Source organism: Leptodactylus fuscus, chromosome 5 (assembly GCF_031893055.1).
Source record: "Leptodactylus fuscus isolate aLepFus1 chromosome 5, aLepFus1.hap2, whole genome shotgun sequence".
In the NCBI taxonomy this organism is placed as follows: domain Eukaryota; kingdom Metazoa; phylum Chordata; class Amphibia; order Anura; family Leptodactylidae; genus Leptodactylus; species Leptodactylus fuscus.
Genome location: NC_134269.1, coordinates 72,457,793 through 72,529,881, shown reverse-complemented (window position 1 = coordinate 72,529,881; position 72,089 = coordinate 72,457,793). Strand labels below are relative to the sequence as shown.

The 72,089-nt window shown below is 41.9% G+C and overlaps 1 protein-coding gene across 1 annotated transcript; it reads right to left on the bottom strand.

Annotated features, from left to right (window-relative positions):
* Nucleotides 1-32,872: 32,872 nt before the first annotated feature.
* Nucleotides 32,873-71,827, bottom strand: USP8 (ubiquitin specific peptidase 8). Its single transcript, XM_075273344.1, has 20 exons — nt 71,688-71,827; nt 67,749-67,931; nt 66,834-66,978; nt 65,203-65,288; nt 64,850-64,967; nt 63,180-63,231; nt 60,811-60,964; nt 59,242-59,404; nt 58,689-58,833; nt 57,506-57,717; nt 56,063-56,485; nt 55,209-55,286; nt 54,621-54,695; nt 51,979-52,232; nt 50,979-51,191; nt 50,297-50,507; nt 39,971-40,207; nt 37,983-38,125; nt 37,739-37,868; nt 32,873-34,718 (listed from the first exon to the last, which is right to left on the bottom strand). The coding sequence occupies exons 2-20, from the start codon at nt 67,850-67,852 to the stop codon at nt 34,533-34,535; spliced, it is 3,129 nt and encodes a 1,042-aa protein (XP_075129445.1). The 5' UTR covers nt 67,853-67,931; nt 71,688-71,827; the 3' UTR covers nt 32,873-34,532.
* Nucleotides 71,828-72,089: the final 262 nt, after the last annotated feature.

The following is a 72,089-nucleotide window of genomic DNA, read 5'->3' as shown; positions in this document are numbered from 1 at the left end:
TCAAAGAATATATTGGGGTTACGTGCACCCACAATTTTTACTACTGGTATACAGTGCCATTGTCTGACTGGGAATTCAAAGAATATATTGGGAATACAAATACCCTCATTTCTTGCTACTGCCATATAGTGCCAGTGTCTGACTGGGAATTCAAAGAATATATTGGGAATACAAATACCCTCATTTCTTGCTACTGCCATATAGTGCCAGTGTCTGACTGGGAATTCAAAGAATATATTGGGGTTACGTGCACCCACAATTTTTACTACTGGTATACAGTGCCATTGTCTGACTGGGAATTCAAAGAATATATTGGGGTTATAAATACCCTCATTTCTTGCTACTGCCATATAGTGCCAGTTTCTGACTGGTAATTCAAAGAATATATTGGGGTTACGTGCACCCACAATTTTTACTACTGGTATACAGTGCCATTGTCTGACTGGGAATTCAAAGAGTATATTGGGAATACAAATACCCTCATTTCTTGCTACTGCCATATAGTGCCAGTTTCTGACTGGTAATTCAAAGAATATATTGGGGTTACGTGCACCCACAATTTTTACTACTGGTATACAGTGCCATTGTCTGACTGGGAATTCAAAGAGTATATTGGGAATACAAATACCCTCATTTCTTGCTACTGCCATATAGTGCCAGTTTCTGACTGGTAATTCAAAGAATATATTGTGGTTACGTGCACCCACAATTTTTACTACTGGTATACAGTGCCATTGTCTGACTGGGAATTCAAAGAATATATTGGGGTTATAAATACCCTCATTTCTTGCTACTGCCATATAGTGCCAGTTTCTGACTGGTAATTCAAAGAATATATTGGGGTTACGTGCACCCACAATTTTTACTACTGGTATACAGTGCCATTGTCTGACTGGGAATTCAAAGAATATATTGGGGTTATAAATACCCTCATTTCTTGCTACTGCCATATAGTGCCAGTTTCTGACTGGTAATTCAAAGAATATATTGGGGTTACGTGCACCCACAATTTTTACTACTGGTATACAGTGCCATTGTCTGACTGGGAATTCAAAGAGTATATTGGGAATACAAATACCCTCATTTCTTGCTACTGCCATATAGTGCCAGTTTCTGACTGGGAATTCAAAGAATATATTGTGGTTACGTGCACCCACAATTTTTACTACTGGTATACAGTGCCATTGTCTGACTGGGAATTCAAAGAATATATTGGGGTTACGTGCACCCACAATTTTTACTACTGGTATACAGTGCCATTGTCTGACTGGGAATTCAAAGAATATATTGGGAATACAAATACCCTCATTTCTTGCTACTGCCATATAGTGCCAGTGTCTGACTGGGAATTCAAAGAATATATTGGGGTTACGTGCACCCACAATTTTTACTACTGGTATACAGTGCCATTGTCTGACTGGGAATTCAAAGAATATATTGGGAATACAAATACCCTCATTTCTTGCTACTGCCATATAGTGCCAGTGTCTGACTGGGAATTCAAAGAATATATTGGGGTTACGTGCACCCACAATTTTTACTACTGGTATACAGTGCCATTGTCTGACTGGGAATTCAAAGAATATATTGGGAATACAAATACCCTCATTTCTTGCTACTGCCATATAGTGCCAGTGTCTGACTGGGAATTCAAAGAATATATTGGGGTTACGTGCACCCACAATTTTTACTACTGGTATACAGTGCCATTGTCTGACTGGGAATTCAAAGAATATATTGGGAATACAAATACCCTCATTTCTTGCTACTGCCATATAGTGCCAGTGCCTGACTGGGAATTCAAAGAATATATTGGGGTTACGTGCACCCACAATTTTTACTACTGGTATACAGTGCCATTGTCTGACTGGGAATTCAAAGAATATATTGGGAATACAAATACCCTCATTTCTTGCTACTGCCATATAGTGCCAGTGTCTGACTGGGAATTCAAAGAATATATTGGGGTTACGTGCACCCACAATTTTTACTACTGGTATACAGTGCCATTGTCTGACTGGGAATTCAAAGAATATATTGGGGTTATAAATACCCTCATTTCTTGCTACTGCCATATAGTGCCAGTTTCTGACTGGGAATTCAAAGAATATATTGGGGTTACGTGCACCCACAATTTTTACTACTGGTATACAGTGCCATTGTCTGACTGGGAATTCAAAGAGTATATTGGGAATACAAATACCCTCATTTCTTGCTACTGCCATATAGTGCCAGTTTCTGACTGGGAATTCAAAGAATATATTGCGGTTACGTGCACCCACAATTTTTACTACTGGTATACAGTGCCATTGTCTGACTGGGAATTCAAAGAATATATTGGGGTTATAAATACCCTCATTTCTTGCTACTGCCATATAGTGCCAGTTTCTGACTGGTAATTCAAAGAATATATTGGGGTTACGTGCACCCACAATTTTTACTACTGGTATACAGTGCCATTGTCTGACTGGGAATTCAAAGAGTATATTGGGAATACAAATACCCTCATTTCTTGCTACTGCCATATAGTGCCAGTTTCTGACTGGGAATTCAAAGAATATATTGGGGTTACGTGCACCCACAATTTTTACTACTGGTATACAGTGCCATTGTCTGACTGGGAATTCAAAGAGTATATTGGGAATACAAATACCCTCATTTCTTGCTACTGCCATATAGTGCCAGTTTCTGACTGGTAATTCAAAGAATATATTGGGGTTACGTGCACCCACAATTTTTACTACTGGTATACAGTGCCATTGTCTGACTGGGAATTCAAAGAATATATTGGGGTTATAAATACCCTCATTTCTTGCTACTGCCATATAGTGCCAGTTTCTGACTGGTAATTCAAAGAATATATTGGGGTTACGTGCACCCACAATTTTTACTACTGGTATACAGTGCCATTGTCTGACTGGGAATTCAAAGAATATATTGGGGTTATAAATACCCTCATTTCTTGCTACTGCCATATAGTGCCAGTTTCTGACTGGTAATTCAAAGAATATATTGGGGTTACGTGCACCCACAATTTTTACTACTGGTATACAGTGCCATTGTCTGACTGGGAATTCAAAGAATATATTGGGGTTATAAATACCCTCATTTCTTGCTACTGCCATATAGTGCCAGTTTCTGACTGGGAATTCAAAGAATATATTGGGGTTACGTGCACCCACAATTTTTACTACTGGTATACAGTGCCATTGTCTGACTGGGAATTCAAAGAGTATATTGGGAATACAAATACCCTCATTTCTTGCTACTGCCATATAGTGCCAGTGTCTGACTGGGAATTCAAAGAATATATTGGGGTTACGTGCACCCACAATTTTTACTACTGGTATACAGTGCCAATTTCTAACTAGGAATTCAAAATGCGCAAGGCTCCCGGAAAGGGACGTGGACGAGGCCGTGGGCGAGGTCGGGGGAATGGTTCTGGGGAGCAAGGTAGCAGTGAAGCCACAGGGCGTCCCGTGCCTACTCCTGTGGGGCAGCAAGCATTGCGCCACTCCACAGTGCCAGGGTTGCTTGCCACATTAACTAAACTGCAGGGTACAAACCTTAGTAGGCCCGAGAACCAGGAACAGGTCTTGCAATGGCTGTCAGAGAACGCTTACAGCACATTGTCCAGCAGCCAGTCAGACTCTGCCTCCTCTCCTCCTATTACCCAACAGTCTTGTCTTCCTTCCTCCCAAAATTCCGAAGCTTTACAGAACAATAACCCAAACTGTCCCTGCTCCCCAGAGCTGTTCTCCGCTCCTTTCATTGTCCCTCAACCTGCCTCTCCACGTCACGATTCCACGAACCTAACAGAGGAGCATCTGTGTCCAGATGCTCAAACACTAGAGTCTCCTCCATCTCCGTTCGATTTGGTGGTGGATGACCAGCAACCCACCCTCATCGACGATGATGTGACGCAGTTGCCGTCAGGGCATCCAGTTGACCGGCGCATTGTGCGGGAGGAGGAGATGAGACAGGAGTTGGAAGAGGAAGTGGTGGATGATGAGGACACTGACCCGACCTGGACAGGGGGGATGTCAAGCGGGGAAAGTAGTGTGGATGTTGAGGCAGGTGCAGCACCAAAAAGGGTAGCTAGAGGCAGAGGCAGAGGTCAGCAGCTTAGGCGAAGCCAGGCCACACCCGGAATCTCCCAAGATGTTCCAGTTCGTACCCAGCCCCGAAAAACTCCCACCTCGAGGGCACGTTTCTCGAAGGTGTGGAGTTTTTTCAAGGAATGCGCCGAGGACAGATATAGTGTTGTCTGCACAATTTGCCTCTCGAAATTGATTAGGGGCTCTGAGAAGAGCAACCTGTCCACCACTTCAATGCGCCGTCATTTGGAATCCAAGCACTGGAATCAGTGGCAGGCAGCAACGGCAGGACAAAGGCCGCCTGCCGTTCACAGCCACTGCCACTGCCTCTGCCACTTGCCTCTGCCACTGCCACTGCTGACTGTGCTGGCGATGCACTCCAGAGGACGAGCCAGGACACCACTTCATCTGCCTCCGCCACTTTGTTGACTTCTACCTCATCCTCCCCTGGTCCTGTCTTATCTCCTTCTCCTGCACCATCAAAGGCACCATCAGGCGTTTCTTTACAACAACCCACCATCTCTCAGACATTGGAGCGGCGGCAGAAATACACTGCTAACCACCCACACGCGCAAGCCTTGAACGCCAACATCGCTAAACTGCTGGCCCAGGAGATGTTGGCGTTCCGGCTTGTTGAAACTCCCGCCTTCCTGGACCTGATGGCAACTGCGGCACCTCGCTATGCCGTCCCTAGCCGTCACTACTTCTCCCGGTGTGCCGTCCCCGCCTTGCACCAGCACGTGTCACTCAACATCAGGCGGGCCCTTAGTTCCGCGCTTTGCACAAAGGTCCACTTGACCACCGACGCGTGGACAAGTGCATGCGGACAGGGACGCTACATTTCACTGACGGCACACTGGGTGAATGTAGTTGAGGCTGGGACTGCTTCCCAAACTGGCCCGGTGTACCTCGTCTCCCCGCCTAACATTCCTGGCAGGGACACGAGAAGAACACCCCCCTCCTCCTCCTCCTCTACCGCCTCCTCCTCCGCCACCGCCTCCTCCTCCGCCACCGCCGTTAGATTGACCCCAGCTACGAGTTGGAAACGTTGCAGCACTGGCGTTGGTAGACGTCAGCAGGCTGTGCTGAAGCTGATCAGCTTGGGGGACAGACAGCACACTGCCTCCGAGGTGAGGGATGCCCTCCTCGATGAGACGGCAATATGGTTTGAGCCGCTGCACCTGGGCCCAGGCATGGTCGTTTGTGATAACGGCCGGAACCTGGTAGCAGCTCTGGAGCTTGCCGGACTCCAACATGTTCCATGCCTGGCCCACGTCTTCAACCTAGTGGTGCAACGTTTCCTAAAGAGCTACCCCAATGTTCCAGAGCTACTGGTGAAAGTGCGGCGCATGTGCGCCCACTTTCGCAAGTCGACAGTAGCCGCTGCTAGCTTAAAATCTCTCCAGCAACGCCTGCATGTGCCACAACACCGGCTTTTGTGCGACGTCCCCACACGCTGGAACTCAACGTTTCAGATGTTGAATAGAGTGGTTGAGCAGCAGAGACCTTTGATAGAATACCAGCTACAAAACCCTAGGGTGCCACAAAGTCAGCTGCCTCAGTTTCACATCCATGAGTGGCCATGGATGAGAGACCTTTGTGACATCCTACGGGTCTTTGAGGAGTCCACAAGGAGGGTGAGCTCTGAGGATGCGATGGTGAGCCTTACAATCCCGCTCTTGTGTGTTCTGAGAGAATCCCTGATTGACATCAGGGATAACTCAGATCACACAGAGGAGTTAGGGATAGCATCCGATCCGTCACAGCTGGAGAGTAGGTCCACACATCTGTCCGCTTCACTGCGTTTAATGGAGGAGGAGGAGGAGGAGGAGGAGGAAGAAGAGTTGTCCGATGATGTGATGGTGATACAGGAGGCTTCCGGGCAACTTCGAATCGTCCCATTGTTGCAGCGCGGATGGGTAGACATGGAGGATGAGGAGGAAATGGAGATTGAACTTTCCGGTGGGGCCAGAGGAGTCATGCCAACTAACACTGTGGCAGACATGGCTGAGTTCATGTTGGGGTGCTTTACAACCGACAAGCGTATTGTCAAAATCATGGAGGACAACCAGTACTGGATCTTTGCTATCCTTGACCCCCGGTATAAAAACAACATCTCGTCTTTTATTCCGGTAGAGGGGAGGGCCAATCGCATCAATGCTTGCCACAGGCAATTGGTGCAGAATATGATGGAGATGTTTCCAGCATGTGACGTTGGCGGCAGGGAGGGCGCAGTTCCTCCAGTAGGCAACCAAGTTCTCACCGGTCCACACAAACGAGGGGCACACTGTCTAAGGTCTGGGACACCTTGATGGCACCCCCCTCGCCAAAGTGCCGCCACGGAGGGTCCTAGTGTCACCAGGCGTGAGAAGTATAGGCGCATGTTGCGGGAATACCTTTCCGACCACAGCCCTGTCCTCTCCGACCCCTCTGCGCCCTACACGTATTGGGTGTCGAAGTTGGACCTGTGGCTTGAACTTGCCCTATATGCCTTGGAGGTGCTGTCCTGTCCTGCCGCCAGCGTCCTATCTGAGAGGGTGTTCAGTGCAGCCGGTGGCATCATCACTGACAAGCGCACCCGTCTGTCAGCTGAGAGTGCCGACCGGCTCACTTTGATAAAAATGAACCACCACTGGATAGAGCCTTCATTTTTGTGCCCACCTGTGTAAAGCACCCCAACATGAAACTCCATGTCTGTACTCAACCTCTCCAATTCCTCCGCATCCTCATACTCATCCACCATAAGCGTTGCACAATTCTGCTAATACTAGGCTCCCTCCAACATGATTTCCCCCAACTCTGCTGGTTAGAGGCTCCCTCCACCCTGATTTCCACCAACTCTGCTGGTTAGAGGCTCCCTCCACCCTGCTTTCCCACAACTCTGCTGGTTAGAGGCTCCCTCCACCATGAATTTGCCCAAACTGGGCTGTTTAGAGGCTCCCTCCACCATGAATTGGTCCAAACTGGGCTGGTTAGAGGCTCCCTCCACCATGAATTTCCCAAAACTTGGCTGTTTAGAGGCTCCCTCCACCATGAATTGGTCCAAACTGGGCTGGTTAGAGGCTCCCTCCACCATGAATTTGCCCAAACTGGGCTGTTTAGAGGCTCCCTCCACCATGAATTTGCCCAAACTGGGCTGTTTAGAGGCTCCCTCCACCATGAATTGGTCCAAACTGGGTTTTTTAGAGGCTCCCTCCACCATGAATTGGTCCAAACTGGGCTGTTTAGAGGCTCCCTCCACCATGAATTTGCCCAAACTGGGCTGTTTAGAGGCTCCCTCCACCATGAATTTGCCCAAACTGGGCTGGTTAGAGGCTCCCTCCACCATGAATTGGTCCAAACTGGGGTTTTTAGAGGCTCCCTCCACCATGAATTGGTCCAAACTTGGCTGTTTACAGGCTCCCTCCACCATTAATTGGTCCAAACTGGGCTGGTTAGAGGCTCCCTCCACCATGAATTGGTCCAAACTGGGTTTTTTAGAGGCTCCCTCCACCATGAATTTGCCCAAACTGGGCTGTTTAGAGGCTCCCTCCACCATGAATTGGTCCAAACTGGGTTTTTTAGAGGCTCCCTCCACCATGAATTGGTCCAAACTGGGCTGTTTAGAGGCTCCCTCCACCATGAATTTGCCCAAACTGGGCTGTTTAGCGGCTCCCTCCACCATTAATTGGTCCAAACTGGGCTGGTTAGAGGCTCCCTCCACCATGAATTTGCCCAAACTGGGCTGGTTAGAGGCTCCCTCCACCATGAATTGGTCCAAACTGGGGTTTTTAGAGGCTCCCTCCACCATGAATTGGTCCAAACTTGGCTGTTTAGAGGCTCCCTCCACCATGAATTGGTCCAAACTGGGGTGGTTAGAGGCTCCCTCCACCATTAATTGGTCCAAACTGGGCTGGTTAGAGGCTCCCTCCACCATTAATTGGTCCAAACTGGGCTGGTTAGAGGCTCCCTCCACCATTAATTGGTCCAAACTGGGCTGGTTAGAGGCTCCCTCCACCATTAATTGGTCCAAACTGGGCTGGTTAGAGGCTCCCTCCACCATGAATTGGTCCAAACTGGGCTGTTTAGAGGTTCCCTCCACCATGAATTTGCCCAAACTGGGCTGGTTAGAGGCTCCCTCCACCATGAATTGGTCCAAACTGGGGTTTTTAGAGGCTCCCTCCACCATGAATTGGTCCAAACTTGGCTGTTTAGAGGCTCCCTCCACCATGAATTGGTCCAAACTGGGGTGGTTAGAGGCTCCCTCCACCATTAATTGGTCCAAACTGGGCTGGTTAGAGGCTCCCTCCACCATTAATTGGTCCAAACTGGGCTGGTTAGAGGCTCCCTCCACCATGAATTGGTCCAAACTGGGGTTTTTAGAGGCTCCCTCCACCATGAATTGGTCCAAACTTGGCTGTTTAGAGGCTCCCTCCACCATTAATTGGTCCAAACTGGGCTGGTTAGAGGCTCCCTCCACCATGAATTGGTCCAAACTGGGTTTTTTAGAGGCTCCCTCCACCATGAATTTGCCCAAACTGGGCTGTTTAGAGGCTCCCTCCACCATGAATTGGTCCAAACTGGGCTGGTTAGAGGCTCCCTCCACCATGAATTTCCCAAAACTTGGCTGTTTAGAGGCTCCCTCCACCATTAATTGGTCCAAACTGGGCTGGTTAGAGGCTCCCTCCACCATGAATTGGTCCAAACTGGGGTGGTTAGAGGCTCCCTCCACCATTAATTGGTCCAAACTGGGCTGGTTAGAGGCTCCCTCCACCATTAATTGGTCCAAACTGGGCTGGTTAGAGGCTCCCTCCACCATGAATTGGTCCAAACTGGGGTTTTTAGAGGCTCCCTCCACCATGAATTGGTCCAAACTTGGCTGTTTAGAGGCTCCCTCCACCATTAATTGGTCCAAACTGGGCTGGTTAGAGGCTCCCTCCACCATGAATTGGTCCAAACTGGGTTTTTTAGAGGCTCCCTCCACCATGAATTTGCCCAAACTGGGCTGTTTAGAGGCTCCCTCCACCATGAATTGGTCCAAACTGGGCTGGTTAGAGGCTCCCTCCACCATGAATTTCCCAAAACTTGGCTGTTTAGAGGCTCCCTCCACCATTAATTGGTCCAAACTGGGCTGGTTAGAGGCTCCCTCCACCATGAATTTGCCCAAACTGGGCTGTTTAGAGGCTCCCTCCACCATGAATTTGCCCAAACTGGGCTGTTTAGAGGCTCCCTCCACCATGAATTGGTCCAAACTGGGTTTTTTAGAGGCTCCCTCCACCATGAATTGGTCCAAACTGGGCTGTTTAGAGGCTCCCTCCACCATGAATTTGCCCAAACTGGGCTGTTTAGCGGCTCCCTCCACCATTAATTGGTCCAAACTGGGCTGGTTAGAGGCTCCCTCCACCATGAATTTGCCCAAACTGGGCTGGTTAGAGGCTCCCTCCACCATGAATTGGTCCAAACTGGGGTTTTTAGAGGCTCCCTCCACCATGAATTGGTCCAAACTTGGCTGTTTAGAGGCTCCCTCCACCATGAATTGGTCCAAACTGGGGTGGTTAGAGGCTCCCTCCACCATTAATTGGTCCAAACTGGGCTGGTTAGAGGCTCCCTCCACCATTAATTGGTCCAAACTGGGCTGGTTAGAGGCTCCCTTCACCATTAATTGGTCCAAACTGGGCTGGTTAGAGGCTCCCTCCACCATGAATTGGTCCAAACTGGGCTGTTTAGAGGCTCCCTCCACCATGAATTTGCCCAAACTGGGCTGGTTAGAGGCTCCCTCCACCATGAATTGGTCCAAACTGGGGTTTTTAGAGGCTCCCTCCACCATGAATTGGTCCAAACTGGGCTGGTTAGAGGCTCCCTCCACCATTAATTGGTCCAAACTGGGCTGGTTAGAGGCTCCCTCCACCATGAATTGGTCCAAACTGGGGTTTTTAGAGGCTCCCTCCACCATGAATTGGTCCAAACTTGGCTGTTTAGAGGCTCCCTCCACCATTAATTGGTCCAAACTGGGCTGGTTAGAGGCTCCCTCCACCATTAATTGGTCCAAACTGGGCTGGTTAGAGGCTCCCTCCACCATGAATTGGTCCAAACTGGGGTTTTTAGAGGCTCCCTCCACCATGAATTGGTCCAAACTGGGGTGGTTAGAGGCTCCCTCCACCATTAATTGGTCCAAACTGGGCTGGTTAGAGGCTCCCTCCACCATTAATTGGTCCAAACTGGGCTGGTTAGATGCTCCCTCCACCATGAATTTGCCCAAACTGGGCTGGTTAGAGGCTCCCTCCACCATGAATTGGTCCAAACTGGGTTTTTTAGAGGCTCCCTCCACCATGAATTTGCCCAAACTGGGCTGGTTAGAGGCTCCCTCCACCATGAATTGGTCCAAACTGGGGTTTTTAGAGGCTCCCTCCACCATGAATTTGCCCAAACTGGGGTGTTTAGAGGCTCCCTCCACCATGAATTTGCCCAAACTCTGCTGGTTAGAGGCTCAATCCACCCTGATTTTCAAAACAAATGTTGGTGCCAACCTCAACTTACTACAAGGGCCAAATTCACTGCTGGTGACAAGCTCTCCTCACTGCAAGTGCCAAATACACATGTTTCAAGGTGTTTTCCTACTGTCAGAGAGGTGGTATTGAGTGTGTAAAGTGTGTAGTTGTTAGGCTGTGATGTTGGGGTAATAGAGGGTCTTTGGTGTGTTAGATGCCCCCAGACATGCTTCCCCTGCTGTCCCAGTGTCATTCCAGAGGTGTTGGCATCATTTCCTGGGGTGTCATAGTGGACTTGGTGACCCTCCAGACACGGATTTGGGTTTCCCCCTTAACGAGTATCTGTTCCCCATAGACTATAATGGGGTTCGAAACCCGTTCGAACACACGAACATTGAGCGGCTGTTCGAATCGAATTTCGAACCTCGAACATTTTAGTGTTCGCTCATCTCTAGATATAAGCAATGCAATGGTTAAATAAACTACCTAAAAAATCCCAGAATGACCAAACGATGCAGTAATATAGTGACTAAACTGGTGATGGCAGCATATAAAGGACAACAGGATGGGAGTATGATTGAGATATATATATATATATGGAGAGAGAGAGAACAATGTGCAGAATTCTATCCTCTCAGTATCAATTCCTAATTTATATTGTTGACATTGAAAAACAGTAAAAGCAAAGCTCTCTATGTGTCAATGTCAGAATTCACATCTGCATTGGAGTCTCTGTCGCAAATTCTGCAAAAATCGTCAGAGAGAAAAGTCCTGAAGGCTGCTCTCTTCACCGGTTTCAGAATATAACTTGTGGAAACCCGCCTGGTGTCTGCAGTTAACTGCTGTTTTAGGGCGGACCTGAATGACTGAGAGCCTGGTGCAAGTGTGAACCAAGGCTAACCCCTCGTTCACATCTGAGTTTGATAATCCATTTGGGGACTCCGCATGGGGAACCCCCGAATGGACTACCCAACGCATTTGAAAGCGCTGTGCAGTAAAAGCACACAGACCCCATAGACTATAATGGGGTCCATGTGCTTGCCGTGCGATCTCCACATTAAACAGATGGAGAGTAAAGTAGATTGTAAAGTATTTTCCTGTCCGCATGATCCCTGTGGAGATCTTGCGTCAAGCACACGGACCCATTTTACCCTTTTACAGCACAGCACTTGCAAATGCGTTTGGTATTCCGTTTGGGGTGTCCCCATGCGGACTCCCCCGAACGGAATACCAACGCTGATGTGAACGAGGCCTAAGACTAATGATATCTAAGAATTAGATCAAATAGGAAAATAATAGTCCAAATCCATGATGTACTTTTCTGCCATACTACATATTGTATTGATCTCTAAGTTCCATAATGTAAAGACTTTCTTCACTGAAGTAGACAATCACCTGAACACATTGTCCTATTGTTGTCATATACACCATCCCACAGTGTTACACAGACACATGATGAAGCTTGCTTTACACCATTAGTCAGATATTGCTTTTGTTTCTGCACATACAGCCCCAGGCTGATCAGATCATGTACTTATATAGGAGGGTGGGGGGGATATACCTGTAATACAAACAAGGGTTTAGCCAGCCGACAGCATTAGTTGCCTGTTTCTGTGTTCAACACTTAAGGGCTCGTTCACACGTGGGCGGTGGGGGCGGATTTTGACACAGAGAGTGACGCGGAAGCCGCGTCACTCTCGGGTCAAAACCCACCTGCCACAACCATCGCGGTCGCGGCTTTCCCCTCCGTAGCCGGCTCAAATGAATGAGCTGACGTCGTAAGGTGCTGTCGCTAGGCGGAAGCCGCGGCTCAGCGCGCTGCGGCTTCCGCCTGAAGAAAGGTCATGTCGCTTCTTTTTTTCTGCTAGCAGAAAAAAAAAAGCAATCTACATAGACCACTATTGTAAAGGGGCGGATTTTGAAGCGAAATCCGCTGTCAAAATCCGCCCCTTTGTTCACGTGTGAACGATAACCTGCAGTTATTCTCCATTGATATGAAAGGGAGGGATTGAAACAGATGAAAAGCCATTTTTATGACATGACTAGTTGCCATTAAAGTGTATAATCAGAAAAGTTCTTTAAGGCCGGGGCTCCTTGTAGCATAAACGCCGCATTGTTTTACAGTAGCTGCAAAGTAGATGGGATTCTGGCTAATCCTTTTCGTACACTACAGAAAAATATCTGCATAAAAAAACATTGTTTTTAAAAATCGCACATGTCAATTATACCTATGGAAATGCTGATGTTTTCCATATAGGTACAGTACAGACCAACAGTTTGGACACACCTTCTCATTCCAAGAGTTTTCTGCATTTTCATGACTATAAAAATTGTAGATTCACACTGAAGGCATCAAAACTATGAATTAACACACGTGGAATTATATACTTAACAAAAAAGTGTGAAACAACTGAAAATATGTCTTATATTCTAAGTTCTTCAAAGTAGCCACCTTTTGCTTTGATTCCCGCTTTGCACATTCTTGGCTACCTCTTGATGAGCTTCAAGAGGTAGTCACCGGAAATGTTTTTTACTTCACAGGTGTGCCCTGTCAGGTTTAAAACTCTTTGAATGAGAAGTTGTGTCCAAACTTTTGGTCTGTACTGTATATCCAAAGCAGAAACTCTGCAGAGGAAAAATCTACTGACTTTCTGTGAAAATCGCTGTGGAAAAACCGCAATGTATTTCCATCATAGTTTTTCCCGCAGTACTTTTTGGCTGCGGCTAACTACGTCGGGCCCTAGCCTGAATGGGTTTTCCCACAAAAATAATCATATATAAATTTGTAGACAAAAGTTAAACATCACATCTGTTGTCTTGTTAGCTTGTCAATGAGGATAACAACCATTAAAGTAGAAACTTTCTATAGTCTGGCACTTGTCAGAAACCCAGTCATGATTTCCTTATTGTGGCCAAACTATCTCTTTATGTACGCACGTACAAATCCTGGCCAAAATAAGGAAATCAAACATTAAGTGACCCCCCCCCCCCCCCATACAGTGACTAGGTAATAACCACTATTCACTTACCGATCCCTGCTCCTGTTCACAACCTCCTTCGCTTCCCCTTCACCCTTTAGCCGCTGAACAGCTTCAGTAATGTTCGGACACTGCTCAGCATTGTAATGTATTGTAATGTAATATACAGTGAATTGGGCCCTCTGGAAGCTGAAGGCTCAAGAGGAAATGGAGGAAGCTAAGGGCAGGTGCAGGGATCCGTAAATTAATAGCAGCTAGCAGGTAAGGGCCATTAAAAAAGCAGCAGGGGGCCACATGTGACACCTTAGGGTCCATTCACGCGGAGTAAATGCACGCTCATTTTGGCTAAATACACGTGTAAAGAATACACGTGCAAAAATAAGATTCCCATTGACTTCAATGACATTTTTTACAAGTGTAAAAAAATATCATTGAAGTCATTGGGAGTCTTATTTTTACATGTGTATTCTTTACACATGTATTTTGCCAAAATGAGCGTGCATTTACTCCGCGTGAATGGAACCTAAAGGTGCGGGCCTACTGGAGAATTCACTGCAATTGTATTTGCCATTGCTACAAAAGCCAAAATACAGGTGCTTCCTGGAATTTAAAACAAAATGGATGAGGCTGGGAGCACCATCTAAGGAAGAGGCCCCATGTGGCATAAACGCCGCAGGAAAAAACCACAGCATTTCACAGTCCCTGCAAAGTGGATAAGATTCTAGCGAATCCCATCAACACAATGCAGAACAATGCATGCAGCAGACACCCTAAAATTTCCAAAACCGCTGGGGTTATGGAAATCACAGAATATCAATTATAATTATGGAAAACCAGCAGTTTCCCTAAAAGGAAACCTCTGCGGACTTTCAGTGAAAAGTGTTGCGTTGGCATCACAGTTTTTCCTGCACCACTTTTTTGTTGCGGCCTGTTACATAGGACCTTAGTCTTGGGTTGGTTTGGTGTGTGAAATACAGACCGGATTTTGCCCATATTTCCAGGTCTGGACCCTGAGACAGGACCCATACGCCATTCATAGATTGTAAGCCCTCGCGGGCAGGGCCCTCTACCCCACTGTGCCAGTCGGTCATTGTTAGTATTATATCTACCTGTACATTCTGTGTATTGTATGTAACCCCCAAATGTAAAGCACCATGGAATTAATGGTGCTATATAAATAAATAATAAATAATAATAATAATAATAATAATTCTTCACCATAGTTACCTGCTTTACCTGGCTGAACTGTTGCATGCTGTAATCACTTTTCTGTAAGGGAACATTGGAGTTGCTGGGACTCTTAGCATCTCAGATGAATATGATGCTGGGAGTCCAGGTCCCGGCTCAGAGTTCAGTTCAAGAATTGCTGATGACATCTGGTCATATGTCACTTATGAGACCCACCAGGGTGAACCCGGCATACAGGCGTCCTCACACGATGCTGCAATTACCAACAGCATCATTATCATCCAATATAAGCTCAACACAAAAAAACAAGCAATGACATTCTGAATGTTTTCTCACTGTGATGTCATACAGACTCTAGAACTAGAACTTTTCCATAAGGAGTTGTAAAATCACAATATGCAGTGCCATGGAGAAGTAAGTGATCGACCATAATAACTATTTCTTAGGAGGCCACTTTAATATTCAGGAAATCAATTAATGTATGGATGGAAACTATCTATAGATGCATACATGTAGGGCTGTGGGCTATTGCTTTGTTGTAATATAGGTTCCTTTGTGAAGTTAAGAGCGCAGCTTTTTTGTTGCAGATTTTGATGCAGTTTTTTGAGTCAAAGCCAGGAGTGGATTGAGCAGAAGGGAGAAGCATGAGTGTTTCCTGTACATTTCCCATTTCTTTAGTATCCATACTTGGCTTTGGCTCAAAAAACTGCAACGAATTTGCATTAAAAAAAGCAGTGTTTCTGCAACGTTGCGAAAACGCTGCTTTTTTGTTGCAGATTTTGCTGCGGTTTATGGAGTCAATGCCAGGAATGGATTGGGCAGGAGTGAGAAGCATAAGAACTTCCTATATATTTCCCATTCCTTTTGTAGCTATTCTTGGCTTTGGCTCTAAAAACTGAAGCAAAATCTGCAACAAAAAAAGCTGCATTTCCGCAAGATGGTGCCTTAGCCTTAGGCTTGAGCCCCACCGGCCGGAAACACTGCGATAAACGCTGCCGTAAAAATCAAAGAGTTTTATAGTACTTGCAAAGTGGATGGGATTCATGTGAATCCCATAGCCACTTTGCGGAAAAAAAATCGAAGCGCGGACACGCTGCGGTTTTGAAAATCTCAAAGCGTTCATGCCGCGGTTCTTCCCACAGCACTTTAGTGCTGTGTTTCTTCCCAATGGGGCCTTAGCCTAAATGTATTGGTTGGCTGATACCGCTTCCTAACCAGAATTTCACATGCCATGCCAGATTACCTTTATAATTATTTCTGAGACTGCCATGTTATAACATAGTAGGTCTTCTCCTCTACTGGAGCTCACTTAACATGAATGAGATCCCTCATTCATGTCAGGTTGTCTTCATAATACTCTGGGATTTTTGCACTTTGCTCTTTGCAACAATGTTTGGACATAAATAAAGACTATGGGGATGATTATAACAACACCAACTTCCCAGCAGCCAACCTCTTAAATAACAACACAAACTCTGAAGTGTGGTTTAAGCTGGGATTGGCCACAGCGTATTTTATTGATTTACCAAATTAAAATGCGAACGGATTTAAACGAAAAACCAGAGAAAAAACATCATGCCCCGCCTCTTCCTCCATGTCTTCACCCGTATGTTGACTGCTACATGAAGCGGAAATGTGGGCTAATCTTCATTAACCGGGGCATGAACCTTACACCACACTGCGACAACTGAAATAAAAGAAAAGAAAGCGAAAAAACGAGGAAAAAACAAAAAAAACACAAAAGAAACACAAAGCAAAAAACTGCACGGGTAGGGTGGGAGGGAGTTTCTATCACCACAGGATGGTAGAAGGTGCTAGGCTCCCCCACGTACCTGTGCTAAATAAACTTAACTCCGCCTCCAACTCCACCACTCCCACTGAACGGCCCGACAAGGGCGCCAAAACCAAGCCAAAACAAGGAGGGTGAAGGTGAGGTCAAATCATTATTTACCAAAAAAACCACCTTGTCTTGTGCTGCTGGATTAACCCCTTGTATGCCCTGGTCAAAAAACCCCCATAGTCTCAGCCCTTCTCGCTAATCTCTTCAAGGGCTACCAGGACATATTTTTATCTGTTGTCAAAAGACAAAGTGTTAACTGCACATGAAAGGGGTGCTATCTTTTTATTTTTTTTAAGTCACTATCAGAGGGAAGACCAATTGTGTTATAAAAATATCCTTATGAAGGTTTCATATTTGACTACAATATTACAAACTCTTGTACCACAGTAACACAAAACTAACTTTTCTTTTGTCTTTTTTTTTTTTAAACACAGTGAAGATGAAGCAGCTCCCAACTTTAGTAGGACCATACAACAGAATGACATCCCCCTGCAAAGAAAACACAAAGGAGTGACTGGCCTGTGTAATCTAGGAAATACTTGTTACATGAACGCAGTTCTACAATGTCTGAGCTGTACTACACCGCTTGTAGAATATTTCTTCTCTAGTCAGTTTGAGAAGTTTATTGCGAGGTAATATACATTTATGTCTACTGGATGTGAATTCAGTCCACTTAAGGGTGGGTTCACATTACTGTTATTTAATGTCTGTTGATATCATCGGTCAGTGGATGAGATCAATGGACATTAACGACAGATGCAGACAAAGCTCCGTCTGGTGTCCATTAAAACCCATGTAAAAGAGAACATAATTGAGGCTTTCTTCTGTCATGTTTGTTGCATTACTTCCATTACAAAAGTAAACAAATGTCAAGGAAGAAGACATCCATCATGTTTTTTTTTTTTACATTATAGTCAATGAGAACAGACACAAATGGAGGGGCTTCTCTTGCATCCATTACTCTGCTGCTATTAATGTCTGTTGCTCTCATCCTTTGATGTTATTGTGAATCTAAGGCCTTAGCATTTTACTACCGTGTTTCCCAGAAAATAAGACAGTGTCTTATATTAAATTGTCACTCTAAATATAGGACCTGTCTTATTTTCGGGGGGTGCCTTATTACAACCGGCAGTCATGCCGGCACTTCCTTAGTGGAGCGTCAGCATGACTGCCGGTTGTAGGTAGTGTAGGGGAGGGGGGAAGTTATCATACTTACCTTTCCCTTCTTCCTAGCAGCGCTGGTGATGCTGTTCGTCCTGGAAGTGGTGAGCGAGGCTTAGCTAGGCTTCGGGGGGGGCGGGGCTTAGCTAGGCTTCGGGGGCGGGGCTTAGTGGAGCTTTGCAAGCTCCACTTCACTGACACAGCAGCCCGGCTCTGTGCTCCGTGTGCACAGCAGAGGCAGCAGCCGGCTTTGCTGTGCACACGGAGCACAGAGCATGGCTGCTGTGTCAGTGAAGTGGATCTCGCTAAGCCCCGCCCCCGAAACCTCCGCTAAGCCCCGCCCCCCAAACCTACGCTAAGCCCCACCCCCAAAAACCCCGCACACCACTGCCGGGCATGCCTTTTTTTCGGGGGATGCCTTATATTAGGCAATTGAACAGAAACCCCCGCATGCCTTACTTTCAGGGGGTGTCATACTTTCGGGGAAACACAGTATTTCTAGTATGGCTATAATGCATAGCCCCTGCATGGTCCGAGTGATACAAAGAGAACCTGTCACCATTCCTGACACATCTGTTTTACTAAATAATTAATTCTGCTTAGAATAACAATTATTATTTTGATCATTATTTCATATACTCTGCCGTTTGTTCTCGCTAGACATTTATGAATAAAGTGGGTGTTACCAGTTGGAGTCGTTGCCAACACATTCTGACAATGTCCAATCAGCACTTCTAGTATCAGTATAGGGACACACCCCTTTGACAAGAGGAATGGTGACACCCAGTTGTCATTTTATTCAAGTTTCTAGGAGGGATAAAGGCAGAAAAACAAGGCAGAGTGTTATAAGAAAAAACGCTCCTGAATTGTTATATCATGGAGAATACAAGTATTTACTAAAACACGTCAAGAGAAGGGGCAGGTCCTCTTTTAAACCCTATGGTGTTCTAAGTCCAATTCACTTGTAAGAGAGACCCTTACCCTGCTTATCTGATAAATAGCTGATTCACCCAAATACCATTCTAAACATTTACAATCCTATAAGCTGTCAGTCCTTACACTAGTATATCTAAAACTGAAGAAGTGCAAGCAGTGCTTTCCTCTCCTCATTTTTTGCCCCTTTTTTGGGCGTAAACCCGACACACACCATTATAGTCTATTTTTAAGCGGATTAGTTTTCTGTTCTGGGGGCCCCCAAGTGGACCCCTTCAGAACTGAAACCTGAGTGCAGGTGTGAACATAGCTGCATAACTAATGTTAATGTGTCTGTTTTTTAACTGATGTAGCCTCAGTTAGTGTCAGTCGGTGTCCGTTTTTTTTTTCTTTTTTTTCTGTTTCTGCTTTCTGAGCATGTGCAGAAAAAAACAGACCATAACAATGGACAATATGATGGACGCCCGTCCATTACCCTTAGACTTTAATGTTAAAAGATAATAGACACTTGACATCTGTCATGAAACCGTTATTTTTCACAGACACAGACATTTTTATACTGCGAAAAATAACAGATGTGACGGATTTGGTGTAAATGGACACTTACAGTTACTAGCGGATACAAGATAAAATCCCATTGAAATGAATGGAATTTTTAATGGATTTATCATGGTTCTTCTAGTTTCTGTTGCTAAAACATTGCAGCAGACAATAGCAAAAGGACACTACTGACGGTCACCATTGATAGTGTGAACGAGCCCTTAGTTGTTTCAAAAACTTTAGTCTAGAAACAGATATTAATCCTGGGCTATTGTTGTAAAAAGCAGTGGAGTAGATAACCGCTGCATGTAGTTTTCCGCAAAGTGGGCATTGGATTTGCTAAAATCCCATATCCACTTTGCTGCGACTGTATAATGGCGCATTTTATTCTGCAGTGTTTGCGCCAGAAGGAGGCTCTGGCCTTAATAAAGTTTCTGTGGTGTAGTTCATCATTGCACCCTACTGCATTGTGTGAGCGCAGCCTAAAGATTCATCCATATAGTGCACGTACGTGCAGTTGAAACTGCATCAAAACTTTTTGGGAATGTACTGTACAGTTTTAATGTGGTTTTTGCACTTTGCTATAGTTACACAACCTAAGGCCTTATTCACATTTTTCATGTTCTATGATTTCAATGTGAAATACACAGACGTCCAATAAAGTCTATAGTGAATAGAAAACCACATCATATGGAAGTCATCTGTTTTCATGGATCAAACTCATTACAAAATATAATATAAATAACTTTTTTTTTTTCAAAAAAGCAAATCTGTCTATGACTGACGTAAAAACTGATAATTCCCTTACAAAGCATGATCATAAAATAACAGCACACGTACATGATAAATGGTCATGGAAATATGGCCTAAAGCTATTTTAACACCAACATAAGCAGCAAGGACTAAAACTTAACTTTTATTATATTGTCAATGTTTTTCACACATAAAAAATATTGTGTACAGCAATTAGGGGTAACCAAAGGCAACCACAGAACACACACCCGTACTATCAGTGTATTCACTGCAACTAGACTGTCACTCCTATTCCCTCAAGGAACTGGATGAACATAAAGAGTTAAAGACGGGTCGGTTCCTCTGCCTGCATTGCTACTTGGTATCCACCTATAGCACACGTGTTACCAGGCCAAAATGTATAACACCTATGCCTGAATGTAGCCCTTTAAAATATTAGGCAGCTATGATTTACATTACGGGCAAACCTATGAGGGTTTAAGGGTATATATGTCTCACTCCGCATGGGTATCAAATGCATACAGTAGATAATGTTCCTCTCATATTGAACGTTGCCTCATATGAATGGGGCCCTTTGAGGGAATACTGTTGACTTAACACACATCTAAAACAACCTCCCTTGTAATTTCTAAAAGGCTGCACCAGTGGGTCTAATATATTGTAAATGACCCAACCTGATATGCCCACTGAAAACACCAGTGAATGTGCGTGCTCACTCCGTACATATAATGCGCTGCAAGTGTCAGCTCAGTAACTCCACTATGCACTCCACTATGTTGATATATATATATATATATATATATATATATATATATATATATATATATATATATATATAAAGAGAGAGAGAGAGAGAGAGAGAGATAGTAAAGGGAGACAGCTACCCCAAGCGCTACCTACAAAAACCCTACAGATAGCTGTTTTTGCTCCGTACAATCTCCTCCTCAATTCTATTTAAATTGGGGAGCCCAGGCTTGTACTATCATCCCATATAAACATCCAGTATATCCCAGGATGTGATAACGCCATAATGATACAGTTTCGAAAGAATCCAACACCTATAGCCAGGGATTCACTACTTTGCCAATATGTGGTGTTCAGAAGGGGAGGATCCAGCAGAAGATAGAGGCGGCGCAGGATCCTGTTCTCGGGCAGTGGTGGGGACGCCCTCATCGCATTTTCAGTGCTGGGGCCCGCCCCCATCGCTGCCAGAGAACTAATTTACATACCGGTAAAAAACGGTATTACTAAGGAACGGCGCGGCGGAGATCCCATCTAAAGGTAAGAGACGAATAGCCTTTCTAAAGGCTATTCCGACGTGTTATCCACAGAAAAAAAGATTTTTAATGGTAGAATCCCTTTAAATAGAATTAAGGAGGAGATTGCACGGAGCTATCTGGAGGGTTTTTGTGGGTAGCGCTTGGGGTAGCTATCTCCCTTTACTATATATATAACAACATAGTAGAGTGCATAGTGGAGTTACTGAGCTGACACTTGCAGCGCATTATATGTACGGAGTGAGCACGCACATTCACTGGTGTTTTCAGTGGACATATCAGGTTGGGTCATTTACAATATATTAGACCCACTGGTGCAGCCTTTTAGAAATTACAAGGGAGGTTGTTTTAGATGTGTGTTAAGTTAACAGTATTCCCTCAAAGGGCCCCATTCATATGAGGCAACGTTCAATATGAGAGGAACATTATCTACTGTATGCATTTGATACCCAGGGGGAGTGAGACATATATACCCTTAAACCCTCATAGGTTTGCCCGTAATGCAAATCATAGCTGCCTAATATTTTGGCCTGGTAACACGTGTGCTATAGGTGGACACCAAGTAGCAATGTAGGCAGAGGAACCGACCCGTCTTTAACTCTTTATGTTCATCCAGTTCCTTGAGGGAATAGGAGTGACAGTCTAGTTGGAGTGAATACACTGATAGTACGGGTGTGTGTTCTGTGGTTGCCCTTGGTTATTCCTAATTGTTGTACACTATTTTTAATGTGTGAAAATCTTTTAACATTGACAATATAATAAAAGTTAAGTTTTAGTCCTTGCTGCTTATGTTGGTGTTGAGATTCTATAGTAAAGACAAACCAATATTACACTCCTTTGTTTTTGCTATTTTACACAAATATATGTCACCTTTATACACCTGTATTACAACTACAAGCCCTGGCCGGTCCGCTGGCTGTTGAACCAAACAGCATCATAAACCCTTTCCATGCTGGTAATTTCGGACATGGACTTGTTTCTTTCGTGCGCTTATAAAATGTCTCTTCTGAGGAGGGGAAACTGAATAACATTTTGCTGACAACTGCGTAACTTTACATCTATATCTGTGGCTCTTTCATAGAGAGGAAAAACACCTATTGAAAGCATTTGCTGTCCTAATGGCCGACATGTGGTTTGGTAGAGAACAGTATGTATCACCAGAAGACTTCTTTTCTGTCATGTGTAATGTTCATCCTCCATTTGGGAAACGTTCTCAACAAGATGCTCAGGAATTATTGATTTACACCCTCAATGCATTACATGAAGACCTAACAAATGTAAGTAAAATGAACCATATTTATCAAAGCTGCCGCTATGGGGACAGGAACCAAGGGTGCAGATGTATGTCTCTATGCAGAATTATGGTGTAATGCTCTATATAATAGAAGGTAGGGGGATGTGTTCCAAACTGGAATCAACACAGGAGAACAGATACAATGAGGCATACTAAGATACTAAGGTAAGACATTATGTGTTCTTCCTTTAGTTAAGCTACATTCACATCTGCATCAGAGACTTTATTGTAGTGCGCATCGAATATCACTGGATGAAAAAGTGCTGTCCAACTTTTTTTGTCTGGCAGTTTCAGTTTGAAACAACGGACACCCGATGGATCCCATTATAATCAATAGGGTCCATTGGGCACCGTTAAGCTGAGTTCACACTGAGTTTTTTGGAGCAGATTTTGAACAGGAATCCGCCTCAAAATCCGCTCCAAAAAACGCCTCCCGCAGCTACCCGCGACTGGATGCCAGTGCAGTGCACCAGCAGCCAGTCGCGGCATTCTGCTCCAGATTAGGCCCAAATGAATGGTCCTAGTCCGGAGGGAGTGTCGCACCATGGATGCCCGCTGCTGATTCAGCCGCAGAATCTGCGGCAAGATAGGGCAGCTCGCTTCTTTTTTCCGCGAGCGTTTTTTTTTTGGAGTGAATGGCTCCCATTGAAGTCAATGGGAGGTGTTTTTTGGAGCCAAATTCTGAGGCAGATTCCGCGTCAAAATCCAGACCAAAAAACTCTGTGAACTATATTTTAGTTTCATGCGTCTATTGTTCTGAGCTTTCTACTGACCAGGACAACAGGCACAGCGGTACAGGTGTGAACAAAGCCTTATCTTCTGTGTGTGCAATGTGGCTGAAAAGGGGATAGATGTACTGTAAGTGAGGCCTTGTTTGTTAACATGGTGATACAGCTAGAAAAGATAACCTTGCATAGGATTCATGGGAGCTTTAAAGCTATCCACTTTTCCTGCCTCCACAATACCTGTATGGGAAGAAGCTTCTATGAAACAGACAACCTGTCTTATCACTTACTAAAGCCTAGGGTGTAATGACCATGGTAGCAGGAGTTCAGTAGCCTCTGAGGTGAAGGGAAGTTTGTGATCACTGTGGTTATATACTGCATGAACTGGGAAAGAATATGAATACTGGAGGTGTCAGAAAGGATAGTACAACATGAGTATAGGCCAGGAATGGAAGGGAAAGAAAAATAGAATAATCCCTTATCCCATAGCAACATAGCTATTCCAGGATATTATAAAGTTATAACTGGATCCTAAGGATAGATAACATTATTCTGAAATAAGCCTTCAAGTAAAACTAATTATACAATCGTGTCTCTACAGAATGTTAAGAAAAGTCCTTCAGACAATGCAAGAAGCAGCAGCAGTATACAAAGCAATGCATCCGAATCTCTGGTTACCCGCCTGTTACAGGGAGTTCTCAGGCAAAACACAGCTTGTATGGAATGTGGACACACAAGTCACAAGGATGATGTTTTTACAGTACTCTCAATTCCTATGGCCTCTGGAGATGAAACCTCTCTACAGGTATATACATATATTGTCATCTACTGCACTAATATGTGTGCAGCAAATACTTGGCATTCAAGTCAGACATGGTAAATACGTGTCCTTATTTTCCTAAAACTTAAAGGATTGGGACTGAACATTCAAACATTTATATTCAGTAAATATGTTATGGCAGGAGTAGGGAACCTTCAGCTCTCCAGCTGTTGCAAAACCACAACTCCCAGCATACATACTTGCTCTGTTGTTCTTGGAACTCCCATGGAAGCGAATGGAGCATGTTGGGAGCTGTAGTTCCCTACCCTTGTCTTAGGGTATGTTCATATTTAGGAATTTATTTATTTTATGTAGATTGTTAGCCCCACATAGAACTCACAATATACATTTTTTCCCTATCAGTATGTCTTTGGAATATGGGATGGAAATCCATGCAAACACGGGGAGAACATACAAACTCTTTGCAGATGGTTTTTTGCCCTTGGCAGGATTTGAACACCAGGACTCCAGCGCTGGAAGGCTGCAGTGCTAACCACTGAGCCACCGTGTGGCCCCCTCATACTTAGGAATTCGGCACTGAATTTGTGGTGGATTCCACCTCAAAATCAACTCCACATTGTGCCTGAAACCAGCCTCCATTCATTTCAATGGGAGTCAGATGCTGATTTTTTTCAGCTAGTGTATAAAAAAGGCATCATGCTTGACCCTCATGCATATTCCACTTGATAACTTCCATTGAAGAGAGGGGATGGCAGAAAATTCCACTTGACAGGTGCAGAATTTTAAGTGGAATTTAATGTGGAATTTAAGGTGGGGAGTCAAAATGATGGGGAAGGGGTTAAGACTGTATCAATAAACCTAGCAGCTGGTGTTGCATTGAGGAGTCATTTAAGAAACCTATGGATTGTCCATGGCTGACAGGCATGAAGAAAAGCTGTACAGGAGAACTAAAGCTTGGTTCACATTAGTGTATGTGTTCCGTCCGGAAGGAGTCTGCATGGAGACTCCCTGGACGGCATACAATCGCAACTGCAAGCGCTGTGTGGTTAAAGCACACGGACCCCATAGACTATAATGGGGTCCGTGTGCTTACTGAGCACTGCCCGCACAAATCATTCGTTTTTCAGTTTCAGTTTTTCTGAAGCTGTTTTTCCAGCAATGTGTGGATAACGTAAAAAAACAAAAAAAAAACAAAAACAAATCTCATTCACTTTGCTGATACTAGAAAACACTTTTTTTCCAACAATTTCTTTCCACACAGCCAAAAACGCTGCATTTCCGCAATGCTGAATGCTAAATTTATGTACTATGAAGATACCAACTTCCCAATTATTAATATTATCCATTCAACAACATTGCTCTATGGCCTAATACTAATTTTGATCAATGCCTTTTTTAATTGTAATTTTTATAAAGATTTTAAAAAATTATGGCTCAAATTGATTCAATAAAAAAAGAAACTGTCAGCATAGATCAGTCAACAATAAAAAAAAATCAACAACTGTGTAAAACAAACTAATGAAATCCAAAGGAGCAGGTATCAAACTATGAAAGATCTAGGGGACATACAAAAAAAGGAGAAAAAGGGAGGGGAAGACGGGGTGGGGTATTAGTCACTAGGGTGGTCACTAGAGGTCTAAGGTACAATAGGTATCCCATGGACAACAAGTAAATTGGAACAACTCACCCATGTTGTTATTGATGGTTGCAGTAGTTACAATCAAGTATTCCAGGCTATGGAGTTCCTTAACACAAGCCATAAGTTCAGGACCCATAGTGGGATTGACACTTTTCCAGCGCAAAGCTATTGGGGTTTCTGGTACAGAAGCGATCAATGCCATTTAACCTGGGATTGTAAAATAAGAAGGTAGAATATTGACAACATTAGAAACATTTTCACTATAAATTATAATTATTTGCATTATAATGGGTTGCGGATGTCATGTCTCTATGGTTCATTGACTTCATAATTTACAGGTGAAATATCAGGGTTTTAACATTTGACTCCTGATAAGTTAATTTTTTTGGTTGACAGCATTTATATTTTTTGCACATCATAGGAATGTCTCGAATGCTTCTTTCAACAAGTCACACTCACCAGGGCAGATAAAATCTTCTGTTCCTTTTGTAAAATTAAGCAAGATGCTTCAGTCAAAGCCGAGATATGGAAACTCCCTAAGATTCTAATACTTCATTTAAAAAGGTACGATGGCAGGCCAGCCTTGCATATGTTTTACAAACAACAGCATATTGTGATAAACATCATATTTCATGTATTAATAGTTAAGAATAGAGATGAGCGAACACTAAAATGTTCGAGGTTCGAAATTCGATTCGAACAGCCGCTCACTGTTCGAGTGTTCGAATGGGTTTCGAACCCCATTATAGTCTATGGGGAACATAAACTCGTTAAGGGGGAAACCCAAATTCGTGTCTGGAGGGTCACCAAGTCCACTATGACACCCCAGGAAATGATACCAACACCCTGGAATGACACTGGGACAGCAGGGGAAGCATGTCTGGGGGCATAAAAGTCACTTTATTTCATGGAAATCCCTGTCAGTTTGCGATTTTCGCAAGCTAACTTTTCCCCATAGAAATGCATTGGCCAGTGCTGATTGGCCAGAGTACGGAACTCGACCAATCAGCGCTGGCTCTGCTGGAGGAGGCGGAGTCTAAGATCGCTCCACACCAGTCTCCATTCAGGTCCGACCTTAGACTCCGCCTCCTCCGGCAGAGCCAGCGCTGATTGGCCGAAGGCTGGCCAATGCATTCCTATGCGAATGCAGAGACTTAGCAGTGCTGAGTCAGTTTTGCTCAACTACACATCTGATGCACACTCGGCACTGCTACATCAGATGTAGCAATCTGATGTAGCAGAGCCGAGGGTGCACTAGAACCCCTGTGCAAACTCAGTTCACGCTAATAGAATGCATTGGCCAGCGCTGATTGGCCAATGCATTCTATTAGCCCGATGAAGTAGAGCTGAATGTGTGTGCTAAGCACACACATTCAGCACTGCTTCATCACGCCAATACAATGCATTAGCCAGTGCTGATTGGCCAGAGTACGGAATTCGGCCAATCAGCGCTGGCTCTGCTGGAGGAGGCGGAGTCTAAGGTCGGACCTGAATGGAGACTGGTGTGGAGCGATCTTAGACTCCGCCTCCTCCAGCAGAGCCAGCGCTGATTGGCCGAATTCCGTACTCTGGCCAATCAGCGCTGGCCAATGCATTCTATTAGCCCGATGAAGTAGAGCTGAATGTGTGTGCTAAGCACACACATTCAGCACTGCTTCATCACGCCAATACAATGCATTAGCCAGTGCTGATTGGCCAGAGTACGGAATTCGGCCAATCAGCGCTGGCTCTGCTGGAGGAGGCGGAGTCTAAGGTCGGACCTGAATGGAGACTGGTGTGGAGCGATCTTAGACTCCGAATCCTCCAGCAGAGCCAGCGCTGATTGGCCAGAGTACGGAATTCGGCCAATCAGCGCTGGCCAATGCATTCTATTAGCCCGATGAAGTAGAGCTGAATGTGTGTGCTTAGCACACACATTCAGCTCTACTTCATCGGGCTAATAGAATGCATTGGCCAATCAGCGCTGGCCAATGCATTCTATTAGCTTGATGAAGCAGAGTGTGCACAAGGGTTCAAGCGCACCCTCGGCTCTGATGTAGCAGAGCCGAGGGTGCACAAGGGTTCAAGTGCACCCTCGGCTCTCCTACATCAGAGCCGAGGGTGCGCTTGAACCCTTGTGCAGCCTCAGCTCTGCTACATCAGAGCCGAGGGTGCGCTTGAACCCTTGTGCACACTCTGCTTCATCAAGCTAATAGAATGCATTGGCCAGCACTGATTGGCCAGAGTACGGAATTCGGCCAATCAGCGCTGGCCAATGCATCCCTATGGGAAAAAGTTTATCTCACAAAAATCACAATTACACACCCGATAGAGCCCCAAAAAGTTATTTTTAATAACATTCCCCCCTAAATAAAGGTTATCCCTAGCTATCCCTGCCTGTACAGCTATCCCTGTCTCATAGTCACAAAGTTCACATTCTCATATGACCCGGATTTGAAATCCACTATTCGTCTAAAATGGAGGTCACCTGATTTCGGCAGCCAATGACTTTTTCCAATTTTTTTCAATGCCCCCAGTGTCGTAGTTCCTGTCCCACCTCCCCTGCGCTGTTATTGGTGCAAAAAAGGCGCCAGGGAAGGTGGGAGGGGAATCGAATTTTGGCGCACTTTACCACGCGGTGTTCGATTCGATTCGAACATGGCGAACACCCTGATATCCGATCGAACATGTGTTCGATAGAACACTGTTCGCTCATCTCTAGTTAAGAATGCATCATTTACCATAAAATCCAAAGCACTGCAAATGTCACACAAGAAAGGTCACTGCCCTGAGCCAAGACATCAAGTCTAAAATGTGTGTGAGCATTTGCTGCAATGTCATCTAAATGCTAATAAAATTTGACTTCTAGTACAATTGTCTTAGGACAGAATATTATTAGGAACTTTAATGTGTCAGCCGCAATTCTCCACCTCTAAACAACCAATCTGAAAGTGGGTTTACCTACATAGGGGCACATTTATTAAGCTACTTGCACCTTTTTTGTGTGTGTATAAATTGTGCCTATTCTATTTGCTGTTTTGTGCTTTGCTTTATTTATGATGTATGTGTGTTTCTTTTTCCAAAAGTTATGCTGTCCTTATGACTTTAGGGAAAGAGTGTGCGGTCAAAGTGGAGTTTCTTTTTGCTGTATTTATAACATGGTGCAAAAGTATAATCACAAATATGACAAAAAGGCGTAGACAATAAGGGCATGTGCCCATGACTGAATTGTGTATCTTTGGCACAGAAATCACAAATACATCACCTATAGAACTGGGTTAGCCACTCTGAAATACAGTAGCAGCTCAGTGGATGGGATCCCATTCATATACCTTGGAAACAAAGCCAGATATAATTTCTACATTTGTATAATGCTACTTACTGTAATCCCTCCAGGTTTGAATATAAACGTCGTCTGAAAAGAAAGATAAAGACAAGTGTGGATTTTCCGCTGAACAATTTGGATTTGTCTCCATTTCTCTCAGCAGCTAATGTAAAACAGCAAAAGTACAAACTATACGCTGTAGTGGTAAGTATATATACTGTAGTACATTGACTTGTCACTGAATGAGAAGTTAGGGCTCGTTCAAATGGGGCAAGAGGTGGCGGATTTTGATGCCGAATCCACTTCAAAATCTGCTCCCTCACAATAGAGGTCTATGTAGTCTGCTAGCGTCCTTTTTTCCGTGAGTGGTTTGTTCCCGCTCAAGGAAAAAAGAAGCAAGTTGTCCTCTCTTCAGGCGGATTCCACGGCTAATTCAGTCGCAGCGTTCGCCTCACGACAGCACCATCCAGACTAGGCCCATTCATTTGGGCCTACTATGGAGCGGGAAGCCGCGACTGTTGGAAGCCGCAACAGTCACGGCAGGCGCATTTCGATGCTATTCTGACGTGGCTTCCTCGTCATAATCAGGACCAAAATACGCCATCCCTAGCCCTGTGTGAACTAGCTCTTAGAGTCCTGGACCATTATTAGATGTCAGCAGTTGTCAACATCACTCAGGAGTTAGACCTTTATATGTTTACTCACCACCCTGGGTGTCCAATGATTATACTCTGATGTCTGAAGAGGCTCCGGAGTATAATATTAGCAGTTCTGATCCGTTTGATCCAAATGGAGCTCGTGAGGTTCTACTAACAAACACCTCGCTCTCATGCCCTGTCACAGGTGGATTATAATGGAGGAAGAAGTGGCAACTTACTTGCCACTGGGTCCTCCCTTGCAACCTCCGTCCCCAGGATACAACCCATTTTACCCTTCTTATAAATAGTAACATAGCATAGTAACATAATAGACGAGGTTGCATGAAGACATGGGATTATCAAACCTAACCTATTACCTTACAGTGTTGATCCACAGGATTGGCGGATGCTAATTTCCCCATATCAGTGGAATAAAAACCTCCAGTCTCCAAATCTGACAATCAATATTGATCAACTTATCTTCACCAAAAGCCTAAATCTCATAACCTGTATTATTTTTCCTTTTAAGAAAGGAAAGAGCTTGCACAATGAATCCACCATCACCACATCCTGCGGCAGAAAGATGCATAGCCTCACTACTGAGGCTAAGTTTATTGTATTTAAGTTTTAAGGATGTGGAAGGGTCAGTTTGTCTGTGTGTCTGTATGTAACCCTATTGCTAAGTCAGAGAACCCTGTATAAACTGCAATCTTCTGTCAATAAAACATTACATAACCTTGTTTTTTTTTGTTTTTTTTTTTAAGAATCATTTTGGGGAAATAGATGTTGGCCACTATACCGCATTTTGCAAACATCCTGGAACCAAAGAGTGGAATGCCTTTGATGATACTAGGTACTTCCGGATTTCAGAATCTATGGTGCAAACATCTTCAGCTTACATGTTGTTTTACACTAGTCAGAAATTCAGCTTCCCAAAGAAGACCGCCTCCTGTTCTGCATGCTGATCCTGAAAGCCATACAGGCCAATAAAGAGGACGTCAGAGTGTTTGCACCTGTTTTTCTTTATTGAAATTTAAAGGAAAAAAAAAAGATGATAAATATGAATTTGTTACTAAACTTAACATAAGTCGCCATACAGTAACAATAATTGTCAAAGGTTTATAAAAGAAAAACTTACACTTCTCGTCCTAATGGATCCACTTTTAAATCTGGATGTTTTTTTCTAGATGTTTAGATGGTTTTCCAAAATAAAAAAATGTTAAAATAAAGCCGCCTTTATCCCAGCTCCATGTGGACCTATATATAGGAGGCTAGCACAGTGGATGAACTTTAACAATGAAATGAAAAAGAAAAAAACTCAAACAGCAAAATTGACAGGTATGAAATAAAAATTTATACAGGGAGTTTTCACTGCAGCTTTCAGCCATTGCAAACCACACCAGGCAGTTTTTGGGGTGGTGGATCTCAGAAAAAACAGTTGCCGATTTTTCCTGACAGATAATGTTTTCTGGCGTATAAGACGACTTTTTAACCCGAAAAACTTTTCTGAAAAGTTGGGGGTCGTCTTATACGCCAGGTATACGGTGGAGCAGGGGGTGGAGGAACGGGATTGCAACCTTCCCGCCGCTGCTGGCTTCTTGCAGTGGCAGGAGTGGAGCGATGCTGCGGCCCCTGGCCTCCACTGGGTATGTAAAGGTAATAGCAACCGGGTCTCCGCGTTGAAAGCAAATAAAAAAGCATTAAAGAGTATGCAACGGGGTAGGTAGAGGTACCCCACAGAAGAGGGGTAGTCTTATATGGAGAGTATATCCCAAACTCTAGATTTTAACTGGAAAAGTTGGGGGTCGTCTTATATGACGGAAAATACGGTAAATAGAAGAGACATAGTCAAAGTAAGGCTGCGTTCACATCTGCGTTTGGCTCTCCGTGCAACAGTCTCAAAATCCTCTAAAGCTGATTTCGTTTTAAAATCTATTGATAATTTGTTGTAAAAACCATCCACACATGAGCGTTTGGAGCATTTGTGTCTGGTAGAAATAAGTTTGTGTCAGTTTTGCAATCCTTTTTTCCCCTCTGCTTGCTCAGAATGAAGAAAGAAAAAAAATATAGATGGATTGGGCACAAACTGCCACAGTCAGTTTTTTTTTTTTTTTTTGAACGGAGATCCATTGACTAATCCATGTAAAAAAACGGATTTGGGTATCTGCTGTGTAACCATTTGGAAACTTTTTTGTACCAAACCTTTTTTTTTTATTTTTTTTTTATTAAAACGGTTTGCAGGCGGATGGATACCAGGCAAAAGTGTGAACATAGCGTAAACTGGATTAAAAAAAAAATAAAAAATTGAAATGCGACATTGTCTTGAACGCTCAGGGTATATGTGAGACAACCATTTGTTTGCTGTCCTCCTAGACCAGCTTGCCATGACACTCAGCTCTGGTATAACACTAGAGGTCACACAAAATCGTATTAATGAATGTTTTCCATTCACTCCATTAGGACTGCATAGTTGTGTCTTTGTATTTCACTTAACCATGACAAGGATTTTAGGAGTCATCACTATAGTGGCAAGCCATAAATATGTTGCCAGTAGCAAAGAACCACAAACCATTACAATTCTTCCACAAATGTGGAGGAGGAAGTCAAGCAAGTCTTCAGTATCCAGCGTCATTACTTCCACGCCTCCCACATGTACTCCTCTTTGGTCCAAACCTCGGTTTCAGAGGAGTGTCCATAACTTTTCTCTAGATTCAGTATAACCTGTTGTTGTCTTCCTTAGACAAAGCTGAGATTTCAATGATAAGAAGTGGAGGCGGACCTATCAGTGATTGATAGCCTGCACTCTATGACCGTACAGACAAACACACCCGATAGGACCACCTCCACGTCTTCTCAACATAGAGCAGAGATTTCAGCAAATAAATGACAATTTATACTGAATCCTTTGCCGCAAACCTGTACCTATACTCTATAACACACTGACTACGAATTAGATAACATTTTCCATGTGACATCTTCCCTTTAAACTTCAACTTTTACCATCCAGACTCCAATATGGCTTTTAATGTGAAACTGCAGCAAGGCCTCTTAGTCTTTACCTATCCCTTGCACAGAAATGGCGATACCTTAGATGCTACAAGGAACTTCCAATAGAAATATGAGATCTATGAAGAGTTGTCAGAGGACTGAAACTTTATGTAAAATAGACCAGGCAAAAAAGACAAAACAAAAAAAAAAAAAAAAAACACTTCCGCAAATGTAATAGAAGAAAAACTTTATTTCAGAGAATGCATTTCTAGTGAAAATTAAGTCCAGATATATTTTTTACCCAAAATTTTAACACAAAAATACTGCACTGAAATTAGTGGAAATAAGTATTTTTGATATACCCCAAATAGTTTTTCTTATGATTCAGAGCACACCCTTCTTACGTACTGAACATAAGCAGGATGATGCCTGCCAGAAGACCATCTGCTGGGACCAGACTACATGTATATGCCTACAACAGATCAAAATCATAACTAAAACGTTAGTTGGACAGAAGTTTGTGCAAATCTTTGTGTATTATTGGGTGAGAACGATAAGCCTGTAATGAAATGTCAATGAAGAGATGAGATTGGAAAAATCATAAGTATTATAATAGATCATACAATTATACAAGATAAGGTGAAAGAGTGAGACATCAGTCATGGAATAAACTGAAGTGACTATGGACAGCAGATGCAGCCACGCTGGGAGCAGAAATTATAACAGTATAGCCAAATGTCAATGGTCACCCAGGTCATATAGGTGGTCATATATACTGACCACATAGGACGAGGAATATTTCTCCTGATATCTTCAGATCATTCTTAAGCAAAGGCTACTACACAACGTTAAGCAAGACCCTACACAACTGTGCTGTCAACAACCAACCTTGAGTTTGCTTGTTTGACGGCCACCTTTACATAGGGAGTAGTTACAGAAGGACCCTTCCAATGAACAATTGTTCAGGCAGTAAAATATTGCCCCATGTAAAACGCCCTGAAGCAAAGGCTTTTAGGCCATCAGCAAATCACATGCGCAAGAAGCCCATTACCAGGTTGCTGAAATCCATGTATTACACACATGTAATAAATGAAGTGGTAGACTATTTTAGAGACATCTGCTTTGTTCCACCCTCAAATGGCTGCTCTCAATAAGGAAATTAGTAAAGGGTTCTGAATATTGATATACTGTAATTTTATCGGAGTAACTGTATACATCCTCAAGTAGATAGATTTATTCAGATATTAGACAGAAATTTATCAAGTGCTATAGATATTTTACATAAATAGAATATACAATAAAAGTTATATACAGAGGAGTGATGTGCAAGTATGCAGTCATTGATTCCAATACATTCCAATCTGCTTAGACCGTTTATATGTCACAGTAGAGAAGCATATGGAAAAAGGCAAGAAAAAGGACACTAGACAAACGAGAAATTACATAAAGAGGGGATAATATGGACATATCCAAGGCATTTTCAGTATCTTGCTGCTGCAGTTTTTTAAACTTTCACAGTGTTCCAAACTGCAAATGTGCTCCGAGCCTAGCCATTCCTGCCAGTATCAGAGAATATGGTGTGTAGCATAGACTGGTCCATAAAGAAGAGAAGAGGTAAGAGGTGGAAATCATCTAAAGCTACCATTTATTACACTAGTGGGCAGTACAAGCAGCGATTCTAATAGCTGTATATAGAAAATGTGCCTGCGCTTTCCGCTTTCTTCTTACATGCCTGGCTTCAAATGCCACACCACATTGCAATTTCAGAGCAGGAAAAGGATAGCTCAACTACTCCATTCTTAAGACCCCCATGGTGCTGAAATGAACCCAACGCCACAGTGTTTAAAATTCACTACGTAGAATCCTCTACTCCATGTATTTAGCGATTTCCAATTGGCATTACAGATTAATGGATTTCTGGATAAATGCCTATGTCAAAAGCTCTGTTCCACGCATATCCAATGAAGTGTAAAAAAGGATGTATGCAGCCGAGGTCTTTACAGATGATACTGATATGTCGGACACTTCGTGGTCATCAAACTTAAACCACCTTTGTCTCATTGCATTCTTGCAGTAAGCAGTGTAATGCCCACCATCCAGTCCACCGTAGTGATTCTATTCAAAACACAATTATGCAAGTCAAGAATAGTAACTTTTGGTTAGCATGAAAACAAAAGAAATATGGTGGATTAAAAGGGGTATTCCCATCTCAAGGACCCCATCTATAGCGCAAGCTTATGTAAATTAAAGAGTTTTCCTGAATACATTGCTTTAGCAACGATGTTTTGTTTGCCTGCTATGTGAAATTATTCCTCCCATTGTTTACACATTGTTGTCAAGGCACTTGGCCTGTTATCTGATCCAGGACGGATGGCACTGAGTTCTCTGGATCACTTTCAGAGTTGTTATCTTCTGCTCTGCTCTCTGGGCAATCAGGCAATTGCAATTTGGCCCAGACAGTGAGTTATCCCCTACCCACCAGTTTGTTGAAAAATACAGGAAGCGAAGAACAGAGACAACAGGCAAACTATGAGGGAGGGAGATAGGGAAACCCCTTTAAGTTCTTGATATAAAACGCTCCTACAATAAACAAGACTAACCTATAATCAGGCCAGGAGTCTATTTCAAAGGCCTCAGTTCAGGTTGTGCTGTCCTAATACATAAGAGCTATAAAACATAAGCATATTATGTCCTAGGCATATAAAAGAAATAACCTCCTACTCTATTTATTTAAAGAGGACCTTTCACCTCCTGGGGCACATGCGGTTTTATATACTGCTAGAAAGCCAACAGTGTGCTGAATTCAGCGCACTATCAGCTTTACCATTCTGTACCCCCGGTGAAGAGCTATTGTTGCCGGTACCGTAGCTCTTCACTGTCAGAAGGGCGTTCCTGACAGTTAGTCAGGAACGCCCTTCCTCACAGCAGCGTCTATAGTGCTTTACTGTGAGAGCGGTGAGGAATGCCCCCCTCCCCTCCTGACAGTACTCGTCCATCAAGTAGTGAAAGGTCCTCTTTAAAGGAAAACATGGCTGTTTTACAAAATCAGTTAAATGCCAAGTACTGGGATTTAAGAAGCAGAGCAGCTATAACCAATTCAACCTACGGGGGATATTGTCACTCCTTAGGGAGAGACCACCATATAGGTGTGTGGAGACTTGTTAAGCCTTTAGCACTCCACTTTGCAAGGAACTATGGGAAGAATATGCAAATCTGCCTTCCATGATGTAATTAGGAAGACAGTTGCTGCCTCAGTATTGCAAACCAATAGAGGGCGCTCACTGGAAGCAGCCATTATTGGGTTACTAGCTGGTACCCGCGACTTCGTCTGCGGTGATTGTAGTAGTGGGTATATACAGGCGCGGGTAAGGTTTTCGTAGTGTGTATAAGGTATGGGATATGAAAGGTAAGTTTGTATCTTGTTTTTGCTCTAATTCAGAGAATCCGTGAGACTTTTGTGTTGAAGTTACTTTGTATTTGAGCTGCTATATATACGGTGTTGTGAGAAACTTTACATAGTGACTTTGGGACAGAGGTATTTGAAGTTAACCCTTTCCCGCCGATGGCATTTTTGTGATTTTGGTTTTTAGTTTTTGACTCCCCTCCTTCTAAACCCCATAACTTTTTTATTTCTCCGCTCCCAGAGCCATATGAGGTCTTAATTTTTCTGGGACAAATTTTTCTTCATGATGCCTCCATTATTTATTCTATATAATGTACTGGGAAGCAGGGAAAAAATTCAGAATGGGGTGGATTTGAAGAAAAAATGCATTTCTGCGACTTTCTTACGGGCTTTGGTTTTACGGCGTTCACTGTACAACCAAAATGACATGTCCCCTGTATTCTGTGTTTCGTTACGATTCCGGGGATACCAAATTTATATGGCTTTATTTACATTTTGACCCCTTAAAAAAATCCAAAACTATGTTAAAATTTTTTTTTTGAAAAGTCACCATATTCCGACAGCCGTAACTTTTTTATACGTGCGTGTACGGGGATGTATAGGGCGTCTTTTTTTGCGTGACCGGGTGTACTTTGTAGTTCTACCATTTTTGGGAAATGTTATTGCTTTGATCACTTTTTATTCAAATTTTTATCAGAATCAAAACAGTGAAAAAACGGCGGTTTGGCACTTTTGACCATTTTTCCCGCTACGGCATTTACCGAACAGGAAAAATATTTGTATAGCTTTGTAGAGCGGGCGATTTCGAACGCGGGGATACCTAACATGTATGTGTTTCACAGTTTTTAACTACTTTTATATGTGTTCTAGGGAAAGCGGGGTGATTTGAATTTTTAATCCTTTTTATTTGTTTTTATATTTTTTTTTAAACTTTTTTTTTTTGCATTTATTAGACCGCCTAGGGGTATTGACATGGGTGGGCGGTGTCGCGGATTGTCAGAGCGGTGGGGGTTGGCAAACATGGCTGCTCCGGAGCGTTAAAGAGAACCTCCTGGAGTATCGTTAAGGTGAGGGGCAAAGTGGTAAAGTATATGTATATGAGATTGTGTGGGGTTAGGGGCGAGGCTGTAGAGGGCAATATGAATTTTGTGGCTTGCTATGGTCCAAAGTGTGTGAGATTGCAGAGATGGTGGTGTGAGTTTGGGTTTTGTGGGGGTCCTGGCACAAACGTATGTGCACTATTGTGACGAAAAGTAGCCTATTGCGCAATCGGGTGTATTACCTATGTTTGTGGAAACTTTCAGCCAAATCGGTCGAGTGGGTTTTGCGTGATTGAGGAACAAACATCCGAACATCGAAACTCACAAACCCACAAACTTTCACATTTATAATATTAATAGGATTTCACTGGAATCCTGTCTTAAGACAGGCTTGCACATTCCAGTGAGCGCCCTCTATTGGTTTGCAATACTGAGGCAGCAACTGTCTTCCTAATTACATCATGGAAGGCAGATTTGCATATTCTTCCCATAGTTCAATTCAACCTACAGAGAGGAGTGGCTCACTTTCAACAGCACACAGCTGTTTGCCAGATTCTGCACAAACCCTGTAATGCTCAGTCTGCATTGAAACCATTCTGCTTCAGGTTCACTTTAAGGCAAATTTAATTTTTTAATCCACCAAACAGATCTCAAAGACACAATACCACCATTTGTAACTTAACACTACTTACAGATACTCCAAATAAACTGTATTTCTTAAATGTCTTGGGTCCTATGACATATTGTGATAAGTCAAGATGTTCCAAAGGAAAATCCACATATGTTTGAAGTTTTTGTTTCCAGCGTCCTTCATAAGAAAATCTAGGAAAAATATTGACAGGTATAATTGTTAGAAAAACATTTCTGACCAGCTGAGGTTATGTTGGATATTCCAAAGATAAAATATAATGAAATCATGCCGAAAGAGAGAATTACCTCTTTAGGTGCACAAGAAGGACAGGTGGGAGTTTCCAAATTTCTATTTTCTTCATGGAATCTCTTCTAGTTTTGCAATTGCTACAAAAAAATCTATTATTGTCTGTGAGCTTCTCTTCTTTGGAAAAAGACTTAAGGCAATCCTGAAAAGACACAATAGTTACAAGCTGCCTAAAATGGTTTTCAATGTAAGATAAATGTTAGATATTAACAGTATAATGAAGAGGGTTTCTCCCAGCACTCCCAATGATCAGTTGCAGCACTTGCCAGAAAGACTGTTCCTGTTACTGCAGCTCATTGACATTCAATTAAATAGGGCTTTGTTGAAATACCAGGCATAAGCCCAGTTCTCATATGCGTTCGGGTCTACAGTCGGGGAGTCCGCTTGGGGACCCCCTGAACGGAAACCTATCCACATAAAAAAGCGGTTACCTAAGGAAACCAGCGTACCCCATAGACTAAGATGGGGTCGGTATGGTTTCCACAAAAAAAAAAAAAAAAAAAAAATGTGGAGAGAAAAGTGCTGCTTGCCACAGAAAGGTACAGAGCTGTGCCTAGTATACTATTAAAGGTACGTGTCACAGGCCAATCTATTTGCTGATGTGAGGCCATTGATATCAAAGTGGTGGAAACCCCTGTAAAGTGAGTCTACCACCTCTCCTAAGCATAATCAACTATCACCATCATGTTATGGAGCACATTACAGTGCTAAGCAACATACCGCTACCAACATAATATGTCAGTTTTGTAGATTTGGAGAAAAACAACTTTGAAGTCTTATGTAATGTTGGCAGTTGGTGCAGTGGGGGTGGGCCTTCTGCTTCCTGGAGCACTGCTCTTGCTACTTTGACCACTACCATTTCCTATTTGCATTATCTTGTGCAGGGGGACATCACCCATCCAACTTGAGCTTTGCTCGTGGAGCTAAAGGACCACCCCAGTGCACCAGTTGCATCTATTATACAGGTAGTCCTCGACTTACGACGTTGATCCGTTCTGACGTAGGAACGGATCAACGTGATTTAGTGTGCAGCGGCTCGGAACCGAGGAAGACTGTACCATATACAGTACAGTACTCCTCGGTTCCGAGCCATTGCACACTAAATCACGTACTGTACAGGGAGAAGCTAGCAAAGACGAGCCTACGACAAATCAACGCTGGTTCTGGAGCAGGCTCGCCCTTGCTAGTCAGAAGAGAGCTGGTAGCTCGCTGTTACGAGGGAGCTTACTTTTTCTCATAGGAATAAATTGAACGGCGTTGATTGGCCAGTGTACAGCATTCGGCCAATCAACGCTGGTTCTGCCGAAGGTTCGTCTGTGAGGAGACGGAGTCTAGGATCGGACCACAGCAGTCTCTATTGTGGTCCGATTTTAGACTCCGCCTCCTCACAGACGAGCCTCCGAAAGAACCAGCGTTGATTGGCCGAATGCTGTACACTGGCCAATCAACGCTGGCCAATGCATTCCTATGAGAAAAAGTCAGCTCCCGCATAAATGCAAGCTGCCAGCACTCCCGACTAGCAAGGACCTACTCGCTCATCTCTAGTTGTAACCACGAAATGTCGTAACCCGAGGACTACCTGTATATCACTTCAAAGTTGTTTCTGTCCAAATCTATGAAAGTGAATTGTTGAATTTGCTTGGGATGGGTGACAGACTCCCTTTAAGGCATAAACTTTCAAACAACTTTTCATTTTCTGATAGCATTTGTGATATTAATAAATATGTAATATACTTTGTTAATGGATTTTAACAGGTTTCCATGAAATCCGGCACCGAAATTCACTTTCTATCCATTCTGTATTCCTTGTCTTGTTTTCCTAACTGCCGTAGAAGATCTATTAAAAGCAGCAGAACTGGATTGCAGTGCCAGATTTTGCTGACAACAGACAGAACTGATTCTATCATTTATATTTATTCATAAATATTTTAATACACTTTATTAACGGATTCTAAGAAAAGGAGCAAAACTGGCTTCGGGTAAGTACCTGAAGAGAACATTTGCTTGATGATGGTAGTGGAAGGGACAAGTACATGAAAGCTTCAAATGTTCGAGATTTTTTGTGGCAAGTAAGACACTGCACAGTTGACTTGAACTGGCCTTGGAAGAGTGCAACTATAATCGATTCATTGAGCTGCTTGTGTTTTATCCAAGCTATATCGGCAGCCTGTGAGTCATTTAGGTGATCATTGTTTTCTTCCTTATGTCTTTTCCTGTTGTCAGCCTGAAAAAAACCACAGAAATCCATTTACTTGTCAGTCACTCGTTATTCATGCACTGGTACTGAATCGCTATAGTGGTTATGACCATGACATGTAACTAGCTCAGAAGTAAATATAAATATACAAACATATATGGCTTGGTTTACAGTACATGGCATAAAATTAACGTTTATAAGGCTAGATTGATGATGTGTACAAATATGGTACAATCCCAAGCTTAAAGGGGTTGTCCAGGAATTACAGATTTTTCTTCCTGGAGGCTGGGAAAGGTGAAAAAAAAACAAAACAAAAAACACTAAACTGTCCCTGGCATGCCGATGCCCCAGGCCGCTGTCTGGTCCAACAGCACCCTCAGGTCTTGTTCCAGCAGAAGTACTTGCTATATGTGACCGCTGAGGTCAGCTGCTTAAGGCCAGGACCTGAGATGTCGCATGTGACATCCTGGTTCCTTGCCCTAGGCTGCCGATTGGCTTCATTGGTCACACGTGGCGAGGACTTCTGCCAGAATAAGCCCTGGGGTGCCGTTGGACCAGACAGCGGCCTCAGACACCGGGGAAAGGCAAGCATTTTTTTTCCCACCTTCCCCAGCCTCCTGGGGAAAGAAAAATCTGTAACTTTTGCACAACCCCTTTAAATCCTGCTAATGTTTTTGCTGCTGAATTACTGTGAAAGATTTTGTAGTGTATGTGCTAAGGATTTCAGAACAAAATTTTAAATTACTAAATCCTAAATTTGGTATTTTAGAGATTCAATTTAATCTAATCTACAGTACAGACATTACAGTGCAGAAAAATTAAACACTCCATATATGAGTTGGGAAATCTTTACTCCCATAGCAATAACTGGTAATAATTTCCCACATTGGATTTTTCCATTATGAAAATTCACTACATGCAATTCCAGCCTGATGCTAGGTTCAAACCTGTGTTCAGGGATTCGCTTGGGATCCCCCCGAAAGGAAACCTAATCCGCTTAAAAAAGTGGTTACCAGTGGAAACCTGCGGACCCCATAGACTGCAATGGAGTCCGGCGGGTTTCCGCCCGAAAAGGCCAAAAAATGTGGAGAAAAGCACCGCTTTCGCATTTTTAAAGCAAAACGGGGAACGGAATCCCCCAGTGGAGATTCAGCGCAGGTGTGAACCTAGCCTTATAGGGACATATACATTTCTAGAAATAATGAGAAGTTCCTATTTGTTTTTTCACACACACAGTTGTTCGAACAAGTGAGGATGGATGGTCTAGTAATGGAATGTAAACTTAAATACAACATATTACCTGTTAAGTGTCAAAATAAGCCACCTTATTTATTTAACATGTTTACTTGTATAGCGCCATCATATTCTGCAGCGCTGTACATATACCAAATGGTATATAAAGGGGTTTTCCCATAAAGAAAGTCATCACCTATCCATAGGATAGGGAATAACAGTGTGGTTTGATCACTCAGATCCCCACTGATAAGGGGACCGGGGCACTTTTGTCCTTCTTCCTGAATAAGAGCAGTGGTTGGACAGCGTGCACACAGCTTCATTCATTTCTATGGGGGTGAGGGCGATGGCCAAACTTCCCAGCTCGGGTATCAGCAGTAGTACTACTAAAATGAACAGATTGGTGTGTGCACTACCCAACCACTGCTCCATTCATATCATGGGACAAAAGAACCCCATTCTCCTGATCAGTGGGCGACTGCAATTTATCCCCTATTCTAGAAATAAGGGATAACGTGCTTTTGTGGGAAACTCCTTTATTAAGTCTTTCATTTTGGGGATTTGTTTATGAAGCTCTACAAACAAAAACAAGTCAACAGTAATATAATTACCTTTAATTTATTAAGAAAAACATTCAATATCAGCAACACTGTATAAAAGAACCCTTAGGGCGGGTCTCCGCTTTGCAGGTTTCCATCTTCTGCCCGAGAAACTGGACAGGAGACGGAAACCGGCAGTCAGTTTTCAAACTCATTCACTTGAATGAGTTTGCAAAGTGTCCTCCAATGAGCTTCTTCTGCCTCTCCGTGGCGAGACCATTTTTTTTTTAACCGGACACAAAGTCGGACATGCGGGACTTTGTGTCCGGTTAAAAAAACAAACAAACAAACAAAAAAAACCCGGTATCGCCGTAGAGACCAGAAGACACTCATGGGCGGACACTGACTGTCGGGTTTCAGTCTCCTGTCCAGTTTCTCGGGCAGAAGACAGAAACCCACAAAGCGGAGACCGGGCGCAGGTGTGAACCCGCTCTTAGCAACATGTAGATAAATTCCAGATACTGGCATAAAGACATAGCAGCAGTCCACTTGCATATTTAAATAGACAGCCATTTCTGGATTTTTACCTACAAGTTGCCAAATAAAGAAGATGCTTTTATTTGTTACTACAGATGCTGGACTTCTCATTATTATATGTTGTTTGCACAAGCACATGACCGGTTTACTGCACTTATAATATATTTAAAGCTTTTCTTCTACGCAATTGTGACCATGGTAATATGGAACTAGTGCTTGGGATCCAATTGCTGACACATCAGTAACGGCACTTCTTAGCAGTACGCCAACACTCTTACTACAGGAACTACTGGCAACAAAGTGACAAGAATTACGCTTCCAAACCTGATGCAAATCCAAATATGCCTCTGTTATTCCACTTTAGGACCTCATTTTCATTTAAATTGCCATTTAATTCACAATCAAATGAGGGAGAAAAGCTTTGCCTGGGATCTTAGAGGTGAGACCAAAACCCAGACTAGCTAAGACATAAGACATTTGCATAAAAATAAACATGAAAATTGGGTTTAAAAGCTGAAAAACTGAGGCATATTTGGAAACTGTAGAATGTCCTCTACATGGTACTGGAATTCGATTTACAACCAATTTCTGCTCACAAACTCTTTAACCCCAGCCTGTTTTAGACCTTAATGTCCAAGCCAAATTTTAGAAATCTTCCCTGTGTGACTTTATCAGTGAATAATTCTGTAACAGTATATTGCATCCAAGCGATTCTGATATTGTTTTTTTCGTGACATGTTGTACTTTACTGAGAAGGTAAAATTAGACTGATATAACTTGTGTAAATTTATTTAAAAACTCAGAAATGCTGAGAATTTTGAACATTTTTCAATGTTTTCCATTTTCAGCTGCAATATCTCACATATGCACAATAATACAGGGCAATAAAGTTAGTAGTTATATACTTCCAAATGTTCCTTTTGTGTTTCAAGCATATTTGAAATAATTTTAGCATATTTGAGTAATTTAGACAATTTACAAGTTGATCAAGTTTATAAGCAAATTTTGTATATATGATTTTTTTTTCCTGTACCAAGCTATGTTTGCAGACAGGAATAGGTGGCATAATGACAGAACCTCCCATTAAATGACCCAATTTGTAAAACTAGACCCCTTCAGGTATTATTTGAGGGGTATACTAAAAATTTTGATCAAACAAATATTGTTTTGCAAGAATTATTACAAATGATGAAAAAAAATTACATTCTCATTTTCTTCAAATATGTGTCATTTTAAAGCCAGTTTTTTTTTTGTTTTTTTTTTTACACACAACAGATCAATAAGAAGAAACACACCCCAAAATATATCACCCCATAGGTTTTAAAAGAATTTGCGTCAAACAAAAAAATTCTCATATTTTTTACTCAAAAGAGTCATTTTAAAGGCAGTTTTTTTGCACACAAGGCATGAAAATGAAGAAAAACACCCCAAAATAGATGACCTCATTTCTCCAGTGTTCAAAAATGTACACTTTGTGGCCTTAATCCTATGTATGGACGCACAGTAGGGCCCAAAAAGATGGGAGCACCAACTGGATTTCAAGACACAAATTTTGCTTGCAGATATTTTAGGCCCATTGCACAAACAAGATTTGAGTTACCAAAACAATTGAAAACCCCCATAAATGACCCCATTTTATACATTAGACCCCTTAAGGTATTCATTGACGGGTATAGTGAGTATTTTGACCCTGTAGCCGTTTCACAGATTTTACTAACTTTGGGATGTGTAAAAGTTAAAAATTACTAAAATGTCCCTTTATCCCCAAAGTTTTCATTTTCACAAGGGGTTAAAAGAGAAAAAGCCCCCCACAGTTTGTTAAACAATTTCTCCTGAACATGGCAATACCCCATATGTGGCCATAATCTGCTGTATGGGTACATGGTGGGGCTCAGAATGGAAAGAGCGCTATTTGGGTTTTGGAGGGTGGATTTTGCTTGAATAGTTTTCAGGTACCATGTCACATTTGCTGAGCCCCTAAAGTATCAATACAATGGAAACCCCTGAAATGTGACCCCATTTTAGAAACTACACCTGTCAAGGAATGTATCAAGGAGTATTATCATTTTGAGCCTAAAAATTCTTCCCAAAAATTATGTACAAAATGAAAATTGAAATTTTGAAAGAAATCTGCCATTTTGGTGCCCAATACGTTGCACCCACTTTGTGTTGTCAGAGACCTGCACTCCTAAAATTATTAAGGGGCCATCCCGAGGGGCAAGAAATTATATATGTGGGTGTAAACTGCTGCTTGGGCACACAGCAGGGCTCAGAAGGGAAGGTGCACTGCGCTTTTTAGCTTTTGGGGTACAGAGTTAGAGGGACTTTCTGGGCGCCATGTTGTTTTTGCAGAGCCCTGGAGATGCCCGTAAACTGAAATTCCCCAAGAAGTGACCCCATTTTGTAGGGGCAATTTTAGGGTCTCTGCAAATGTGACATGCAAACATCAACAATCTAAATCTGCACTTCAAAAGCACATATCGCTCCTTCACATCTGAAGCCCTGCTGTGTACCCAAATGGCACTGTATGCCCACATGTATGACACTGGTGTACCCTGGATAATGGACTTAATGCCATATGTGGGTAGAATCGGCTGTTTGGGCATAGCTGGGCACAGAAGGGAAGGAGCGCTATTTTGGTTTTTGGAGCACAGTTTGGTTTTTGGAGGTCACTTTTGCAAAGCCCCTGAATTGCCAATAAAGTGGAACCCGCAGACATGTGACGCCATTTTGTACACTAGCCCACTGATGGGATTTATCAAGTGGTGTAGCGAGCGTTTTTAACCCAAGTTGCATTTATTTAGTTTCCAGAAATGAATGCGCAGTTGATAATAAGAAGTTAAAAATGAAATTTTTCCAGAGATTCCCCATTTTAGTGCCCGATATGTTGTGCCCAACTTATGTCAGCAGAGATACACACTCCAAAAACTGGTAAGCGGGTATCCCGGGCACAACAGCTTTTAGAGCGTTCATCTCTGATACAAGTCGTGCACAATATATTATGCATTGAAATGACGTATTCCTGGAAAAATGGTCATTTTCACCTCTCACAATCAGCTTCGTATTCATTTATGGATAATAAGTTATAGCAACACTTTGGGGTTAAAAATGCTCTGTGTACCCCTGGAGAAATCCTTCAGGGGTGTAGTTTCCAAAATAAGGTCACATATCAGGGGATTCCGCTTTACTGGGGTTTCAGCTCTGCAAAAGTGTCATGGCTTCCAAAAACCAAACTGTCTGTGCTCCAAAAACCCAATAACCCTTCTTCCCTTCTGTGTCCGGCTGTGCCCCAATATCAGTTTATACCCACATATGACATTACGTACGTTATCCCGGGTACACCAGTGTCATACATGTGTCATAAACTGCAGTTTGGGCGCACAGCAAGGGAAGGAGCGCTATGCGTCTTTTGTAGTACAGATTCAGATGTTTGGTATCTGAACGCTATGTCATGTTTGTAGAGCCTGTAAGGTACCAGAAAAGTGGATTCCCCAAAGGAGTGAACCCATTTTGAAAACTGCACCCCTTAAAGAATTTATCAGGGGGTGTAGTGAGTATTAGTAGTGTAGTGAGTATTAGTAGCCCAGACGTGACTGCACAGCGGATGGCAAAGAGGGAATATATAAGCGGTGCGGAGGACATTGCAGACACCAAATTCCCTACTATGTCCCAGTAGCTCCTATGATTGGTGGAATCACTCTGGGGGGTCACTTCTGGTGTCTTTTCCCTCATAAGCTCTAAATCTGGGGTGTCCCCTGATATACGCTCGCACAGCTTATATATTCCCTTCCAGCCGCAGCCAGTTCTATTCTAATAATTTGGCGATTTTGTTTTTTTTTTGTCTTCACATTACTAGATGCTATATTTTCTTTATTTTTCTGGTGACGTGGCTATATAAGGGCTTGTTGTTTGCGGGATGTGATGTATTTTGTAGTGACACCATTTTTGGGTGCCTACAATTTATTGAATACATTTTAACTCTTTTTTTGCTGGATTTAAAAAAAATAAAATCAATTCTGGCATTGCATTTTACCTTTTAAATTTTACACCATGCAGCGTACAGTATAAGTAACATGTAACCTTTATTCTGCGGGTCGGTACGATTACGGCGATACCTCATTCATATTTTTTTATGCGATACTAATTCTGCAGAACAAAAACACATTTGGAGACATAAATCTGTTATTTTTGCATCGCCATCTTCTGAGAGGCGTAACAATTTTATTTTTCGGTTGACATTGTTGGTTGAGGGTTTATTTTTTGCAGGACAACCTGCGCTTTTTATTGGTACTGTTGTCGGTGTATATGACTTTTTGATCACTTTTTATAACATATTTTCTAAGGTGAGATGGCGAAAAATCACTATTTCCGGCGGGTTTTTTCTGGGTTTTTTTTCCCCGACGTTCACCGTGTACATTAAATATTATTTCAGTTTTATTGTACAGATTGTTACGGATGCGGTGATACCAAATATGTATTGTTTTTATAAATTTTTATTTTTTTGTTTTTTTTTACATAACTCATTTTCTATAGAAAGGGGATTTTTGGGGCTTTAGAACTTTATTCATTTTTTTCAAACACTTTATTTTTCACTTTTTATTTCAGTTTTTTATGTGTCCTTTTTAGGACACTTGATTCAGCAATGATTTCATTTCTAAATCAATGTTACAGGCTGGAGACACAGGCTGCATGTGTCTCCAGTCTGTAAAAGGAAGTCAAGCAATGCAGAGGCATCGCTTGGCTTCCTTTAGTACCCAGCAGGATCAACCAGGTAACGGGGGGCTCAGGCAGCCTGGGGTCACTGGCCAGACCCCAGACTGCATGTTTTGCATATCGGCACCCCCTGATCTCGCTGCGGGGGGGTGCCGATAACACCGGCACCATCACGGAACCGCTTCAGTTCCGTGATCATGTTTGATCATGGAACTGAAGAGGTTAAAAAAAAAAAACATCGGAGACCCCTCCAATGTGGGGGTTATGGAGCAGGTCTTAGCTGTCAGATACAGGTAAGATCTTCTCCCATTACACTGGCACTGACGGGGAATCCTTCCCTGACTGCCCGACGTAGTTTTACTATAGGGCAGTCAGGAAGAACCTGTCAGTGCCGACGTAATTTTGCTATGGGCCGGTCGTTAAGGGGTTAAGAGAACAGGGTCAGTTGCAGTTCCCTGCACAATTGGTGGCTGCTGTACAGGAGTGGCTGAAGGGAATTTAGTGCTACATATCTTTCACTCTAACAACTGGTAGGCCCACAGAAGTCAAATCTATGCCAAAAATGACATAATGGAATATCCTAGCAATACTCCACACCTTTACACAATGGGAACACCCTTTTAATTCATCAATTCTATTACACCACCACCTATGCCTAAGAGTATAGGATGGTCCTTTCTGCAGTTGTATGGAGACAATTAGCAAGACAGCTTCAATGAATGTGATCTTTGTTTTAATTAATTATGCATACACAAAAGTAACAGAAAATACATGATCTTAGAAAGCAAGAAAAAACACAAAGAAAAAAAAAAAATCTATGAATCCAACTGACGTATGGGTACAATTTAATGGGCAGGCTGCAGAACCGTCAAAAGAAGATGTAAAAACAAAACAATAATGTGAAGAGCAAATATTCAATTGTAATGGGAAGACAACAGATACTGCACAGGACGAAATATGGATATACTAGTTGTATGTAACAGCTAACAACACAGGTCTAGCGTACAAAGAGAAAACATATCCCTTCGCCTTTACAAACACAAACAAATGGTTTTTGCTTACTTACTCTCTACAAGGATCATCAAAGGACACGTAAAATAGAAAGTAAAACAAAATAAGAGATTTATATCATATATAATAGAATTTTTCCATGTGCGACATAATAAACTAGTAGTATCACTACACCGATGAAAGTGCCCTGCAAGTGTTGTTATTTTGCTGGTAGACAGTAATGTGGTTATATATTGTTACCAGCGGCTTAGCTCTGATGTATTCATTTGTTAAGAAGTAAGCCCCATGTCAGTACAGTGTTCGCCATGCACTGTATGGTGCTCTGGTCCTAAATACAGCCACTGATGGAGGAGTTTGTGACCCAGCACATCCAAAACTAGCCTACTGCGCATGGAAAACTAGTATATATTCGCTGGTTTGTGGAAGTGTTTGGTCACATGTCCCCAGTGTCCACGTTTAGGACCAGAACACCATACACTCTATAGAGAAGACTGAACTAACAAAAGGTTGACACTTAACATGAGAATACATCAGGGCCAAGAGTAAGAGGGACATAATACTACTCACTGCACATTTGTGAAAGTGGGCAACCTCCATAATGTATATAGGAGTTAATAACACTACAGCGACTTACTAGACTAGCACATCACTACTGTGTACTGTGAACAGGTTAAAGAGGATTCACAACGACAACTTAAAAGGGGTTTTTCTATATTTTTACTGTTTATTTAGTTATGTCTAGGAAATGCCATAAGTGGTGCAAGTCCCTCTGCTGAGACCCCTACAATCACAATTAATTTGGGGTGGCTCCATTGTCCCTTTGGGTTTTACCAGATACACTATAGTCTGTGTGTCATTTCTTAAATTGATGCTCAGCAGCATTGTACAGTAGAAACAACAACAGGGCTACAAAGCTGTAGTGGGAGGTATTGGACTAGTAGTGAAGACACAATAATGACATATACTAGACACAGTGAGATGCATAAAGATGCACCTTATGACCAAATGGTCACTAACTTTTCAGACAACTTCGTGTCATTTAATAGAGCATGTGATTCTAAACCGAAATATAATGTTGCTGTTTTCTGCCTGAAAGGCTCTTTAAACGTTGTGTCCTATCTAATTTGCTGTTCAATCCCTGTTACTAGAGTAGTTCAAAATCAAGACAGGTTCACAGAGAATAGAGGGATGATGGGCTGGGCTCTCTTCACACTGTGAATGAAGAGAAGGGCTTGTCTCCAACTTGATCTGTTGCCATGAATGCAAGAGCATTCCTTTTCATGATTTCCTTGTTGTGGGTTGGGTATCTCCTTGTGCATGCACAGTCCCTGTCTGTTCCTGTGTTAATGTACTACAAGGTAACCCAGGCCACAACAAGGAAAACCTGAATGGGTTTCTGAGAAGTGACAAACTACAAAAACTTCCTGCATTTGTAGTCATATTCATTGGCAACCGATCAAGCTAAACACAAAAGACTGCCACCACTAATACAGTTACAGAACTCTGCAAAAAAAAAAAAAAAAAAGTTAAAAAGGAGTTTGTCAGCAGGGGCTTCATTCTCTGCTATAAATAATCACACCTAACTGTTGCTCAGCTGTTCCCCAATTTCTTGAGTGACAGCTCCTATTTTGTCACATTTTGTCTGCAGTTATCTGGAGCGGAGAGAAAAATCCCAACAGGAGAAGAAACGTCCTAAAGCCTCTTTCAGCTAATTGTTATGGGAATAAAATGCTGATGTTTATGGAACTGCAATGCCGAATAGAAAAAGGCATCTTTGGAAAGTGTAGAAACAGCCTTACAAGGTACTATTACTAGTCTAATACCAATTTTGCTGCTGACAGACTCCCTTTCTTTGCAAAAATGTTTAACTTTTAATTGTCTATAAAATGTAAATATTGTTACGTACATAAAAAAAACCCTTTTAAATGCCCAGGACAAAGCTTAAACCTTGACCTAGAATCTATTAAGGGAACCTCTTTACATTAGTGTGCTGTATACTAAGGAGATATCCAGCATTCTTGCAAAATAAAGAATACACTTTCTCCCCTTAAAGAAGAAGTTGTAGAGTGAAAAATCATATTACCTTATTGAGATCCTCATGGAGTCCATCCATTAAGAATAAGAGCAGCTCTTGAGAGTCTTGTTGACTGTACCCAGCAAACTGGTCATTGATTTTTCCAATTGTTACCTTGAAGTCTTTAGGGCTTATGTATTTATATTGACCTGTCCAAAGCGCTTTCATAACAATGCCAAACTCTTCAGCCACTTCTCCTTTGTGACCTAGAAGATTAGATCTACACAAAACAGATACGCATATGAGTCAAATGTACCACACTGTCAAACTCACACAATGAAAGCAAAAAGTTTGGAAATTATTTCTATTCTGTCTAAAGCCATACTTATAAAGATAGCTGTCGTCTGAATAACTGATTGTGCTTGGTATTGCAGCTCAGCCTCATTCAGTGGAATGGAACAGAGATGCAATATGGCCATGTGACCAATGGACATAATGTGACTGAGAAGAGGAAGTGGAGTTCAATATTATAGACCTGGAAAAACCCTGTAATGCCATAAACTAAACACAGCATGAAAAATAAGCTAGTAAAATAAGTTTTCATATTTCTAATCTATATTCTAGGATCTTTTCTATATAATGTGTATCCTTTAAAAACCATGTGGTAAACCGACAAAGCATGAATTTTTGAGAATAAAAAGAACATGAACTTAGAATGAACTAAGAATTGTGCACTTGCTTGCTTTCTTACCTGTTAATATCAGCTTGGTAATAGTTCTTGTGGAAGTACTCTGCCAAATGCGGAGTGTTACAGAGACACTGTAAGATGGAATTCATGTAACACGTATTGCCAAGGTTCCTCAGACCAGTAAGAGCCGGGCCTGCACCTCCAAAGACAGGATTGAGGCTGCGGATCTTAGATGCAGATAACTTTGTAATCTCGGTTTTAGTGTGAGTTGTTGGTCTACAAGACAAATCATTATGTAAATTAAAAACAAGCATTTTCCCATCTTCAAAGTAACATAACATAAATGTATAGCTTCACAAGTATAGAATTACTTCAGAATCTTACACTGATGAAGATCCTTATTAGGAAACAGAATGTCTTAATTGTTCCAATAGTTTGTTCACATTGTTTTATTTTACACAGCAACACTCCGAACTAGCTAACCACTTGTAACAGAAAACACTGAGGCTTTCAGCATTATTGTAGGCAAACTGAAGACTTCAGTGCTTACTGCCATTTAAAAAGGATCTATCACCTGTATAATCTGTTCCAAGGGTCTTATTATCCCAAATACCACAAAAATATTGTGTGGTTTGACTAACAGAAGCTATTTAAGCAACGGCAATTGTAAGTCCAATATATACAGGAGGGAGTGACTGGTGATTGTCAGGCTGTGGTATATGCATGGATACAGAAAATGCTTTTGTCTTTCTTCTATACCTAGGTAACCAAACTGCTCACTCTTCCAAACGTGTCCCCTGCAATCACTTTTATACTCCTGGCAACATATGCTCACCAAATCATAAATGTAGGTACCAATTCATTATTTTAGACAGAAATTTAATGAAGAAATGCCATGTCTTCCCCAAAACAGTCTCACTGAATGATCATTGGACTTTCACTGTATACTGTAATAGCGGTAGTAGGAAATTACAGAAACGAAAGTATACATGAGCACATTAGGTGTAAAATTATTGTAGCTATTATGTGTCAATAACTCATATCTTTATGTGTGTAGACTTACTTATTCTCGCGGTTGATGATCGGCATTGGTTTCTTCTTTTCCTCATCTTTAATAGCCTGGGTTAAATCTGGTGAAGAATATGATCGCTTCAACTTCGTTTGCTCCTTGTCTACATCTGAATGTGCCTGAGGTTTAACTTTCTGAACCGGAGTTGATGAAGGAGCAGTAGAGGCAGCCATTTCAGGTGGATACATGTGAACCGTGTGCGTTGGTGAATGGTAATAGCGGTAAGTACCAGTTACAGGCTCAAGGAACTGTAGGTGGGTGAAATAGCAAAACAGTTATTACACAAGCCATAAGCGCACCTCCAATTATAAAATCAGTTTTCAGAAATGAATAGTACAGGTAAAAAGAAACCTGCTTGTTGGTGGTGGAACTTTGGCCACACCATCCCAGAATATTTTTGAGAGAAAGTCGACTCTGCTTTGTCCTATGAATATATAATCTATAGTCACTGTAAATGCCTTCAGAAGTTCTTTTGAGGCTTTGGTTTGGGGCTACTGGCTTCACAGCCTTCTTCTATTGCTACAGAGGACCTGTTTTAGGCAATGGAATCCATCTCCTGCCTATAGTCCTACTAGATCTTCTCAAGGAATGCAATGGCTTTCTCTGTGCTTGATACTCTTGCCCCTTCTCCACAGTACCCCAGATATACTCCAGCTGTAGATAGTATTAATTGTAGACACTCCCATAGCTGTTTATAATCATGAGCCTTTATTCATTTGCTTCAATTGGCTTTATTGCTATATTTTGCCATTGACACTAAAGTGTTACCTTTTTGCCATTTGTTAAGTTCATGGACATTACTACTGTCTCATGCCTTTAACATCTTCCTGTATAATGTGTCCTATGTGTGTTGTCATCCAACACACACATATAGATAGATAGATAGATAGATAGATAGATAGATAGATAGTTTTATCATCTTCAAGATACAACAGTGTTAGAAGGGTTTGTCTCCTCTTCCCAATAAAAGTAAAAACTAACTTTAATAAATGGAGCAGGAAATATATCTTAAAACATATTTCAAACGATCTTATACTCACTTGGAATATTCAGTTATGAACTTTGGTTTTATAAATGGAGGTACACGTTTATTAAAATCCATGTGCTATATTGCACAGTGCAAATTTGTGCTGTGGTTTTTAAACATGGCACCAAACAAATACTGCTGCAGATTTTACCCAAAAACTGCAGTGATTTTGCAACAAAAGTTTTTAAAACAGCGGTTTTTGGTGGAGCTTGCTGATGGATTTCCGGAGGGATTTCAGCAGTGTGTTCACTGTGTGTGGCCCCAATCTTAGAGGACTTTTCTACTTTATGTTTTAAAATACACAGGTACACCCTTTTTGTAGATAGGGCAGCTTTTATTACAGATTTTGTTGCAGTTTTATTTAGCCAGAACCAGGAGTGGCTACAAAAGGAAAAGTAAGATAGGTAAGAAAGGTAAGATGCAAGATACTGAATTATCAGCTGTGAGAATGAGCTCTCACTACCTACCAAGGAACTACCACATGTTATCGTGATAGCTGCATATGTCCCCCACCTCAGCAAAAAAAAAAAAAAAGTTTCTGCCTGTTATAGCTACATGCTGTGCCCCTCCTCGTGTCCTCCAACCACATTCGGCTGTATTATCAACATCACTTCACACAGAGAACTAAATGATCCTGCAGTGTGTCTTTGTTTCTTTCTTTTTAATTGCTATGATTCCTAGTATTTCTCTATCTGCCATGAGCTTGTATATGTTTTCTCTCTTGTTATATACTACTGTACCATCCATGAAACTGTATCACTGAAATTTCCCCATTGTGGGACTATTAAAGGATTATCTTATCTTAAATATATAGGAAGTTCTTATACTTCTGCTAAATTCCCTCCTGGCCTTGGCTCAAAAAATTGTAGAAAAAAAAGTTGTGTTTCCGCAATGTAAAACTTCAGTCTTACAGAGAAAAAAAACCAGGACCAGGCTACAACACTGGGTGGAGTACATTTCCACGGAATAAGATAAATATGCACTAGTGTGCATGAAACGGTGGCCTATTTTTAATCAAGACTACTTGCAAGTAGTGATGAGCGAGTAGTATTCGATCGAATACCTCGCCGGCATAGGAATGCGTGTAAGCGGCCGAACACCAAGGGGTTAAACGCATTGAATATTCGAAGCATTTAAACCCTTGGTGTTTGGCCGAATACACGCATTCCTATGCCGGCGAGGTATTCGATTGAATACTACTCGCTCATCACTACTTGCAATGTTTTAATAATTACTTGCATTCTCCAAAAAATACCACTTCTAGAGAATCTATTCTATTATCCCACCTGAAAATGTACAAATAAATTGTCAAGCGAGCGTTACCATTTCCCCTGACAATAAAGTTACAAGGTTGTACAATGTTAGAGTATATAGAGACAAGCTAATGTTAAATTTGGTCCTACATGTTCGGGAGGAATAACAGAAAAACTGCACATTTTAAGAAAAGATGCTGCAGAATTGGCATTTTAAAAGGGAATGCAGACATTTACGATAACATAATGCAGGTATCTTTAAGATATGAATTTTGTAACAGCTTCATAGCAATTTTGTAACGGATAAGTAAGATAAGTAAAGAAGTAGGTGGGCAGCATATTTATATGCCAATTACCTTCACCCAGCCCTCGGGCATTCCTGGTACTGTTCTACCCATCTCTTCACTGCGAGCTCGCATCAAAGGCTCTCTCTGAAACAAAAGTTATAAATATTAAATGATATACCATTTGCAGCAAAAATAATTACCTTAAGTTAAATTGATTTACTATATAAACGTAAACTACACTAACATGTTAGGGGGCGTTCACACTACCGTCGGTGTCCGACAGGTAGTGTCCGCTAAAATCTGTCACGGACATTAGGAGCGGACACTAGCTATGTCCGTGACACTTTTCATTCAATTAAATGGGCAAAGCGGGTTCTTCTGTCCGCTTGAGAAGTCGGACATCTTCACTTGCGGACAGGACAGGAAGGGCACGGAGTGCAAAAGAACGCACCCGATGCCCATTTAATTGAATGACAGGTGTCACGGACACAGCTAGTGCCCGCTCCTAATGTCCGTGCCAGATTTTGAGCGGACACTAGGAGCGGACACTACCTGTCGGACACTGACGGTAGTGTGAACGCCCCCTTAATTCAACAGTAAAAACATTAAAAATAAATAGCATTAATTCAGCAGTACAACAAAAAGCAAAATACTTACTTTAGGTCTATCATCATCAGAAATCTCTTTTGTAACCATCTCTGCTTTATCGTCTTGGGGTCCCTTACCCACATCTTTCTGCAAAACAATGTGGACCACATATTTACATAACATAATAGGTGTAATACCCTATGGTCCTCAAAGACATTTTAATAATATAATCATGTGAGTCCAGAAACAAACTTGAACCATTCATTCGCTAAATTACACAGTGTCATTTTTATGTCACAAAGGTCACATGAAAAAGAACCAAGACAAGTTATTGATATTCAAGCTTATATCCATAAGTAAAATTGTACAATGGGGATTAAAAGTTACACTCTGGAACTCTTAAGAATATAAATTCTTTCTGTATCTGACTATGTAGAATCAGACCTGAAAGGTAGGCTTCTGCTGAGAATAGGAGTGCTACTTTCCCCTGAAACTGTACAAAGTGGAAGTAGATCCAGCACAGAGAGACAGGATGCAGAGTGTTTTTGCTGCATTTTCTCCATGTGATTAGGAGTTTGGCATCTGGACAGTATTCATCTTACATTGATGATTTATTTACTGTCTATTCCATTTCATATGCAATTCATTTCTTCTGAACAGCTAAAAGGATTGTACCAAGATTGAAACTGTGAATAGGTGATGTGACACATCTGATCATGGCACATTTGACTGCTCAATTAACTCTGTATGGGACTGCTTGACATAACTGAGCTGTACTTTGAAATCTGCCGCACCAGTCAAATAGGGAACATGATACCCTTTCTTTGTCATCATTGGCACTTCTAGGGGTCCAAGCCACATGGGTGATCAGATTCAGCCTTGGTCCAACCCCTTTAAATCTAATAGACAAGAAATAGTTTTACCTTCTTAAGAGCCGGAGACACTGTCACTTCTTTCTTTCTCTCATTTTTTTCTGGGCCTGCTTTTTTAATGTCTTTATTTTCTTTATCAATTACAACCTTTTTTTCTGGTTCTTGTTTTTTCTCAGGCGTTCCAGATTCAGATTCCCTGATATTAACCCGATTCACTTCTTTTTCTTCTTGGATACTAGTTTCTCTGATTTCTTCCTTGTCTGTCTTCTCTTTTAAGTCTTGATTTTTTTCTGGCAGGTTTCTATCTGACGGAGCATGGGTTTCTACTATGGCTGGTTTGGTGTCTAATGATGGCTTTGTAGAACGATCAGGAATAATTTTACCATTTTGCACTGGATTGTTTTCTTTCACTTCATTCTTCTTGGTCTTTGGATTGTCACCAATTATAATCGCTGGCTTCTTCGTTCGATCAAACTGCAAAAGACATATATGGAAATAAAATTACACTTGAGAAAAAAAAACACAATCCCATACAATGAACATATATAAAACGCTCTTAATAAAGCTATACCAGGAAAACAAAAACAGAACAATTGTAAAATATTAAAAAAAACCTCAAAGTCGAGATCCTATTGAATACGACTCCCCTGCATCTCAAATTGATTCAACTACTAAAGGGAGCAATTCTGATAAATTACTTGAAGAGGTACTCCATTTTTTTTTTAAATTATTTCTGTATTTATAGAATAGAGTCATACAATTGTGTAATAAACAGTGAAACCTTTTTAAGCCGACCACCCTTTAAATTGTGGTCCTTAGAATAGTTCCCTCTTTCATTTTTAGTCCCCAACATTGTATCCATTCAATTTGTGGTCCTCTAATTTCTAGTCCAATATGACATCCTTAGAGCCTATGGAATAGTTTTGCGTAGCGCATCAATGAGCTAATGGAATAGGACTATACATTCCTTCAGTTATGTGACATTCTACACATGACCATTGGCATTCACTAAAGTTCAGAAGTATAAGACATACATGGGCTGGGACTTTCTTTATATAACTAAATAAGATGAAAGATCTAAGGGGGCGTTCACACTACCGTCAGTGTCCGACAGGTAGTGTCCGCTCTTAGTGTCCGTTCAAAATCTCGCACGGACATTAGGAGCGGACACTAGCTGTGTCCGTGACACTTGTCATTCATTTAAATGGCGATCAGGTGCGTTCTTTTGCACTCCGTGCCCTTCCTTCACTGTCCGCTTGTAAAGATTTTCAAGCACAAAGAAAAACCCACATGATGAAAGAATACAGCTGTTTATAGACTGACAGACATCCAATGGTGCTGTATACAGACTGACAGACATTATTATGAGATGCTCCTGTATAGATATGATGAGATAATGTTGTAATGTCACCTATACAACAGCCTAGTATTATCACAACAGTTTTATTGTAAAAACTGTCATATGTCATGGAGTTATTTTATGAATCAACTTACCTGTGGGATAACCTTAATTGATTCTGTCGGCTGGATCGGGGCTGCAGGTTCCGTCTTTTGAACTACATTGACAGGTTCTTCTATTTTTTCTACTTTGATGACTTTTTTCTCTCCATCTTGTACATCTGGTGTATGCACTGGAGATGGTTTGACCTCAATAACAGGTGGAGGAGGTGGTGGTGGTTCTTCCAGAGAGGGATAGCTGAAATTCACTAGTTTTTATAATGATTTAAAAAAGGGGAAAAAAAACAAAACTACATCAATAAATGATGCAACAAAAATCAATAAAAATAATTAACCTGCTATATAAATTGTTCTAAAAGGTTTGAGCAACTTCTTCTCATATATGCCTTATTGCTGTATATGGAGAGAATACAGGGATTTCTTCCTTGTGTTTTGGATACCTGTTAATAACCATTGCATTAGGTCCTCTATCGCAAATTCTGTAAACTCTGATGGCAGAAATAATGCTGCATGCACCCCATGGAACTGGACAAATTTATATGTAAGTCAGTTGTGGCTATTGGGCGCTACTAGCGTCCAAAAGAAGAGCGATCTGACAGAACACGTCAATCAATATTGGTCTATTGGTGGCCAACCCCTTTAAATGTCACCATGTATTATTGTGATAACGCTAGACTAGTCAAACAAAAGAGCTTAAAGAGGACCTTTCACCATTTTTCCCACAGGCAGTTCTATATACTGCCGGAAAGCTGACAGTGCGCTGAGTTCAGCGCAATGTTGGCTTTCCCGATCTGTGCCCGGTGTGAAGAGCCCCCTCCCTGATAATGCTCGTCTATGGATGAGCTGTGTGAGCATTGGGAGGGGGCGTTCCTCCCCGCTCCACAGCACAGCGTGATAGGCGCCGCGAGGCAGAAGGACGTTCCTGGCTAACAGTCAGAAACGCCCTTCTGACCATAGAAGAGCTACGGTACCGGACCGTAAGCTCTTCACAGCGGGCACAGATCGGGAAAGCCGACAGTGCGCTGAACTCAGCGCACTGTCAGCTTTCCGGCAGTATATAGAACTGCCTGTGGGAAAAATGGTGAAAGGTCCTCTTTAAGGTGATAAATACCAATCTAGATCTACTGAAATGAAATCCCTAAATATCTAATGCTCTTTGTTCACTTTCCAAATACAAGTAAAAAGAATGAACCCATTTGAACACATACAGCGCACTTACAAGACAAGACTGCTTTTTCATCTTTACTTCTTCTAGGCACAGTTACTTTGCCATTTGTGGTGAACATTGGATAGCAAAAAAGCCAATTTTCATAGCCACCGTCCAATACTAAAGGCTCACTTTTCAGGATAGTCTTAGTTTCCCACTATAAACAAAATATAATATGCAGATATAATAGGATATATCAGACCTCTTGAATCACATATGAATTCCAAGGTCTCCTAAAATCAATTTTACTGAGATGAACGTTTACATCACTTTAACTATGTACTATGATCTTTTCTAAATGAACATACCATTGTTCAAGCTATGCAGTTTGGTAAAAAATAAATGGACAACCATTTACACACAAAAATTTAGATTAAAAAAGATCATTTTGCATTTACATTGGGTATGCAGATAATGAATGGGTATAATTGTATTGTATAGGATAGGAAGGAATTAGAGAAATGTTTTAAATGCATTTCCTAAGTTAAGTGTTCCCTTTAAAAAGAAAAAAGGTCCCTATTAACAGTGAAATTTCCACGGTTTTCATGGGCCTCTTCAAATTTACCTTAAAAAGAGCATCTTTTAAGCTCTGAAGAGTTGTTCCAAGTTTTAAGTCACTGACAGAACTGAACCAGTCCAGCAAAACAATATAATCCGCATGGCTTCGGGTATCCCATAAATGTTTTGATGCTTCTGGAAGGTTATTCTCAATTCTTGTTGCTGTGAATCTGAAATGAATAAACTTCATTAATTTGTAAAGTACGTCAGGATTGTAAACCGTACTAAAAGATATAAAGCACGCAAAACATCCCAAATAAAACATGACCATACCTAAACACAAGGGTCCTCAAAACTACGTCCCATGGGACACATGCGGCCTGCCGAGAACATTTGTTCGGCCCGCCACATGTGGCCCATGCACAGTCGCCCGGATCGCTCACTAACGGGAAATCCGGTACAGGATTCCCTGTTAGTGAGCTTTTGCTGCTTTCAGTTGTATGTGTAAATGAACATACAACTGAAAGCTGTGCGGTGCGCGCGATCTACACTGACTGCAGAGTGTGACCTCTGTCCCGACGCAGGCGCGATGACGTGAATCATCACAGTCTAAAGGAGAAGGACGCGTGGCGGCTCTTCATGGGTAAGTATAAGTGTGTAAGTGTGTGTATGTATGAAAGTATGTATGTATGTGTGGGGGAGCGTACTGAGGAGCATATAATACTGTGTGTATATGTATGTATGTAGGTGTGTGTATAGGTGCCTACTGAATAGTATATAATACTGTGTGTGTGTGTGTGTGGGGGGGGAGTACTGAGGAGCATGTAATACTGTGTGTGGGGGGTGTACGGAGGAGCATATAATACAGTGGGGGTGGGGTGGGGGGTGTACCAAGGAGCATATAATACTGTCTGGGGGGGGTGTACGGAGGAGCAGATAATACTGTGTGGGAGGGGACATACTGAGGAGCATATAATACTATGTGTGGGGGGCCTACTGTGGAGCATATAATACTGTGGGGGGAGCTACTGTGGAACATATAGTCTTACATTTTTTTAAACTATATTTCAGCCCTCCGATGGTCTGAGAGTCAGTGAACTGGCCCCCTGTTTGAAAAGTTTGAGGACCCTTGCCTAAACAGATCAAACATATAAAAATACAATTAGTGACAAAAGACAATAAAGGATTTGTCCAGGAACAACAGTTTTTTTTTCCTCTGGAGGCTGGGAAAGGTAAAAATTAAAAACACATTTCCGGTGTCCCAGATCGCTGTCCATGCCAGTGGCGACCCAAGGCTTGTCCTCCTGGTACACTTCCAAAATATATTAAATATTAATACAGGTCCTTTAAAGAGGCTGTTTGTAACTGTGATATTGAGCTCCACTACCTTTTTTCAGGCAATGACATCACATCACACCCACTGGTCACATGGCCATGCTACACAGTTCTTGATTCCAATTCAAATGAATGCAGCTGAACTGCAATACCAAGCACACCCACTATACCTTATATGGCAATGTGCTTGGTAAGTAGGGGTGAGCCCACAGCAGTCAATATCATGTAGTCCTGGATAACCCCTTTTAAGGTATTTTTCCAGTGTAAATGGCAGATCTGAGAACGATGGTCACAAACGTACCCAGGAGAGATCGCCTCCTCAGGAACATTTATAGCCGGATTAATATGAGATTCCTCAAAATCCTTTGCTCTGCGTGCATCCATTATAACAACATTAATTTCTGGGTCCTTCATCATTGCAAACAGTTTTTCCGGAGTTATAGATCCATTAGGCACTGAAATGAAATATAATAGGATTATTGATTTAACCCTTTTCTCGCCAAAAACGTCAGTTCTACATCCTCCCAGGGTGGAACCACAGTAGCGGAGGACGTAGCTACTACCTGCTCCCTACTAATGCTGATATCTCTGGACTGCATAAACATATCTTGATGCTTTAAGATTCAGTTTAAAGATGAGAATCTTTAAAAATGATACCAAGCACTTGATGATAGAATTTATACTTTTGGAGCGATTCACTGTTGAAAACGCTATTTGACATTGAGATTTTTGTTCATTCCAGTTCTAGCGATTTTCTGAAGAAACGTGCATGCGGGTCCAGGCCATAGTGATATGAATGAACTCTGCACATGCTGAACTCTTATTTTTAGGAGGTTTTGTGCATATAATTTATTGTTTGTTTTCCACTTTTAACAACTAATATACATTTATTTGCATTTTTTCACAAAACATTCACTTTAAATCAAAATTGCATGAAGGTGCCTGTTTGTATACAGTACCAAGTGGCATTAGACATTGCTGCAGGTGTCTACTTTAAGCAAATATATAGGTATGGGGGGGTTGAATGATTTTTTAATGTTGCAATTTAGCTTTGATTTATCCATCTCAAAACTGTGAAAATTGCTCTGGCTACTGGAGGTGCAAAATTTCCGGAGACCCTTGGCAGTGAAAGGGTTAAATTAAAACTAGCACAGAAACATGACAGGAAAAAGACTGTTACAGTATCACCCTAGTATATTATGGTTTATCAATACATAGTGTGTAGAAATTTTTATTAAGTTTGGGACACCAAACTTTGAAAGAGACGTTGTATGATTTCCCAATTTGTGCTGGATGGCACCAGCTTATATCGGAGTATGCCTTACCACACAGGCTCTTATATTTGAAAGTGGGACACACGTACAATACATTGCTGAGATTGTAGAAGTTGGCTCTAGTACTTTAGACAGAGGCACAAAGACAGGGTCCCAAATAGATTGTAAGCCCTTGCGGAAAGGGCCCTCTACCCCACTGTGCCAGTCGGTCACTGTTATTATAATATCTACCTGTATATTTTGTGTATTGTATGTAACCCCCAATGTAAAGCACCACGAAATTAATGGTGCTATATAAACAATAATAATAATTAGAGATGAGCGAATAGTATTCGATCGAATACTACTATTCGATCGAATACTCGTATTGGCCAAAAACCTCCTCGTCCTGCTACTTCCTGAACTTGGAGGATCCAATGTGTCAAACTTTGGTTTCCATGGAAACCGGAACAACATTCCCGTTTTTTCCCATAGACTATAATGGTATTCGATCGAATACTACTCGCTCATCTCTAATAATAATAACAATAATAATACTAATAATAATAAAATGGGGGTATGAAGATGCTCACTTGTTATATATGCTTTTGGTGGTGCACATCTATAAGAAGCTATTGAATCAACTGGCACCAATTAGGTGTACAGTGCCAAGTTACTTACATAGCCCAAGGGATTCCTGAGAGATTGAACAAGCAAAGAGCATCCTATCACATTGGGTTCCCCATTTTCTCTTCATTGCTAGAAAGCTCAGTTTATCATTGGTTAGACCAAGCTCTAGTCAACAGTAAATTAACTAAAAGCTAAGATGATCAATATTATACACCCTGAATGGGGCATTTTTCAAAAAAAAAAAAAAAGTTCAAAAGATATATGAAAATGTGCAGATGTATTATTGAGAACTAGACTGTCATGGACTACTCCTTACAGAGTCTCTCTTGAGCTAGATACTTGCCTCATATAGGAGAGGTCAATTGTTCTTTGTCCTCTTGGGCCTACTCCAAATTTTGATGTCATGGTGTGGCTGACAAGCGTGTGTAGGACTTTACAAAATGTCTCTGATATTATGTATTGCCTGTATCAGTAAAAGTTGGGAGCAGAAAGGATGTTTTTCTAAGTCTTTACTTATGACTTGATGCTCATAAGACCTTTTATTAGTGTTTTTTTATTTTTGTCTAGAAATGGAAAATGATCTGATTAAATAAAAACACAAAAAAAAAAAAAAAAACATGTAAAGCTCGGTAGGGCAAAGCTTCAAAGAGCTGATCGGTTGGGTAATGGGAGTCAGACCAAGATGCTATGAATTTTGGGAGTTGTGCTAAAACAGCATTAAAAAAAAATTAAAAAAAATACAGCATATTTAATAAAAAGTTGGAATTTGCACAAAATGTAAACCTACCATTAGAAGAAACTTCCTTCTTAGGAAAGAGATCTTTTTTATCACCATTTAACTGAGGAGACAAAAAAAAAAAGAATCCTTGAATTAACAACACATATAGGGATGTATGTCACTGGTTGATCCCGGCCAGGACACATGCCTAGCAATGCTCATTTCCATATGCCTTATTATATAGGATGATGCAAACTGAAGGGAGACAATTGTGGTCACCCATTCAGCTGCCCAGATTATTGCCAGCACATCCCTGAATACGCAGGGTGACCTGCTGCCAGTAATCCAGCATTTCTTGATCAGCATAATACCAAGATGTTTGTACTGTGCCAAAAGTGCAACTGTAAACTGTGCCCATGTGGAGACTGGCAGAGTTTTCAAATGCCATCTGATGTATCCATTTTCAATATTAATGATCGCTGCAGTCCGAGACGTTATCGCATACGGACCATAATAAATGAATGAGGATATAGCAGTTTATTAGAAAACCACGCCAATATCCACATCAGCACAGTTTTCAGTCACATGAAAGCTCTGTCAACACTGAACCTGAAATCTGCCATCAGCTGACCAACAGATGAATACTGGGCAGTGCAATAGTCAGACATAACACATCTATACATCTGCATCAGGTGAAAAGTACCGTATATACTCGAGTATAAGCCCACCTTTTCAGCACATTTTCCATGCTGAAAAAAGCTCTCCTCGGCTTATACACGAGTCAGGGTCCACGGAGCACAGAAAACTGGAAGGACCTGGAAGGGGGAGGTCCTTTAGTGCTACTGCTCTGTGATTGGCTTGTCATGAGGTCACGTGACTGTGATGTCATCAAAGGTCCTGTAGCCACTGGTATGTAACATCTGCAGATAAGGTTGAGTCTAAATCCTAGTAGCTCCGCCCACACCAGAGTCCGATCACATGGTCATGACGTCATCAGAGGTCCTTTAGCACACTAGGATTTAGCATCTACCCTGCAGATGAGTGGCCAGGATTCATTGTGTCTTATGGAAGATGTCTGTTGTATGGAGGAGAGGAAGCTAAAGTAACGTGACAGGTTCCTTCCTTTAGTTACTCTGCCTATTAATGTCAGGAATTTGGGGTTATTCATTTAGTTTCAGTAACTCCATGTGCCTCACATTAATAACAGTTAACCCCATCATGTCCCTTATATTAACCCCTGTGTGCCCCATATAAGGGTTACTAATATGTGAGACACATGAGGGTACTAATGAAGGACCTTAATTATGAAGATACCTAATTATTACCTCCATATGTCCCACATAGGAGTAACTCTTATGTGAGGCATACAGGGGGTTAATGTAAGGGACATGATGGGGTTAACTGCTATTACTATGATCCCCATGGAGTTAATAAGCTGCAATGCACATGACCAGACTTTTTATCTGCAATGGTGGATTTCCTCCCTAGGCTTATACTCGAGTCAATAAGTTTTCCCAGTTTTTTGTGGTAAAATTAGGGGTCCCTGCTTATACTCGAGTATATATGTTATGTACATTTAAAACCGCAATAACAGAGTCAGAGCATATTATATCAGAGCTATAAATGACAAGTAGCTTCCCATTACAGTCCGCAACAGGCACATGACATGAAGTTACAGACCCTGAAGAGAAGGTCACAAGGCAGCTAAGCTTATAAGTCAACAAATGAGAAATTATTACATTATCAGTCAGTTGAGAAACTTCAGGAACTTCCTTGGGTAGAGTCTGTCCTTCTTTTCTCTTCTGTTCTTCCTTGTCTCTTTCCTCAAGTCTCTTTCTGACTTCTGCTTCCTCATATCTAGTTAATATGAAAATGTTTTAACAAACCAAAAACATACATTTCTGTATTTAATACTATAATAGTATATAAGTCAAAAGATACGTGCATCCCATTCCCCTCCCATGTAACAGCAATGAGGAGTCGAATGAAATGTCAAACACAGCAACTATTGCCCTAGTCCATTTTATGGAGCAAATTTAAAGCCAACCAACTTTTCCTTTGAGTTGCTACTCAATAGTCACATCACACTTACCGGTTCTTAAGACTTTTTGAAAGTTTTTCGGCCTCTTCAATGGACTTTAAGATACTGCTAGGCCCAAGTAATGATTTGAAGTAGTCCTAGAATCAAAGAGTCAGTCTGTGAGGAGTGGGGAACATACCTCCTACTATTATTACCCATATATAGAGAAGTGCTGGTGGAATTTCTGAGCACTTTAATACTGAAAGTATCTCTGACACTTCAACATCCTAAAGAGTCTCAGCACCCCTGACCATCAGCTATTAGAATGGGACCACACTGTGCTCTCCTGGTAGTTTAAATGGGTTTATTGCAAAGTGTCAACTAAGCAGCAGCGGCAAAGGGCATTACCTCTCTGTCCCATTTACTTGTCTACCACTTTTTTCTGAAGTTGACTTCAGCCACAGATTTCAAAGATGTTAAAATTAACCACTTCAGTATCGGGCCAATTTGTGGTGCAAGACCAGACACATGTTCGGTTTATTTTGTATGTGCGGTTTAGGCTGTAACATTTTTCTCATACGTCTCATTGAACTAATTTTTCAATTTTATTAGATCCGGGAAAATATAAACAAAATAGGAGGGAAATTGTGTCTGGTTTTCACTTTTCTTTTTTTTTAATAACATACAGTGCCGCTGAAAAACTTTATAAAATATTTTTTCCTCTCCATTACAGTAATTTTTATTTTATATGGTGCCGTCAGGGGTGGGGATATAACCTTTAATATAACGGTATTTTATTGGTGCATTAGTTTGCTTAATTTTTAAATTATTTTATTTAAGGTTTTTTAAAACTTTTTTTTTCAGATGGTGTCCCTATAAGGTCATAAGAGACCGTTCGGGACATCTGATCACTTTTTTCTTTGTTAGGGAGGCTGATTTCCCCTGTGACTGGTACATTTAGCCTCAGTTGCAGAAGAAACACAGCCTCCTGCACGCTGTATAGTATACAGAGCTGATCTGGGTCCTGTAGGACCGAGCACCTCTTGCAAGACACTGATCCTGGCGGATCATGCGACCGCATCATGACGGCGCCCATAGCTCATTGAGCGCTGTATACACAGCGATTGAGAAGGCAGGGATGGGAATAAACCTTCCCTGTCTTCTCTCTGGGAGCTCTGGCTGAAGTTACAGCCACCTCCCAGCTTCAGCAGCTGCACGATCTCCGTGCAGCTGCTGTGTTCTGACAGGACGTACCAGTACGTCCTGTCAGAACAAAGCAACCACTTCCCGGACTTATATAGTCTATGGGCGGTCCAGAAGTGGTTAAAGGCATTTACCAAATATTTTTACATGCCAAATTATTTAAAGAATATGCTCACTATTTACATACAGAAAAGGAAGACAATGGTTTATATAACATATTATTTAATGAAGCTGTCCTAGCCCTACATTGCACAATCAACAAACATAACCCCACTTCCCTGTTTCATGACATGCCTGTCAATGACACAAAGGCCCACCACTGAACCTACACTGTGTCACCAGCGGTGCAGCTGGATGCCAATCCCTCCGTTATCTATAGAAAGGCTTCTTTACACTGCCAAATAGGCATAAGGACAGGCCATCAACACAAAAGCCCAGAGAACCCCTCAATCTACTAAAACTTGCAATATAAACTATGACCCTTGAAAATAAAACTGTACCTGGTTTTGCTTGAAATCTGCCTTTTTTTTAACAAGTTCAAAAACAAATAAAAATTTCATATAGTAGACATAAGCTTTTTCTTCGTCTCCATCAAGTCTGCACTCCTCTGCTTTCTGAAAGATCTTGCAGGCAGAGCTGACGTAGCTTAATAAAAATAAAGTAACAAAATAATATATATTAACAAAAGAGAAGTGTGTTTCCGGGAATGACTGCACTGCAATACATTACATATATCCAGTAAACATGATGCATGCAATATACTTCATAAAAGGAAGTCATATGTCAGGTTCAATAGTCTATAAATCTTTCCCTTCACCTTTGGATTTCAGCTGTCTTCAGATTAATGACTAATGTAGTGATAAAAGGAGCTCAAAGAAGCTGCACAGCGTACACATGGAAAAGGATATGAACCACCAAGCCAAAGAACTCCATTTGTATCAATGCTCTTTATAATATGACGATTTTGACCAAGCATGCATTTATATGGGGGAATTCAGAATAATGGTTCGGCCAACAGGCAACTCAAGTCAGTCAGCCTAAGACCTTAGTTCTCTCCCGGATTTCTACAGGTGTGCAGAAAGCCCCTTTCCTAAAACACTTCAGAAAATCAAGGAGGAACAATAGAGTGATATGGACTGTATTTCTCATTTTAAGTAAACCCATAAGTCAGATCCACTTCACAACACAAGGAGGTATATAGCCACAATGTCCACACTTATCTCAACATTTATTGCAACACCTTTCTTTACAGATTGTGAAACAGAAAATGTTAAGTCTTCCTAGTACTGCTTGAAATACCTGTATGATGTAGATAACAGCAATACAAAACTGTTAAAGAAATTCACTGAATAATGAAGTGCAAAACAGAATGGCCTAGGATAGCTGTCCATATTATTTTAGGCATGATAAAATACCTCTTTACACTGGATCCATCTGCTTTAACCTCAGCTTTCTTATTGAGCTCTGACAGAGAGGTGGAAAGATACAGCTCTTTGGGTAGTGTTGATGCCGTCGGCATGTTGCCCCCAAGGTTCCTTTCTCTATTGTTCACATCAGCATCAGGTAGATCTTCTAGTCATCCTGGTATCAATGAGTTCCTTTGTGTATGAAACGGGCAGAAATTAATAAAATAATTACTAGGCCAGGTAATTATGATCTGGTATGACAGAGTGATTATACCCCTACAGCGATGTGGCTGGGCTCACATTACTTCTGCTGAAAAAAACCAGAAAGTACCAAAGCAACATGTACGAAGCTGAGGACACACAGGACAGACATCTGGGAAATTCAGCACTATATTTCACCGAAAGTAGTTGCTGCACAAAACATAATACCCAAAATCGGGGGCTATAGCACCGACACATCTACAGGATCCTTTGCAGGTCTCTGATAGCATTTACTATTTGCACTGCAAAAGCTGAAAGCCACTGTAGAAATTCCGCTGTTGTAGCATACATGCTGCAGATTTGCAACCTGCAGTGCAGGCTACTTGGCGCTATTTTTTTAGTAGCAGGATGTGGTTAGGATTTGGATACTATAGATCACAGTGAGTTACCCACTGGCGAGATTCTAGTGGCTCCCCCAGAGTACAGCCTATGTGACTCCAGCCTAATAAAGCTGTATATATGGACTTGTAATTTCCCTTTATTGGGATATTAGGGTTTGTATGCCTACTAGTAACACACCAACACTATATGAAGAAATGTATTGGGTCACACCTGACAATTCTCGAATTCAAGCATTTAATTCAATTCCATTGCCACTGGTATATGAGATCCAGCACCTTGCCATGTAGTCTGCCTTTACAACATTTGAGAAGAGATAGGCCTGTACTAATGAGCTGTCTGAGCTGCAGTGTGGTACAGTTATAAGATGCCACCATTGTAACATGTCAGTTCTCAAAATCTCTTCCCTTCTGTCCCACAATAAATAGTGAGGGATATTATTGACAAATTAAAGTGTTTAGGAACCACAGAAATTCAGTCATGAAGTGACAGATCACAAAGTTACAGGGGCAATACGGTGGCTCAGTGGTTAGCACTGCAGCCTTGCAGTGCTGGAGTCCTGGGTTCGAATCCTGCCAGGAACAACATCTGCAAGGAGTTTGCATGTTCTCCCTGTGTTTGAGTGGATTTCCTCCCATTCTACAAATATGGGATCCCTATATGGGGCTCACAATCTGCATTTAAAAAAAAAAAAAAAAAAAGATCACAAAGTTACAGAGCGAGGTCACTGAGTGCTAAAAAGGACGATGCCTAAAAGAATCACTAAGCACAATGCCTACTGTTGGATGGGGTGGTGTAATGCACCCACCAATGAACAGCTTCCCAGCGGTCAGTTTTAAAACCCATTCATTTTAATGCAGCCTCTCCGTGGGACTTTGTGTCCGGCCAAAATAAAATGGTTTCTCCGCAGAGAGGCCGCATACGGACACCGACGGTTTGCTTTTTAAACCCATTTAAATGAAAAGTGACGCCGTCCCCTATATAGTTTCGCCGGGGATTAGGACGGAAACCCAGTGGCTTGACACAGGGCACAAGTGTGAACGCCACTTTAATTTTACTTTAAAAAAAAAACAAAAAAAACCCCCCTTCCTATACTGTCAAAGCCTCCATCTAAATGTCCCTACTTACAGTAAGTTTCTAATAACAGCATTAATGTATTTAATTTATGTGCTTGTTTCGAAAGCACGGGGTGAGGTTAAGAGGCGATTTGCATCAGATTTGGGTTGCACAAGATTCCATATATGATCTGTTCATGATTTGTGCCAGAGGTGAACAAGCTCATTTAGACTACAGGAAACCCTGTGAGATCTGTGAGGCGACAGGATGCTTCTGAGTTAGGGGAGATCATTTCCCTTAAAATTACTCTTATAGATTTTGTGTCAGCACATATCAAACCATAATCATATAATACAAAGACGGATTCCAATATAAGCTTACTCCTAAAATGGACAGTAAGCAATCTTATCTTCAAACAGGAGGAACTAGAGACAAGATATATCATGTACATGCCATAGTTGGCCCTAATGTGGTTCCCAGAAAATACAGCTTGTACAGAGAATATGTTGGCACTAAACTGGCAAATTATAATATATATTGCATCTGATCGGTTCAGTTAGACCAGCCCATATTGCTAATGCTAACCAGCAGTCTCCGGGTAACGGCCAAATGATTGTTCATGGCTTATACAGTTTAAAGGGGTTGTCCAAGAATTTTTTTTTTTAAATAGATTATCCTTAGGATGGGCCAGAAATATCTGATCTGTGTGTGAGGGCGAGTTTAGGGTTATGTTCTACACTCCTAGCATACAGTGCATAGAGCCAGAAGCATATAACTCACTATCCTGCACTGTGACTACAACGGACATCAAAATAATGGAAGAGTTTATACCTCCCCAGAATCATAATGTGGCCTGGACAGGGGTAAACGTGTGAGATACAGGGACTTCTTAACCTTGTAGTGCGTCACTCACAATCAATACTGATATTCTACTCAGAAGCAGGGTCCTCAGCACCCCAAATAAATAAAAAAATTGTTCACAGTGGAACAAGTCATCTAGACTCACCATAAAAAAATAAAAAAATAAGACCCACCAGATATAGGAATTCAAGGGCACACTCTCTGTAACTGGTACGGAAGAACATAAGTGATAAAAAGAGCAAAGGCTCCATAATCCCTACTCCATGGGATCAATAAAGTCTGCACAGGGAGAAAGATGGCAGGCTCTGATATTATCTCTGCAGCTATGACTGTCAGCTTTCACCCCTCCCTTATAAACAGTGAAAGTAAAACTTTTCACCCTGGGCTCAACTACAAACAAGTGATCCTTCCCAAATATTGCAACCAAATCCTGGTATCATTTGCAAGCTCAGATTCTATGATACCAAGCCATTCCTTCTTTCCAAAGACATCTCCTGTTATGTAAGAGTTGGGACAACTTGCTCATGGTTGAAATCCTAATCACATTATGGCCACAAATCCCATCCCAAACTCAAGTACAGTATATTTACCTGGACTTACAGCATCGTGTGACCTATGGTAAGGAAGGTATTTGCTTCTATAATATGGTTAAGAAAATTTTAGATGAATTATGGCTGGGTGCAAGATGCCGTACTTACAGGACTTACTTACTTGCAGTATTTTTCTCTCAGCATGTTTTGTGCAAAAAACCAATCGGAAACCACACGGACCCCATTATAGCCTATGGGGTAGGCAGGTTTCCCAGTCAACTGCTTTTTAATGTGTATAGGTTTCTGTTTGAGGGTCACCTGGAAATTGCTTAGCATTATATAGGCAATATAATATGCACTATGTACCATCTGTAGACCAGTATATAAGTGCTACTCACCAACACTTGGTACTGCACTATAGTCACACATACATAAAGCGCAAGAATAATACTTTGCTGTTGGGGATTGCTGCCCCATTTCCTCTCAAAGAAACACAATGTATACAACACTGGCCAGTATAAGGCATGCTGGGACTTGTAGTGCACGTCAGCACCTTCACAATCCAAGCCCATCACTCCATTATGTCCTTACCTGGCAGCCACATGTTAGTACAAGTGTAGTGTACAGCACCCCATAGGACGCTGCAGAGTTACCCGAAGTTACAAGTCATGTGAACTGAAGTGCGAGGCATGAACCCTCAAAGTACAGACATGTGTCACCAATGCACATAGAAGCAAACCCGCCCCACGTATCGTGACAGTACACGACACGGGTCATGCAGCGGTGACACAGCCACATCACATGACAGCTTCCACTAGCACGGCGGCCTCTTACTATGTCACGAGTGGGCAGAGCCGCACACCCCATAGTCACTTTACGGCAAGCCTGTCGGCTGACTTACCGAGATGATCTGGTGCTTGGCTGCTCTCCTCCCGGGCATCGCCCATTGCACACAAGGACAGGTAAAGGGACCTTCTGCGGCTCCACAAGCCAAAATGGCTTCGGATTGTTTTCCTTGCGGTGTCAGTGAGCGGCCGGCGTGATGACGTCACCGGGAGGGGGAGCGCTCTTCTCCAGCGTGCTAGCCTGGGACTGCAGCCTGTCCTATGGTGTCATGTACTGGATGAGTCTATGAATCAGCCTGTACTAAGGGACCAATACTGTGCTATTGGAAGCTGCTGCAGCTATAACATACAGGAAGGGCACAGATACGTGTGTAGTATCCCAAACACTCAAACTAAACGTCTAGTGGCTTCTGTTTGGCTTAGGCTAAATTCACACCCTTGGAGAAAATGCAGCAGTG

Coding starts and splice junctions, on each gene's coding strand:
- USP8 (XM_075273344.1), bottom strand. CDS start 67,852: ATGCCGACGGCATCAACACTACCCAAAGAGCTGTATCTTTCCACCTCT. Junction 57,718..58,688: donor TGAAAAAGCAGTCTTGTCTT/GTAAGTGCGCTG, acceptor TATAAAAACTAG/TGAATTTCAGCTATCCCTCT. Junction 54,696..55,208: donor CTGATGATGATAGACCTAAA/GTAAGTATTTTG, acceptor CTTTTGTTTCAG/AGAGAGCCTTTGATGCGAGC.